The 70566-nt window shown below is 52.9% G+C and overlaps 1 protein-coding gene and 1 long non-coding RNA gene across 3 annotated transcripts; one reads left to right on the top strand and one right to left on the bottom strand.

The window, feature by feature from the left end:
* Positions 1-56353: 56353 nt before the first annotated feature.
* On the top strand, positions 56354-63446 carry LOC116596776. Of its 2 annotated transcripts, XR_004288308.1 has the most exons (4): positions 56354-56429; positions 56523-56600; positions 59511-59596; positions 62770-63446. It is a non-coding gene; the product is annotated as an uncharacterized LOC116596776 (long non-coding RNA). The 2 variants fall into 2 exon arrangements; XR_004288307.1 differs by having other exon boundaries at positions 56373-56600.
* Positions 63447-64689: 1243 nt separating this feature from the next.
* On the bottom strand, positions 64690-68763 carry INHBB (inhibin subunit beta B). Its single transcript, XM_032353897.1, has 2 exons — positions 68251-68763; positions 64690-65739 (listed from the first exon to the last, which is right to left on the bottom strand). The coding sequence occupies exons 1-2, from the start codon at positions 68696-68698 to the stop codon at positions 64964-64966; spliced, it is 1224 nt and encodes a 407-aa protein (XP_032209788.1). The 5' UTR covers positions 68699-68763; the 3' UTR covers positions 64690-64963.
* Positions 68764-70566: the final 1803 nt, after the last annotated feature.

Genomic DNA, 70566 nt, shown 5'->3' with positions numbered 1-70566 from the left:
AAGAAAAAGGAAAGCCCCAATCCTCAAACCAAAAGCTAGAGATAGAAGGGAATAAAAAGAACCAAAAAGAAAATCAAGTTCTTTTCCCTAAACTAGGGTAGTAATTGTAAATAAATGAGTGAGCGAACAGAATGAATGGAGAAACTGAATAAATGACTGAATTGAAGAAGAAATAAGAGCTAATACATAAAACATTTCGTGTGTGTTGAGCACTCCAACAAGGGTGTGCCTCAAGCCTCACAAAAGGTCTTATGAAGTAGGTACTACCATCATTTCCACTGCACAGCTGAAGAAACTGAGGCACAGAGAAGAGAAGTGACCTGCACAAGGGAAGCCGACCTGTAAACACTAGGTCCAGGACAGCAAACCCAGCCTACTGGCTCCCAAAGCTTGGACCGTGGTGCCCCTCGAGCACAAAGTGAGTAGCTAGGTGGGTAGATGGGTAGAAGAGTGGATAGATGGAGAGATGATGGGTAGATGGGTGGATGCATGAATGCATGGATGCAGAATGAAAAAAAAAACTCAACAGGTGAGTGGGAAAGCTTTGATGACTGCAGGGAATAGGCCGATGCCTGAAGTTAATCACTGATTTGTTCCTGGCATCTGCCCAAAGGGCTGGAGTCAGGAGGAGTTAGGGTGATGTTGATTGGTGCCTGGAAACCAAGGCTCGGCCCACCCACACTCTTCAGGCCTCTCTGCTGTTGCTGAAATCCCACCATTCCCAGTTCATTCCTTCAGGATTAGTATTGCCCTCAGCCAACCTACAGTTAAACATCAAATCCCATGGGAGGGGCCTCTCTGCAGTCTGAGCACCCTGTGGTCTGAGCAGTGCCGGGAAGGGGATGTGGAGGGCAGCCCCTGAGCTAAGAGGATGTCGGAGTGTCCCTTCCCAGTCTCCAGGGACTGCTGCTCTCTCTGGGCCAGCCACACCACTCCCTCCCAAGCAGCAGAGTCCCACATTCCTGGTATAGCCAAGACTTGGGGCAGCAAACTGGATAGCAGCCCTTCCTCTGCTCTCAGTTTTCCACTGGCAGAAGACTGGATGGCACGCTTTTATCACAGCAGGGGTCACATGGAAGCTTCCCCAGGCTTGGGATGCACTTGGGGCAAGAATGTCTTTCTACCTTGCCTCCTGGGAAAACCCCGAGCAGGGCTTCTGGCTCTTCCAGAAGAACATTTCCAAGCTCTAGACCTCAGTTTCTCCACTTTTCAAATAAGGAACATTACCTGTACCTTCTACCGCTCAGGAGTAATTGGTACTTGTTTTAAAGGGGTTGGGAAAGTTTAATTAAATTGCACCTGTGTTGGTCATTGTTCTAATCATTTTATAAATAAAATGAGTTTAATTTTTTTAAAACCCTAGAGAATACATTATATTATCCTTCCCTCATTTTATAGGTAAGGAAACTAAGGCACAAAAGGGCAAGAGCTTCAAGCCCAAGTGGTCTGTCCATAGTTTGTGTCCCTAAGTGCCTTGCTAGAACAGCTCTACCCTGAGCCCAAGCCAGCACCATACGTGTCCCTGCCCAGCCCCCACCTTCACACCCAGAGGTCCCTATCCCCCTCATTCTCAGCCTTCTGTACTACTGAGCTGAGCATGGGGAGGACAGGCTTTCTTTACACCAACATCCCACTGCCCCTCCTCAAGTCATTCCCCTTGACCAGCTAAGCCCCCTTCATCCTCATTTTTCTCCCCTTACCCTTCCTGCCCAGCACCAAAGTCTGCATCTCCCTGACCCTGGCGATTCCATCCTCCCTGAGAAATCCCTCTGCTTCTATCCCCCCACATTCCTGCCCAGTGGAGGCTACCCCATCCCTCATTCTGATTCCCACCCTCAGAGGGAGGTCAGCATGCTCCCTTCTTCTGCTGCTACAATCTCCTCTTAGAGATGACAGGGGAATTTTCACTGCTTTTAGGAAAGAGAAGGAGCTCCATGTGAGGCTAAGCACCCAGGGAAAACGGCCAAGAGTGAGGATCCTATAGGAACACAAAAGTGTATCTGTTGGGAGCTATGTGTTCTCTGCATGGCCAGAGAGGCCCAGAGCTGCCCTTACCATGGGAAGCTGTGAAGAAGGGACAGTACACTGGTCCTAGAACCTCCAAGGATGATGGCTTTCCTCAAAATCAGAAGAGATGCCAGTTAATCACAGCAGAGATCAGTGACAAAGGGACTGCTGGTAATTAGGAGTTTTATTTCTTTAATTCTTGCTTTAAATTGTGTTCCTTTTTTGTTTATGTATCTTAGGGTGTCTAGGTATTAAACTATGCTATCATTTTAATATTCTGTTGTAAAGATGTTTGATTGTTTTAATATTGTGTTTTGTGAACATGGTTGAAAGTTTGATGTTTGTGTTGATGACACTCAGGGGCCATATAATGCCTGGGCCTATGCAGCCAAACTCAAGAACCATTTTTCTTTGGTGTAGGCACAGTGCTGAAAGAAACACCCCAACCCTAAAAATCCAGCCCTGCAAATCCAGACCTGCATGGAGCTACAGGAAATAACGAGAAACTAAAACAGGCACCAGTGGGTCTGGGAGTCCAGAAAAGAAGAGAGGAGGAGGGGAAAGGAAGAGAAGTCGTCTCTGGAAACATGCCTGGAGGAACAGGGATCAGTGCAGGCTGTGAGGAGTGGTGGAATTGCATGACCACCCTGGAGGAGAGGCATTCCAAATGGAGATGACATCGGAGTGAAGATGTGGAGGTCAGACCAGGGTCGGGGAAGAACAGTCAGAATCTAACCAGTAAGGAAAAATCAAGCACATGGAGGCATAAAAGCAGGTGATACTAAGGAAACAGGAAAGCACTTGTTAAGACACAAAAAGCACAGACCATAAAGAAAAAGAATGATAAATTTAACAACATCAGAATAAAGATATTTCAAAAATAAACAGATTTAGCCACAAACTAAGAGAAGATATTTCTAATGCATCTATCTGACAAAGGATTGGTATCTAAGTAATACATATAATAAACTCCTACTGATAAATTGGGAGAAGATGGACAACCCAATAGAAAAATGGGCAAGAGATATGAACAGGCAATTTGGAGAAAAGAAAACCAAAGTGGCCAATAAACATAGAGGACATTCAATTTCATCATTAGTCATGATGTATTATGATTAAAATTAAATAAAGACCATAGTAAATTACTATTTCTCAAAAAATAAAAAAAGGAGAAGTCTGACAATAGTAGGTGTCAGTGAGGCAATGGAGAACCAGGAACCCTCATACTTTGCCTATACTTCCACTTGAGAGAGCAACTGGGTGATACTTAGTACAGTCCAAGATGTCCATACTCTACAAGGCAGGTGCTGTGCTCTCAAGTATGTAAGTGAGGCAATTTTTAAGAATGCAAATTGCCTGATGTTCCCCTTATCCACAGTTGGGCTCTATGTTCCTTCCCCTGAAATCTGGATGAGTCTATGACTGCTTCAATCAATAAGTTCAATGGAAGTAATGTTAAGTAATATAAAAGTCACGTGGCTTCTGCCTTGCTTGCTGGGCTACTGACCCCTGGGTCCCTGAGCCCTCATATCTGATTACCCAAAGACCACTTATGCTGGAGAGACCAAAGATAGGTGCTCTGGTCACCAGTCCCACTGAGCTTAGTCTTCCAGCCGAACCACCTTCCTGACCAACTCAGAGTAACTCCAACAAGTGAACCCCACTGAGTGACAACAGTCAATGCCTCATGGAACAGAAGCATCTCCCAACTGAGCCCTGCCCCCAAATTCCTGATACACAGCATTGTGAGATAAAAATGGTTGTCATTTTAAGTCACTAAGTTTGGGGAGAGTTTGTTATGCAGCCACAGATAACTGGAACCCCATCCAACAGAAATCCATGCACATGCACACCAAAAGATATGCACAAGAATGTTTATTGTATCACCGTTTGCAAAAAACAATTGGAAACAATCTCAAATCTCCATCAAAAGGAGATTTAAAAATCATGATATATTCACGCAATGGAATACATTTTAGCAGTGAGAATGAATGAATCGAAGCTACATGTGACAACATGGACCATCTCGAAACAATATTGGGCAAAAAAACAATTGCAGAAGGATATGTACAGCTTGGTAGCATTTATATAAAGTTTCAAATTATGCAAAACAGTACAATATCTTGTTTGTGGATACTTACCTATGTAACAAAAACATAACCACATGCAAGGGAATGAAGAACAGTGAATTTATTATGGTGGAGATGGAGTGGGAAGGGCTCCATAGGGAGCTTCAATGTTCCCAGTTGTTTTATTTCTTTAAAGAAAATCTGGAATAAACATAAAAATATGTTCTGCTCTGACAAAGCTGAGAATGGCTCCTGCAAGGGGAAATTTCAAATATGTAACAATTCCTAAGATAGTGGAACCCAGGTGTGCCCCACATCACACCCAAAGCCTGGGGCAGGCATTAACCCTTCAATTGCCAGGTGGCAGAGAGGTCTAGGAGGTCTTCATTTTGGAAAGCATGGTAATCCAAGAGCTCAGGATGACAGCTACATACCAGCCCCTATGAATGTAGTTTAGTATTTTAACAACCTGAACATCCCAGCTGAATATGAGCTTGGGATTCATGACTATTAATTACATTAATTAATTATATTATTCTCAACTTTTCTGCCTGTTTGAAATGCCTCATATTTTTTAAAAGGTTGTAGATAAGAAGGGCACTGGCTGTTGCAAGAGTAGAGGACAAGGAGGCAGAGTCACCTGGCCATGGTGGAACAGGGGACATGGCAGGAAGTAGCTTTCACCCTTGCTAACCAAAGTTCCCCCTGTCCCTTATAGCCATCACTCCTGCATGATTCTTTACTTCTCTGGTTCATTCCTCAAACATCAGACCCCCTCTGAGTGCCAGGCTCTGGGTACACAGGGACAATCCAATCTCTTATACTGTAACCAGGGCGGGGGGCGGGCAACAGGGTGTCAGCCACAGGAGGAGGGGCCCTAGATCAGGGTGGAGGGGCAACTGGACAAGAGCGACAAAGGGCCTGTAGGGGTGAATTGGGCAAAGAAAGGGAAAGGCTGAGCAGGGTGATAAGGTGTAAAACACAGATATGGGTCGTCTCTCCAGGACACCTGCCTTCTTAAAGATGACCATCAGGCAAGGCAGGATAGGACAGGGCCATCAGGGAACTAGTCTGCCAGCAGTGGGATCACTGGTAGAGGTGAGCCTTGGAGTAGGGCATCCATTCAATTCTACCTAGAGCCTGGGAAGACCGTAGTTATCTTCAGGGGGCCTGGGCAGAGCTGTGGGGCCTTCCTGGAGGTAAGGGCAGGGCACTGCTCAACTGGCATGAAGGATATGAGGCTTGAGCCTTACCCAGCAGGATGGAGGATAGGAGGAAGAAGTCCGGTGATATGTGACCCAGAGCAGGCCCACCCCCCCTCCACACTCAGAGACCATCAAATGAGCATCATGTCATGTTCTAGATGTCTGAAAGGGCCTTTGGGGTCACCCAGAACATCTTTCCTCAGCCCTGCTGTAGAGCCATAACACTGCAGTAGTGGGGTACAGGTGGGAGGACAGAGATCTCCACTCTGGCCAGCCTCAGCCCTGGAGGCTTGGGTCCATCTGAGGGTATCCAGATCTGGTCCAGAATTGGGAGGTGTCCAGGAAAGTAGGAAAGGAAGCAGTGGGGGTTGTGTCCCCTCATCCTTGGCCCATCATCATGGATTTGAGCCTGGATAAATTCACGGGTCTATCCCAGTTACCTGCAAACACACACACACACACACACACACACACACACACACACACACACACACACTGGCCTCATTGTCTCCCACAAAGCCCTGGTCAGTCATGCTCCACTTAGCAGCCACACTGGACTATCTTCTTCTATCACTTTATTTTTGTACCTCACATACAGAGACTTGAGTTAATCATAATCCCCAATAAAATACACACAGACTTTTTCTTATTTTGCTTTGTGTATTTTATTTTCTGGGTTAGCCCATCTACCTCCCATTCCCGTCTTGTATCCCACAGGCACTGACCCAATATATTTGATCTATAGCCTTAATATGCCTGAAGGATAAAATGTGTAGTGAAATTTGATGTGGATTTATGTGTTGTCAATAAACATTAAATGCAGCGGTTCTCAAAGTATGTTCCAGGGATCCACAAGCTTCAAAGTATTTTCATAATACTCGGACATTATTTGCCTATTTCGTCTCATTCTTTCGTGAAGGTATGGCGGGGTTTCCCAGAGTCTACATGATGTGTTACATCAGAGCAGAGTGAATTCATAAGCTGATGTAAGAATCCAGCTGTTTTTTATAAAGCCAGATATTTAAGAGATTTAAAAAATGTTAAACAATGCCACTTCTCACTCTATCTTTTTATTTTGGAAAATAAAATATTTTAATAAAATATATTAACATGTAATGGATTTGTCTTTCTTTTTAATATATATATTTATTTATTTGACAGAGGGAGGGATTACAATTAGGCAGAGAGGCAGACAGAGAGAGGGGGAAGGCAGGCTCCCCGTTGGGCAGGGAGCCCAATATGGGGCTCGATCCCAGGATCCTGAGATTATGACCTGAGCTGAAGGCAGAGGCTTAACCCACTGAGCCACCCAGGTGCCCTGGATTTGTCTTTTTTAATAATTTCATAAATTACCTAAAATTTTCAGCTTCTGATGATGATAAATAAAGAACTATACCCACATGGACAAAATCTCTTTGGAGTCTTCAATAATTTTTAAGTGTATGAGACCAAAGTTTGAGGATTGCTGATAAAATGCGATCGAGCTCCTCCTTCCACAATTTTGCACTTGGTGAGTGACTTCAGACGCCTTCCTGGGCTGTGTCATTCATTACCCCCAAGGGTGCTTCTGCTTCCATGGTGGCCTGCTGCATTCACAGATCCACTCCCTTGAAATGCACAACCAGGATGCCAGTGATTTCTGGCTGCCATAGTCAATGTCACTGTGAATATCCTCAATCATCCCCCCATTTGAAGAATTTTGTTGGGGCCTATACCCAGGAACAGGATCTCTGAGCCAAAGAACATATACATATTTAATTGTAATAAAAAAATTTCCAAACTGGCCATACCTGTTCACACTCCTACACTCAAGGTGCACAGAGTCCTCAGCTCCCCCACACACCTGCCAACACCTGGTATCCATCACCCACCCTTCTAATTTGCCATTCTGATGGATACAGATGGTAACTCCTGGTTTTGATGTGTGTTTCACTGGTTATTGGTGAGTTGAAACATCTCTTCACATGTTTCAGTCATTCGAGATTCCTCTTCTGAGCACTGCCCACTCGTATCCATCACCCATTTTTGTATTGAGTTTCCTGTTTTTATCTTGCTGATTTGGAGTCCTTTGAACAGTCTCGGTCAGTGCTCTTCAAAGAGGGGTACGGTCTAAGCCTGTCTAAGAAATGTCTTTTAAATCAAAGTACCTTTCTTCTTTCATCAAGAAATTCTTGCTATTATTTTTTTTAAGAAATTCTTGCTATTAAAAACAAAAATCTCAGGTAAACTAAACAGTATGTTTAGTGACCTTATTTGATTGACATCTCCTTGCCATTTCTAGACAGAATTCCTTATAGATTTTCCTAATCTGTCATTTCTTTTTTCAATGTCCTTTACTGAATAGAAATCTTTAATATTGATATTGTTGTCTCTTTTTTGCCTTATGATTTGTACTTTTTAGATCTTGTTTAAAGAATCTTTGCCATTTGAACTCAAGCTGGATATGAGATAATAATATTGAACCAACGGGTTCTTATCATTTTTGTGTAGGTATTAAAATGTAAAAAATAAAATGGTCTTTTCCCATGCCAGGCCACACACCAAAAAAAAAAAGTTCTCTACACCTTCTGTTATTAACCTTATACATTAGTCATTCTCATTTAGATCTTCAGTTTATCTGGAGTCTATCTTTAAATATGATTTGGTGTATGAATACAACTTTATCTTTTCCCACATAGTCAGTTGTCCCATGAGCTACCAGAACCCTTTCCAGTTGTCTTATGTTGCTATCTTTAACACTCTAACTTGTCTCTGTATATTGACGGGACAATTTCTGGGCTCCTTGTTCTGGTCTATTGTGTGTGTGTGTGTGTGTGTGTGTGTGTGTGTGTATGTGTGTTCCTGCTCTAGTACCCCATCTTATTACTATAGCTTATAGTATCCTCATTGTCTGGCTGAACAAATACCCCATTATATGAATTCGGATATTGATTTGGCTGTTTTAACAGGAACTTTAGCAAAAAGAAAGTTAATTCTCTTTTGTATAAATTTCTGAGCTTGTAGGCAGTTCTACTGCACATGGTCACCCAAATTTCCAGGTTCCATCGACTCAGTTGGTCCTCTGTTCCTTTGGACGTGATGCTCATTCACTGGGAGAAGATGGCTCACTGTTCTAGCATACAAAAAGGAGAGAGATGTCCTTTTAAAGACATAGCCCCAAAGTTGCCCATACACCTACTCACATTTCATTGACCTAAACCTGGTTACAAGCCACCCTTTGCTGCAAAGGATTCTGGGAAAGATGGGCAGCCATGTGCTTGGGCTCAAACTGGGGAGTTCCATACAAAAGAAAAAAGTATGGAAAGAATATGGAGGGACAAAAAAGAAATGTCTGCCACACACATTCAATTTTGCTGATCTTTTTTCAAAATTGATTTACTACTCATGGACCTTTTTCAAAACAAGCTTTGAAATGAATTTGCTGACTTCTTTAAGGAAAAAATTCAGCAAACTTTTTTTTTATTAAGATTTCTTTTTAGGGGCACCTGGGTGGCTCAGTGGGTTAAGCCGTTGCCTTCAGCTCAGGTCATGATCTCGGGGTCCTGGGATCGAGTCCCGCATCGGGCTCTCTGCTCAGCAGGGAGCCTGCTTCCCTCTCTCTTTCTGCCTGCCTCTCCATCTACTTGTGATTTCTCTCTGTCAAATAAATAAATAAAATCTTTAAAAAAAAAAGATTTCTTTTTACTTTACAGATTACTGTGGAGGTTTTTTTTTTTTTAACATCTTTACGATGTCAACTCATCTCATTCATATAGAATATCTCTTTACCTTTTCGAATCTTTTAGAATTTCCTTCAATAGACAGCCTGTTGTCTCCAAGAGAGCCTTGTTTGCTTTCTGTTAGATTAATTCCTAGATAGTTCATAGGTCCTATGATGTTGTGAATTGTATCTCCGCTTTGATTATATGCTCTAGCCAGTATTACAGTTACAGGGCAGGGAGTGGCAAGCTATGGCCTGCAGTTCAAATCCAGCTCATGGCCTGTTTTCATATGACCCATGGGGCTAACACTTCTTTTCATGCTTTTAAAGTGTTGTCAAGAAAAGAAAGGAAAAGAAAAAGAATGTAGGATAGGAACCATCTGTGGTCTGCAAAGCCAAAAATCATTAATTATTTAGCTGTTTATAGATAGCTGGCTAGCCCCTGATATAAAGGAATGCTGAGGATATTTTTAAGTCAGTCTTTCATTCTGCCACATCATGATTCTTGTCATTTTTCTGTTGATTTACTTGGCTCTCCACGAAGTTACTAGTGTCTTCCAAAGAGGACAGTCTTTTCTCTTCCATGTCAATCCTTACACTTTGTATGTCTTTCCCTTCCTTTACAGCTTTGGCTAATCCCTGTAACACTAGGTTTAAAAAAACACAGTCATGACAGTGTAAGTATAGTAGTCTTGTTCTAAATCTTAATGAGAATGGGGCACCTGGATGGCTCAGTTGGAAGAGCATGCGACCCTTGGTCTTGGGGTCATGAGTTCAAGCCCCATGTTGGGTGTAGAGATTACTTTCAAAAATAATTAATTAATTAAAACAACAAATCTTAATAAAAGTGAACCTAAACATTCTCCATTGATTATGATTTCACAGTAGGTTTGGGTATATGAACTTTATCGAGGAAACTCCCTTCTCTTCTTGGTATTCTTAGAGGCTTTTAATTAGAAATTGATGCTAGAATTTCTTAAGTGCTATTGAAATAATTGTATGATTTTGTCCTTTCACTCATTAATGGGAAGAATTGCATGATAGATTTTCTGATGTTAAACTATCCTTGCATTCCTAGGGCAAACCCCATGTCCATTATGCTTGTGAGTTAAATAAGTCTATAATGTCTGTTCTGTACTCATCATGTTTCAGAATCTAGGTTATACTAACCAGTGTTATTAAGTTAATTGATATCTTTCCTTCTTTGTCTAACTCTGGAACAAATTTTGTGAGAGAGTAAGTTTAATAAAACTCACCTGTAAGACTGTCTGGACCTAGATGTTTTTGTAAAAAGAATTGTGCTATCATTTCAATTTTTTAAATCACTATCTGCCCTACTAAAGTTTTTTATTTCTTCTCCAGCTTGTTCATCATTTTGTGTTTTCCAGGACTTTATCCATTTTGTTCTGTTTTATCAGTTTATTACCATGTGGCTCTTCTTACTATTATTACAGTCTTAGAATATTGTTCCTTAGAATATTAGAATATTAAAATATAGTTATTTTTATTTTTTATTCTACATTGTATTTGCATATTTATTCTATTTTTTGATCAGTCATATTGATATATTTGAAGAAGAACCTTTTGGCATTTGGCACTCTATCTCTTTTGATCTCTATTTCCTCAAATTCCTTATTTTATTATTTTACTCCTTTCTTCTGTTTGCTATATTGGCTTTTCCAACTTCTTGACCTGAATGCTTAGCATGCTTATTTCATTTTTACTTATTTTCTGGAAGATGTATATTTTCCTGGGAGTCGTTTTTTTTTTTGTTTTTTTTTAAGCTGTGTCTCAAAATTTGGCCATATAGAATTTTTATGGTCATTCAAGTCTAGGTATTAGATAATCCCCCCTGGTGATTTCCTCTTTAATCCGGGTATAATTTACTAGGATGTTATATAGTTTCCAGACATTCAGAATGTTTGCAGTTATCCTTCAGTCCCTGATTTATGATTTTATTGCGTGGTAATCAGAGAACATGGTTTTCTGAAGTTGGTGCCTTTAAGCCTGCACTGAGGCTTCCTTTGAGGCCCAGCACGAGGATGATTTTTACAAATGCTCCATTCATGCTTCAATAACATTTGTGTTCTCTATTTGTGCAACATTTTACATGCCTATGTAAATTTGAGTTTATTAATTACATCTATCAATTTTTCACATCGTTCTTGGTCTGCTTGGTCAACCAGTCTCTAAGATGTGTTAAAACTGACAACTACAACTAACTACCAGTTTACCGAAGTAATCTGTCTAACACAAAAATCCAACCACGTCACTCCCATTGCTTTCCAAAAAAAAAGAGAGAGAGAGAGAAACAAATTCTCGGCTGGGCTTGAGTTAATGCCTCTCTCTTCATGCCTGGCTCACCTCCTCCATCAGTTCATCCCTTCTCCATCCACAGCCCCCCCCCACCGACACACCCCTAAGCTTCCACCACCGTGAACTCCCTGCCATGAGCAAACATGAGGGACGCCCTGCCTCTCACGCCCTGTGTCTGTGCTCTGTGACTCTCCTCCCTGGAATTTTCTCCTGAGGCTGATCTAGCTCCTCATAAATATCCACTTGCCCTTCAAGATTCAGCTCAGGTTTTTCCAACCGCATCCACCGCCATGGCCCCGCAGACACCTGGACCGCAGCCAGGCCTCGCCACCTCCAGCTCCCGGAGGGGCCATGCCCCCTTCCAGCTCTGAGCTGCTGCCCAGGTTGCTGTTCCTCCCGGGAAGCCACTTCTCCAGATGCTCCTATGTCTGCCGCATCTTCTCGACCTTCACCCGGCCTCCCTTTCTCCTACAAACAACTCCTCCCCCAGGGTGTGCGTGCCTCCTTCAGATACAGCTTGCAAACATTTACTGGGTGCCAACCCCCGCCCCCACATTCTCCCACTTCCCTACGTCCATGTGCTACACGTGTGCTTGACACTGAGTAAAGGGATGAGTGAGCCTCCAGGCCCTTCCCTGGAGGAATTTCTATTCTGGAACATGAAGTGGCAAACTCAAATGTCCACGGGGTCCAGGGAGGCGCTGTAAACCCATCGGCGGCCAGGCGGGGACTGTGAGACCACTTCCTATGTGCCTCAGACACCAGCACTGCTCGTGTTTGAAAATGTGGGCCCCGTGTTACCTCATGGCCCAACTTTTCAGGAGAAGCCGTGAACTTTAAAACGTTGCTAACAGGACACCTGGATGGCTCAGTCGGTTAAGGGTCTGACTCTTGGTTCCAGTGCAGGTCATGGGGTCGAGCCCGGCGTGGGACTCCATGCTGAACAGGAAGTCTGTTTGAGGCTTCTCTCCTTCTCCTTCTGCTCTTCCCATCCCACACGCACTCGCTCTCCCTCTCAAATGAACAAATCATCTTTTTTTTTTTTAAGATATTATTTATTTATTTGACACAGAGAGAGAGAGAGAGAGAACACAAGCAGGGGAAGTGGAAGGCAGAGGAAGAGGGAGAGGCAGGCTCTCCACTGAGCAGGGAGCCTGAAGTGAGGATTGATCCCAGGGCATTGTCAGCTCAATCCCAAAACACTGTCAGCTCATTCAAATGTTTCTGAGATGGCGCTGAGCAAACAGAGCGAGCCTATGGCCTGCAGTCATCCAGGCTTCGGTCTCTGGTCTGGAACCATGTGGAGAGAGCATCGAATCCAGCCAGACGGGAGGTTCCCTGGGGAGAGGCCACTTGAGCTGGTGCTGGATGATGAGCAAGAGGGAACAGTTCAGAGGGGCTGGGGAGAATGTTCCAGGAAGAGGGATGAGAGAACAAATACTAACCTCAGTGGTTCTGATCAGCACCCCAGCCCGCCAGCCCTGGAGCAAGGAAGGCCTGGCAAACCTCCCTGGGACCCGTGCCTCCACCTTCGGTTGCATAAAAAGGATAGCCCCCTTTGTGGGTCCCTCGCCAGCCTCCCCCCAAGGCCTGGCCCTCTCCTCAGGACCAACGGGGAGGAGGAACCAGGGCCTCCTTTGCCACGCCTGGGCTGGCACCGGGGAAAGCCACATTCGGGGACCCGAGGCCAGGACCAGAGTGAGGCTTACTTGATGGAGATAGAGCCCTGGCTTTTGGAGAGTGGTGATGGGTGGGGTAGGCCTGCAGCTCCCAGGTACCCTGTCCCACACAGACCCGGCACACCCCTGCTGGAGGACAGCCTCCTCTGTCACTGTGAGCCTGGCCAGGACGGCCCAGGAGACAGGTGGACCGGAGGTTCAAAGAGAGACATGCCCTCTCCAGGCCACTCCCTCGGATGGCCCAGCCCCAGCGGGTGTGTACCCCACTGCGTTGTTTAGTCTTCTGCGTTTAATAGAGCTTTCTGTTTTCTGAGGAGGTGGAGAATTTTTGGAAGGCTGCGTGCAAGAGCAGACAGAAGAGCAGCTCCCCAGTTGGTCGGGCTCAGGGCCGCAGAGGTGAGAACAGGTGTAAACGGGCTTGCTGGGCCGGGTCAGAGCCTGGCAGCGGGCCCCCCACCCCGTGCCAATCCGGGAGCTGCACACATTCCCTGGGCGCCTCCTTGGTGTCAGAGGCTGCTCTGGCGTCCGAGGACGCAGCTGACATTCTGCGACCATCTGCCCTGAAGGGTCTTGAGTGCGGGGGTCGGGGGGGCCGGGGGCTGGAGGGGCTGCAGAGAGAAGGCAGAGCAAGGATGACCCACAGGCTCTGTCTTGAGAGGTAGGGAGGATTTGCCCAAGTGAGAGGGAGAAGGGCCTTCTGGGCCGTGGGCACAGCTTGGCAAAGGCACAAAGGTGTGAACGCCCTGCAGTATTAACAAATGCCAGCTAGCTCGCGGGTGGGGGTGTCCAGTCCAAGGGACTCAGAGACCGTGGGGAATGCTGTGGAGAAGGAGCCTCACCTTGCAGACAGTGGGAGGCACCGGTGGCCTCCGGCCTTAGAAAAGACCCCTGGGGAACAGAGGTGAGGGGCAAGCCCCGCGATGTGGGCCAGACGCTGTGAATGAGGCAACAGGTGAAATCTGCCACAGAGAGAGAGGACTTGGCGGTGACCTGGTGCTCGGAGGGCTGCCAAGCGCCCCCCTCTCCCCAGAAGGTAGACCTTGGTACCAGGGAAAGGCTGGTTGACCAGAAGGTTTCGCCACAGAAGCGCTCTCTATGCACAGACCTTTGTGGGGTCACCTTCTCTGCAGGCCCGAAGGGACACCTGGCCTCAGAGCCCCAGGGTTTCTGTTCGCAGGGCTCTGAAGTGGTGTGTCCTCCTTTGGAGCCTCGGGCCCTCTGTCGTGGCAGCAGGAGCCAAGAGACCCAGGAGACGTCCAGGACCCACACTCTGTGGGGCGCTTTTGGAACTGAATCCCTGCCCGCAGCAGCCTGGCCAGGGGAGGGGTGGGGGCTGAAAGTCAAGATTAAGCTGACCATTTAATCCAGCTCTCCCTCGGAGACAGTGCGACCCCAGCCAGGTGTCTCTCCTTCTCTGTTTCTGCAGGCCAGGCCCTGTGCTAACTGACCTCAGGCTTAATTCCCTCCAGTCCTCACAAACGTCTGGGGTAGGCACTTTCCCTTGGCCCCATCTAATAGATGGGGAGACTAAGGCTCTAGGGAGAATCAGGCCTTGTCCCTTAGAAGTTATAGTCACACGAATCCGCCCTCACCAGAGGCCAAATTGTTCTGTATCCTGACTGTGTGCTTCTCGGCCTTCGAGGGAAGGAAGGATCCCGCCCCTGGGAGACGCTTGCCTCCCACAGCAGCTCCTATCCCTACCATCCTGGGCTCTGAGAAATTGTCAGGCAGGTGGAATGACCCAGTCCCAAGTGACTTTTCCTATCTTATTTGTCTTTTCTGCCTCAAAGCAGAAGACAACCCTCCCCGCTACCCAAATTCCTGAAGTTCCAGAAACTTTCAAATAAACCTCCTGCAAAAAGATATGGCATCGGGACCACGTGACCTTGGTGGGGGTCACCCAGCCTCTGCTAGTGTGGACTGAGAGAGGCAGGTAGAGTGGGAAAGCTTCCCAAGCAGGAAGGTCACCCCCCACCCCTGGGGAAGGGGTGAGCTATTGAAGCTGGTGGCACATGTGAAGGCACATAGGCAGGCTGTCACACTCCCTAGGGTACACACACTTGTCCTCACAGTCATAGAGCCCCTATGGGTTTCGGACATAGAAGAGGGACCTGCTTCCCCCAGCCTGGCCCTTCCTCCCAGGGGGAGCGTGGGCTGGGTTCAGGGGCCAGGGAGAGACCTCTGGAGGATGTCCTTTCCGCACATCCTCTTCTTCCTGAAGCCTCCTGAACCTCCAGCCCCTGACTCCACCTCGGGTCAATGGATCAGCCAACCAGGCTCAGTTGCTCAGGCCCCCAGCAAAACGCAATTTGTCCCTGGGGTGGTGGGTTTCAGGGCTGGGCTTGCACCCCCAAACTCCCCCACCCTCAGCCACAAGCCATAGCACCTACCACTGCGGCATCACTGAAGGGAGACCCAGCCCCCTTCAACACGCTCAGGTGACTTCTCAGCTCTGTGCCCCTGGGGCCCCATGCCCCCAGCACGCTCATTACCATACCCCCACGGGCACACACGGTCACACACACACACATTTACACACCAGTACGCAGGTACACACGCTCACAGACAAGTTGGCAAATTTCAGCTCACACATTCTTGCCCCCAGCATGGGGCCAGCACCTGTTAGGGAACGCCAGCCCCGCCAGCAGAAAGTTACTCCCTTTTAAATCAATTCTTTTCCCACAGCTGCTAATTATATCAAGAGGTTCGGTGCTAGCAAGCTTGAAAGTCTTCCAAACATTGCATTCATCTCTCTTTTCAGCAAGGAGGGCCAGCCTCAAATTCAGAACCGGCCCACAGACAGTCACACCTAGCTAGAATTAAAGAGGCATTTCTGTGTGTGTTCCTTCCTGTAAATGGCAGAGGGTAAGATTTTCTGTGTTTGGTAGTGGTATGGTTTCCTTTCAAACCGGAGGTTTTCCGGGGTTTTTTGTTAATTTATTTTTTAATTAATCTAGGGGACACCTGGGTGGCTCAGTCGGTTAAGCAGCTGCCTTCAGCTCAGGTCATGATCTCAGGGTCCTGGGATCAAGTCCTGCATTGCGGGTGGGGGTGGTGGCCAGGTGTCTCTGCTCAGCAGGGAGTCTCCTTCTCCCTCTACCCACCCCCGAACTTGTGCACAAGAGCTCTCTCTCTTTCTCTCTCTCTATCACAAAATAAATAAAATCTTTTAAAAAAGAATTAATCTAAAGAAAAATATTACATAAGTAATGGTGTAGGAAGTTCTAGAGGATGGCACAGGTGGCCAGATTTTACTCAAGCATCACCTCCAACAAAAGCCCTCTCTGACTCTCCTCCTCCCTAGGGTGCCCCGTGTCTCGGGTGCCACGTGTTTTTTCATCTGCGCCCCTGCAGACCCTGAACCCCCTGAGCCAAGCCCGTACCCCGTGAAGCCACTTTGTGCCGGGGCTGTGGATCTGTCAGGTGGGAGATGGGTTTGGTGGCATGAACACCCCAGCACCCAGACCCCCAGCTCCACCCAGTCTGGCCACGTTCTTCACTCTCTTACACATTCCTGCCATCTTCAGAGCCAGCCCTGTCGGAAGGATCGGCCCCCAGTCCAGATGCACAGTCTTGCCTAAACCTAACCATATCTCCTTCTGAGAAGCTCCGACCTCTCTCCAAGGCCCAACTCCACTTGCCCGCTGGCTGCAGACCCTCCACTGGGATGTCACACCGCCCCAATCCCACTCCTCTAAACCCTCCACCAGCTTCCCTCCTCCCCAGATGGACCGCACCAGCTCAGCTCCAGCCCTGCCTCAGTGCCCCAGATGGAACGCCCTGGGGTTATCTGTCCATCCCTCCCTGCAGGTCCTCTCCCAGTCAGGATCATAAAGACTGGGGGTACGCACCTCCCTCATGCCATGGCCCCCACACCTCAGGTTCTGCTCACTGCCTCCCTGATCCAGCGCCCAGGCCTATGAGCAGCTCTGCCTTCTCAAGACCCTCCCTGCACCTTTCAGACGATGTTACTCCCTCTTCAGCCCACCATGGCTCCCCATCCCTCACAGGGAGAGGTGTGAGGCGACCGGCATCTATGCAGCCCCTTCCCTGAGCTGTAAACTGTGTCGGTGTTCCACACATGGCACCTCGTGTAATCTTCACAATAGCCTGCCGTCCCTATTTATAGATGAGGAAACTGAGGCTCAGAGACATGAAATTAGGTCTTGAAGGACAGATGTGCAAGAAAGACGGCCTGTGCAGAAAGGCATAGTGTCCAAAATGGCACAGGGGCTAAGGGTCCATGCCCAGCAGGGGTGAGGCCGAAAGGGAGGCCCAGGGAGCAACAGATAGCATAGTGGAGAGAACAGAAGGCATCGTAGGGTGGGGGAGGCAGGAGGGGAGAGGAAAGCGAGGGCCAGACCCAGGGAGCAGGGAATGGGGAGGAAGGGGAACCCACTGCCTGCTAAGGTAGCTGGGGGTTTCAAGGTCCATGGGGGAGGTCAGAGGTTCTCAAAGGCCCTGGTGCTCTCGCTCTCTTCTTCTTACCCTTCGTGCCACCTGACACATTGTGCACTGGTTTCCTGGCTTTCATCCCTCCCAACCCCACCTCCACACACACCCCGAAATGTGATTTCAGTGTGAATTCCGTGGAGGCAGGGCTCCCTCTGTTTTGTTCCCTGCCGAATCCCCAGTGTCTGGCTCCAGGCCGAGACCCACAAAAATATGAGGAATGAATGAACGATTAAATGAATTTGCCGTGGGTTGCCCGCGTGGCTCAGTCAGCCAAGCGTCCGAATCTTGATCTCAGCTCCGGTCTTGAGCTCGGGGTCGTGAGTTCAAGAGCCCCACGGTGGGCAGGGAGCCCACTTAAAAAAACAAACAAATAAATAAATAATTCAAAACAGTAAATGAATGTGTTGTATTTGTATCTGGGAAGACAGAAAAGGAAATGCGTTTGAGGAGAAAGAAAACCATCTCTCTTCCTTCCCCCACTACCCCTCCCCCTCCCCCCACACACACAACCCGTGATCAAGGCTGACCTGGGGGGTGTTTTGCTAGCAAATCAGTTTGACTCTCTTTTTTCTCCTCTGAGTCTCCTCAGCCTCCAGCTAGACCTGAAAGGGCAGGTGTGCAGCACACACACCTATGACTACTCCAGAGGCAGCAGGGATGTTGGGAAGAAGGCAAGAAGCAAGGGAATTACTCCACACCCCTGCGTTCCCCACTCCCCCGCCTCACACTGCTGACCCCTGGCTGAATTTCCTCCCTGAACTACAGCTGCCTATTTAGCCTGGGGGGGGGAGGGGGGTGGCGGAATGACACTTCTTTATCTCCCACTAGATGGACCAGGGAGGGTGGGGACAACTGTCCTCTGGATGTCCTATTTTCTTCTGGGAGGGGGTCAGCCTTTATAGGGCCCCCAGAGACCCACAGACTTACTACCTACCTAGCTCCGGACACTGACTATGTAGCAAGGCCAGAGAAGGAGGGCTTGTCGTCAGCCTTGGGTCTGTGTTCTCTGGAAACCAGCAATGTGCCCAACACATGGTTGGGGGTCAACAAATATTTTTAAATGAATGAATGAATGAATGAATGAATGAATGTCACTCGGACTGGCATGTTTTCCCCGTCGGGTAGAGAAGTTTGGGGAAAAAGCTTTGACTCCCAGGTCTAACAAGAGCCTTCATACTAACCGTGACCAAAGTGACCCAAAAACTGAGAAACCAGGAGACAGTCATCATTCATGCCTTCCGACAAGTTTCCCTGAGTGGACAGTAACTCTCTCAGGACAGAAATTACGTGCTCATCTTACAAGAGGGATAGCTCTGAGGGTCACTACCAAACTGGGGTGGTGGGGGGCAGGGAGGGGAGGGAGCAGAGTATGAGCCCTCACTAAAGCCTCCCATTATTTCCTCTTTAAAAACACCAGGTGGAACAACGCTTCCCAGATCCCTGTTCCTGGGCCCATCAACCAGAAGGGTTGGGGGAGCAGGGACTTCATGCCCATGCCCTCTGGGGCCTTTCACAGGCCTGCTCCCCAGTCCCCTAGGTCACATAGTCCAGCCCTGACCAGTCCTCCCGGCTTCTTCGTGTCCAGCCTGTCATCATTCAAGGAAATCTCGGCCTGTCCTTGGAGACGCCAAGCTCCTTAAGGCAGGTTCAGCATCCTGTCTGTGCCCGCTCAGAGTCCCACCCTAGCTGAGGGAGGGAGAGGGAGAGACTTTACAGCCTCCTGCTCCTGGGGGAAGAATTTGGTGAGCGCTGAGCTTAGACCTTGGGCCGTGTGCAGGCTTTGCCTCCTAACCATCCTGCAGGCCTGGCAGTTAGGGGTCGCAATAGTTTTAACATGGTGAAAGACAGGTGGCCTCTAATTTAGGGTCTAGAGCCCATGGAACCAAGGCTGGACCAACCTGAGCTGAGGCCTGGCCCAGGGGCTCTGGGACCAAAGGCAGAAAAAGCCACAGGTGCCCCTGGAGGGAGGGGAATGCTGAGGGAGAGGAGAGGAACCACAGAAGGAAAGGGAAGTAGAGACAAAGGGGCCGCCCTGGCCCAGGACAGAGAGTGCAGGGGAGAGGCATGGAGGTAAACACAGCACGCTCCGCAGGCTTGGTGCTGGAGGCTTCCCGTCCAGGCTGCACATCTGCCCATTTACCTCCTTTTCTTCCAGCAAATGGCTGCATCTCTCTCCTCAAAACCAAACGGCCCTGCCAGCAAGCTCCCAGCCAGTTCCCCCGCCATATTGGTTTACTCTGCTTTCAGGGGACCTGTGGCCCCAACAGACGGAGCGCCTGCCTCCTGCTTCCCACATGGAATCTGTCTCTCAGCCAGCTGCTGGGAGGCATTCGGGGAGAGGGATGCCCGCTTCCCATCGGGGCCCTGGGTTTTGTGATTTTCATCATTAACACATGGCAGCTTAAAAATCAGCTTGATGCCCAGAACTCACATCACGCTCAGAGCAGCTATTGCAATAAACACCTTGTGCTAGAGTCTTTGAGCCCCAGGGACCGAGGACCTGGTTTTGAGCAACGTCCCAGAGTGTCTGTGCTTGTTAAATACTTGTGGGAATGAATGAATGAAGAATGAATGACAGAAGTACTAATACTTGCAATACACTGGTTCTTATTTGGGCTGCTTTTCTGCGCTCCCTCAGCTCGCTAAAGGGTAGGCACTACCATAGTGCCCGTTTTACAGATGGGGAATTGAGTAGTTCAGTTAATGGCCCAAAGTCCCTCGAGCTCCAGGGGGCAGAGCTAGGCCTTGAACTTATGCCCTGCATTCTTGCACTCTGACCTGCTCTTCCTGTGGAAAAGGTTCTGGGTGAGGTTTCCCAGTACCTTAAGAGACTCTGGGGATGTCCTCCATCCTGGATGTTTTATAACCAGCACTCGGACCCCTGTGGCTCCGGGTCCCAGGCTCCCCGTGTGCGGTGAAGGGGTTGTTCCGTTCCTCTGGGCCAAAGGAAACAGTAGGTCCCCCATAGCTGAGCTTGAGTCAGTTACATAAGCAGCTCTCAAATCCCAGTGGTCAGCTTCGGTGGTTGGTGGGGGGTGTCCCGCAGCAGCCCCAGGCCTGCCCTCGTGTCTGCCATGCATTTTACAGGACACCCCAACCCCTCAGCAACTTCCAGCCTAAGTCAGGCTCTGAGTGGGGCACTGGGGCTGAGCAGAGGATGAGCTCCAAACCAGCGTGCGGGACGGGGAGGGGCGGAGGTTGGGAGGTATGCACAGCTGCAGAGAGTCACCAGGGCTCCAGAGAGAATGACCTCCTTGCCTGGCAGTGATTGGAGCCACCTTTGTGGCGTAAAGGAAGCTGTGTTTGATGACTCAGCGGTGGAACAACTTCGTTACTATGTCCCTCACAGGCTGGGAACCATGGAGAGCGTACTGGTGAGGACATATTGAATTGCCTAGTGTCTTGTGAGTCTGTGCTCAGATAACCTTCCTGGAGTCCTTCTTTGGGCCAAGGCAAGTATAAAGGTGAAATCTATCTGAATGCTTCTTGGGCCTGAAAATGACACCCCCAAGGGTTGTCAGGGTTTGGAGAGCCCTCACGGTGCACACCCCTACCCCCTTCACCACTGTCGTCGCCCTCTCGAGGCCATAGGAGTCTCCTACTGCTCTGAGACTCTGACGCCCCTCTTGACATGGGGCAATGGAGGCTGACTTTAGCCCACTCCGAGCCCCCTGGCCCTCCCCTGGGATTCCTCTGCACTCCAGCAAAGAGTTCCTGAGCTCTGGGACTGCTTCTGGTCCAGGGTCTGCCCAGCAAAGGCATGCCTTCTGTATGAACTGGACCCGCACCAGCAGCAACACATTCAGGACCCCATCAACCTCAGGACCAGGAGAGGAGGGAGGGCCTTCCCTGGCTCCCCTCCACTACCCCTGGCCCTGCCAGGGCAAGGGGAAGGCAGGGGAGAATTTCTTCCATCTCCCTATCCCAAGAAACATCCTTTACTATTAATTCCCTGTCTAGAACCCAAAAACAGCCCTGGAAGGTCAGCAGCTAGGCCGTCATCCCCACCTGATAACTGGGGAAACTGAGGCTCAGGTCATCACAAGGCTAGTGGCAGAGCTGAGAGCGGCCCTCGGGGCTCTAGGCCTCTCGTGGCCACCATCTCCCATCTGTCACTGATGCCCTAGGAGAGAAAAAGTGGCCACAGGACAGGATGATCCCTTGCCTAGCTGGACTGCAAGACGCTGGGTGCAAACCCTCTCAGAGAATGCTAGAAGAAAGCCTGCGAAAGGGGCATGCAGCCGGGCCTCCAGGGAGACGCTTATCTCGTTCAAGTGTTGGCACGGGTGCTGACCAGCAGAACAAACTTCTGCAAGTCACATAACATTTACGTCCACACCCTAGAGCACACACGTGCACACAGCTGAGTGTGCGTACACAGACCCGCCCCCCACAAGCACCCCCAAGTGCCCTGCGTGTGTGAATGAGAGAGTGGGTGGGCTCCTGAGTCTCTGGAGCTTGCTCAGAGCCCCCCCTCTTGGCTCAGCGTCAGCTGCAGCCCTTATGCACAGGCAGCTGCCTCTGGAGAAGGATTTGAAGGCTCCCAGAAGCAGCCTACCCCTCAGAAACCTCCTTCCCCTCCCCCTAGCCTGCCAGGGGGCCTTCCCAAGCCCCTGCTGAGATCCATGGTGGGAGGGGACCCCAGCCGCAGCCCCATGGTGGGCCAGGCATTGTGCTGATTTACATACACCCGTCCACTGAATCCCCCACAACAAACTTGCAAGATAGCCATTATTTCCTAGTTCACCATCCTTTTGGTAGAGGTGAGAAAACCCCGCTCAGGAAGGCAGACAGAGGGGTTCAGGTCCTCAATGGAAAGTGGCAGAGCCAGCATCAAAGCCCATGTGCCCCAGGTCTTCCCCAACACACTGAGGAAAGAGGCCAAGGGACCAGGTTCTTTGGGGACCCTGGCCTAGCTCAGAAGAGACAAGTCTCAGGAGGCCACAGGTAGAAAGAGAGTGGAGCCCCCAAGTGGGACGGGGAGGGCCACCCTGAAGGAAGTTTCCAGATTTGCAACTCAGCCACCACAGTCCTATAGCTCTTAAGAGCAGTAAGACCAAGAAGTGGCCAGAGCTGTTGCCTCACCAGCTGTGCACACACACACATGCATGCATGAGCAAATATATACCCTCACATGTGCCTGTAGCAGGAAAGATGCTGGGAAAAAGGAAATGTCTGCAGTTGGGGGCAGGGAGAGGATTCTGGTACCCTAACCTGGAAGATGCCTGTGGACAGAGACTGATAACTGAGAATGCCCCCTACACCACATTCCCCAGACACTTGTTGTCTATCCAGCAAACCCCAAGGCCCCCCACCTCGGGCTGGACCCTGTCCCTGACTACATTTCATTTCACCACTCACTTCAGACATGGTTTAGCAGCATCTCAAGAGGACACAGAGCTGGAATCTGAACGTGGGTCTATCTGACTCTACAAGTTTGGGTGCTCAGGGTGTTTTGGGCCTGGGGAGGTTTGGGGAATGGAAGGAAGGTGTAAGATACTCTGTCGTCCACGGTTCATTGGAAGAGGGAAGGAGCAAAGAGAGATGGAGGCCCTGACAGCCAGGAATCCCTCTTCAGAAAGAATTTTCTAACCAGGGCAGGGCTCAGAGATGGGCAAGGCCCACAGTGAGCCTCCTAGAGGGGCTGGTGTCCCTTCAGCCCAAGACTTGTCATCTGGGGAGGGCTGATTCCAGTAGCCAGGACCACTGAGCAACTGGGCCTGGGACACCTGAATTGGTGTGTGTGTGTGGGGGGGGGTGTGACACCAGGTCAGATCAGAGGTCATATACTGGGGTCCTAAAGGCTGAATTTGTGTGAATTTGTGTGTTGTCTTTGGCCAACACAATGCTGGTCCACAAATGACATTCTGAAAATCAAATTAGTTGCCAACATTTAAAAATCAGGAGGTTGCTGAGAATCTAACAATCTTACTGGGCACCAGTCTGTTGTAGGTGAGTAGCAGCCATCCACTAGGGAGACCCTAGTACTGTTCTCTGCAGTTCCCAACCCTCCCTACTGCCTGCCCCAGCTTCCATGCTCATCCTGCCAATCCCTGTGGGTCTTTGAGTTTGTCGGGCCTTGACTGGATGGTGTACCTTCCAGCATTTACACACCAGGTTCTCAGGCAAGTCATTTCCAACCCCTCCTCAATGGATCCACCTGTAGTAAGCCCCCACGTGTTGGAGATAACACCAAGTGGCACAACTGTGTAGGCAAGTAACTTGCCCTCCCATGGGCAAACAAAAAAAATCAAACTAAATGAGAAGGCCCATCCCGACACTAAGACTCTGGGATTCTATGAACAGACAGAAGGTGGAAAAGAAGGAAAGTAGAGGTGGCAGGAAGATGTCCCTGAAGTGTTGGTGGTGAGAATAGGTGACAAATACAGCTGCCTTTTACTATTTCATAGTCTCTGTCATGGGTCCATTTGGTGGATATGAGTGCATCATTTAGCTAAACCACCCCAAAACTTATAGGCTTATAACAACAGCCATTTAGGGGTGCCTGAGTGGCTCAGCTGGTTAAGCATCTGCCTTTGGCTCAGGTCATGATCCTGGGGTCCTGGGATGGAGCCCCAAGTCAAATTCCTTGCTCAGCGGGGAGTCTGCTTCTCTCTCTCCCTCTGCCCTCTCCACCTGCAAGTGCACGCTCTCTCTCTCTCTCTCAAATAAGTAAATAAGTTTAAAAAAAAAAAAAAAACAATAGCTACTGATTTAGCTCAACATTAAGCAAGTTGGTAATTTAGGTTGGGCTTAGCTGGGAGGTTCTTCTGGTCTCAGCAGGCTGGAGGCTGATCTTGGCCAGGTTGTTCATGCAACAGAGATGGCTAGACTAGGATAGAGCATCTCACCCTTCTGAGGTTGGCACATGGTCGTTTAGGACAATGATGGGGACTGAGCCATGTGTCTCTCGTCATTCAGCAGACCTCCTGGGCAGGATTCCAAAAAAGTGAATGGAAGCATGCAAGCCTTCTGGACACCCAGGCCTGGAACATTTCCATGGTCATTTCTGCTATGTTCTGTTGGCCAGAGCAAGTCACAAGGCTAGCCCAGATTCAAGTAGGGAGGAAACCAACTCCACGTCTGGTGGGGGAGCTACAAAGTCACCCTGTGAAAAGTGCCAGTATTGGAAGATATGTATGATATAGCTATTTTCACCATTGATCTCTGCAAATAGAAAACACACAGAAGTGGCCTAAAAAAGATAGACTTTTTTCTTCTCTCATATAAAGAAGTCCAGAAATTATAGGATGGCTCCTCAAAGAACTCAGTGATACAGACTTCCATCTTTCTGCTCTGCCACCTCAGTGCATCTTCTACCCTTAAGGTTACCTCATGTTCCAAAATGGCCACTGAAGCTCCAGCCATAAAGTCTTCATTCCAGGCAGGAAACAGAAAGAATTGGGGTGGAAAGGAGAGAGAATGCACTAAAGAGCATACATTCCCACCCAACAACTTTTGTCCACATCTCCTTGGGGTCAATACTAACCGTAAGGGGGGAAAAGACATGAGGTCCATGATTTGGGAACTTTGCCACCTGGATAAAATCAGCTTTCTGTTAGGGGAAAAAAAAAAAAAGATATGGAGAAGAAATACTAAGTCTGAAACTATCAGTATTTGCCAAAGGGAAGAGAAATGGAGGGGAAGAGAGGAAAAGATGGGCTAAAAGGAGTTAGAACCACAAACTTCCCCTTCCTGGCATCTTAGATAACTATCTGGAGGGCAATAAAGAAACTTTTTCAATAATTACACCTGTGAAATTATATTATCCATAGTAAAGTGTGTATTAAGATACTTGTGCATTTATTAAAGAACATAAACATCCATGTACCCAACAAATGGGAAAAAAAAATCAGTCACTACCCCATCAATAGAGAATACAGACCTGGGACCTGTCCTCAGATCATTCCTCCTGAAGAGGAGACACCCCAACATGTAAGTCTCCCCTCAGCAACCCCCATCCCTCCAGTGGAGAAACCCCAGCTCCAAGTGGGGCCTGACTCATGTCCAGGTAGTATCTACAGGGAAAATCTGGTAGCAGCGCCCTGCCCTAGATGGGGTGGGGGGAACTCCTCTCCGCCACCAGGCCTCCAGACCTGCCAGGTTCTACTGCATCCCCATCTCTCACAAGACTTGCTGACCCCAGATGAGCCCTGTCAGGGCCCCAGAAAGGACAACAAATGTCAGGAAACACTACCGTCAGAAGGAGGTAATAAAACGTAAAATGCAGACAGGGCTGCTCAGGTCTGGTCTAGACACACGGGTCCCATCATGGCTTCCCCCTTCTGAGTGATTTCCTCTGACCTCTATGTCGCCATGACACCTCAGACAAGGGGCTGGACCCAGATCAGGGAACAGAAGGGCCTGGGAGCTGCAGCCTCAGTGTCAGCATCTGGGCAAGCAGACCGGAGCCAGAGCCAAGCCTTAGCTCCCTGGAGGGTGTTCTTCTCCCCAACCCAGGGAAGAGTGAAGCTCGCTCCATTTTTCATCCAGCGGGGATTGACCGGACCCCTACTGGAACCCACTTCCTCTGCCAAACTCATGTGGCCACCTCTGGGCACAGTGCACTTAGCTGACATCAGGCTGGAAGGACCTGAGCCAGCAAAGGCCACCATGAATTCTATGGCATAGCCTAGCCCATGTGGAGCGAATACCGTGTCGGGACCCCCAGGCTCACCTGGAAAGGTGTGCTGTGCTGGGCCTCGAAGGTCTGCCATCAAGCATGACCCTCACATGGGTCTCTTGCCAAGTATTTCATCTGCAGAAAGGGCTCACAGTCGTGAAGGGATGGGTGAGCGCGTGAGCGGGTGGTTGAGAGCCGTACACCAGAAGAGCGCTGTTGATCTACTCCCCAGAGCTTACCAGGTGGAGCCTGCGTGAGCAGCTCCGTGCACACAGGCTGGGGTACAGAAAGGAAAAGCCCAGCTATGCCCACCAGCCCTGGACAAGACAGTTCCGCAAGCAAGAAGACAAGTCCGTTAGAGATGAGAAAACAACGTAACAGACCTTACTGCCGCTCACCGCTGGTCTGCCAAGCCTTGTTGCCGCACCCTCCCCGGTCTTGAGCCCACATCCCACCACCCCACAAGCTGCCCTGTGTTCGTTCCTTCCCCAGGGGTGGGCCTAACTGCCACCCAGTAGTGATGGCACCTGCCCCTTGCTGGTGATCAGTGAAGATATGGGCCCCCGAAGCTGGAATAGAGGTTTCTAAGGGCCTCTGGACCCCAGTTGCTCTCTCAGAATTGACCCTCTGTCTCCCCTTCCGGCGGCTGTCTAGAGAGGCACAGACCCAGGGCTGCCGCGGGTCTCATGCTCCCTGCCCAGAGAAGCTGCCAGTCCACAGAGGAGACAGGGCCAAGCCTCCCTCAAAGACCCTACGCCCGCACCCTCAGATCTGTGAGACCCAGGGCACCCCACTGCTTAAGCCTGCTAATTTGGGGTTTCTGTACCTTGCGGCTGAAGGCATCCCTGTTATCTGGCTTAATGGGGACTGTCACAGAAACAGAAATTTTCTGCCTAGAGGAAGGGGCATTTAGGCAGAGTTTTAAAAGCATGAGCATGGATTTGCCAGAAGGATAAGGAAGGAAGAACATTTCAGGCAAAGGGAATGGCATGAAGAAGAACAGGAAAATTTAAAAAGCCTAACTTCCTCAGGCCGTGGGAAGGGAATGGTCTTCTGAGGTACGGAATTTTGACAGCGGAGTATCACTGAGTGTCTCGCCGCGTTGGGACTCTACTATGGGATTAAGCTCATTTAATCCTCATGGTGACCTACCAGGACATACAAATTTGGTCCCCACTTGAGGATAATTATCAGCTTTACCCCCTGAAGAGACTGAGGCTTAGAGAGGGTGAGTAACATACCCAAGGTCCCACAGCTGCTGTTAGAGCTGGGATGTCCGGGCAAGCCCCTGGCGCCAGTGTCCAGACTCAAAACATTCTGCTCTGAATCCCGACCATCACATCACCTGGGGCAAGTCATTTAACTCACCCAGCCTCTATCTTCTCAACTGTGAAATGGAGATATGAAGTTCTCCTGACAGACCAGAGACCTGAGCAATCAGATTGTATATCTTCTGTGGGTTTAATGGGATCCTCCGGCCTTTCTCCCTGAAGGAGGCAGTCTCAGGAAATGAGTGGTTACCCGGGTCCACAAGCCTGAGTCTGCATTCGCATTTGACCTGTTTCTTCCTAAGCGGCTTTGGGCAAGTATTTGACTTCACAGAACCTCAGTGTACTCAGCTGTAAAATGGAACTAATAGAGCAAATGGAAACCCCCTGGTAACTGACCAGGTGTCTGACTCCTAGGCGGTTCAGCAAGCCTGGCCAGCTGCAGGTTGAGGAGGGCTGGGCATTTAGGAACACAGAGTCTGTCCCAGGGGCTTTCAGCGTGGGGAGGGGGGGTGGGCAGAGGAAGCCATGCGAGCACACACCCCAGGAGAGCATGCAGTGAGAACCCTGGAAACTCCACAAGGCGGGGAGGGAGCAGACCCTACAGAGGCAGGAGGGAATGGGAGCACAGCAGGTCAGGGAGCAGCAGCTGAGGGAGCCAGGAGCAGCCAAGGAAGCAGGCAGCAGGCGGGGTCAGCCTCCTCAAATACCACAGAGAAAGCAACTGTGATAAGAACCCGCAAGTGCCTGTCAGATCTGGCAATTACAAGGTCATCAGTGACCTTGGCAGTGGCCATGGGGGCAGAGGGAAGACAGGAGCCGGGTGTGGAGGGAGTGGAAGCTGAAAAGGCAGAAAAAGCCCTCCCAGGAGAGAAGATAACTGATGACACCAAATAGCAGCGATAAGGCAGTGGGCTGCATGGGCCACCAAGTTCTCAGGCTTACTGGCCAGGAGGGGGTGGCCAGACCCCACCCCCATGGCAGTGAGGACATCCTAAACCCAGCAAAGGCAGGACAGGGACTTCTAAGGACACACAAGCTTTACCTGTCAAGTCACAATCTTCCAAGGACCTGCGGCACATCTTGCCCTAACTTTGGTGTAGAAGCTTGGGAAGGTAGATGTAGCCATATCTCCCAGAAGTTTGCATGCACAGATGGAGGCAGTCCTAATGATACATGAAAAATTGTGCTCTTTCAAAATCTAAACCTAGCTAGTAGTCATTTAGTGACTACAGAAAAGCAGACTCCCCTGCAAGCTGCTAATCGTGAGTTGATGGGAAACACATAAAGGCAGAGGCTAGCTCTCCAGTCCCACCCCTCCCATTCAATTATTTGGATGGATGGGTGGATGGGCAGGTGGGCAGGTGGGCAGGCGGAGGGATAGATGGATGGACAGATGGATGGATGAGTGGATGGAAGGAAGGAACGTTATTGGGATATATGGTTTGGGTACAATGCTAAGTGATCACCCAGGTCACAGAAATATTTTGAAACAAACCAGAAGCACAGTATGTCTTCCTATGAATAGAGAAAGTCAGCGAAACTCCTCCAACCCCTTCCTCTAATTTGACCATCACTATTTTGGTTACAAAACTCAAGTGTCTAAAAAAAATATTTAAAAAAATAAATTAATTAAAAAAGAAAAACAAAAACAAAACTCAAGTGTCCCTTCCAATCACAATCTGGGAATGAGATAATACTACTGCTACCCCTACCAATTTAATTTTACTTACTTACAGGTCCCCAACTTAAAATAACAAGGTCAAATTACCCCTGTGCCTACACACTGTTGGTCTGATTTACAATGCGTGGAATGAGAAGACGCTCCTTTTGCATCTAAAAGCCTGGGTGGGGGTGCCTGGGTGGCTCAGTGGGTTAAGCCGCTGCCTTCGGCTCAGGTCATGATCTCAGGGTCCTGGGATCAAGTCCCACATCGGGCTCTCTGCTCAGCAGGGAGCCTGCTTCCTTCTCTCTCTCTCTGCCTGCCTCTCTGCTTACTTGTGATCTCTCTCTATCAAATAAATAAATAAAATCTTTAAAAAAAAAAAAAAAAAAAAGCCTGGGTGTCCATAGCTACCTCCCCCCACCCACGGCACAGTGGCCTATTAGCCCTCTTGGAACACCTAGGACAGGGCCCAGCATACAGCAGTTGTTCAATAAATGCTAGTTCTTATTTTTCTTTTTAGTCAAAATCATCACCCATTTCAGGGGGTCCTAACCAAGTGGTTTTCCCAGGACCAGCATCTTGACAGGCTTTACGGGAGCCATGCTGACCAACCATGACAGCATCAGCTTCACCAAGGCCTCCAGCAAGCCTCCAGATTCTCAGGAAGAGAGGTCAGTCCTCCCCTGAAGCTAGGCTGACCTGCTGCAGGCCAGGAGACAGGCCTCCCCCTCCAGGGCCCATGGCTGGGTATCCCTGCAACTAGAAGGACTAAAGCCAGTGCTGGTTCTCTTCTTACCCAGCTATGTGACCTTAGGCCAGTGACTTAACCTGTCAGAGGCCCATTCCTCTCACCTGTGAAAATGGGGACAATACTAGCCCATGGGCCCAAGGATGCTTGTGAGGATCACACAAAAAAATAAGTGTCAAGCATTTAGCTCTGCACCCATACGGCAAGAATTTAATAAATGGTAAAACAGTGATAATCATTTTTGTTTTCTAAAATAATAACAGTCTTCCTTGGGTAGATCACTCAAAATTATACAGATGAAGTGGTCCTCACAGTCACGGTGAGACAGGGCAGAAGTTCTCATTCAGATTATATCCATAAGGAAATGCACTGATCAGAAAGGGTAAGAGACCGGCCTGAGGTCACACAGCAAAAAAGGCTGCCGTTGGGAATATGCCTCCAACTCCCGCCCAGGCACCTTCCCAGGGCCCCTCCGGAAACCTAGTAAGACATCCTTTCTGACTGCCCAGGGCCCAGCCCTGCTCATCTTTGTCCTATCTTCCCCTCCCCCTTCTCCAGGCTAACATGATTTCATTCAGCCCCAAACGTGTGAGAAGCTTGGGCTGATGCATAATTCATGATGCCAATTTGCATTCTCTCCACCAGGCCTTCAGCCTCCTCCCCCACCGCCCCCAGCCCAGCCCAGCCGCTCCTCCCAGATCTAGCATCTGCGTTCCCAGTGACATTTTTCTAGCAGCAGTGGTCTGGAAGCCCCATTCCAGAGCTGGAAATGCTTCGTGAATCACAAGGCAGTTCTTTCTCCTGTGGACCTTGACAAAGCAATTCAGGGGCCTGTCCTTGGGGATCATGAGTCAGGCCTCCTTCTGGAACCTCTATTGGGCAGGTGAGGCAGGAGGGAAGTAGGAACAGAGCATTTCAAAGTAAGCCCCTGTGTGTGCATGGGGGGAGGGGTTCTTCTCATCTTCCCCCGACAGCAGGCACACACATTGCATTTTGGCCCACCCCCGAGGATGCTCAAGTCAGGTTCACTGACCCCCAGCCTCTGTCAGAGCTTGTCCTCAGATGAGAAGATGAGTCTGGTTGAGTCCAAACTCCATGCTCCCTCTGAGGCCCTGATGTGGGGCCCCCAGGCCTCGGCAGAAGATCTGGCTGAGGCCTGGGAAGGATGAGGCCTTGACTCTGCGGCTAGGATGGGGATGGGGGAGAGTAGTGGAGGGCAGGTCAGACGCCCCAAAGCTACCTGGTGGGAGATGCAGGGAGGTCCAGTGCAGAGACCTGAAAGGCCAAACTCCCCCATCCAGACTCCTGCCCACCCAGGGACGAAGCCCCAGGCCTTCCTAGATGGGCCTCCCGGAACAGACAGACATCAGGACATAGTGGCACCCTCTGGAACATCAAGAGGGCCTGTAAAGGCCCATGTGGGCTTGCCCACCTCAAACAAGTGTCCTGGTGTGGCAGGCACTGGGGAGGGCCGATTGCCCAGTGTGGGGAGGGCCCTGTGGGGGCAAGAGGGCCTGCTTGGCCCAACATCTCCATCCCTGTTGTGGGACACAGTAGGCACTCAGCCTTACAAAATGCTTCTGGGGCAGCTGTCTGCTATGCGCCAGAGGTCCTGAGGAACAGCAGTCCTCAATGGCTAACCCTACTTTGCACGTGGAAAAAACCAGTCCATCCAAAGTCCCCCAACTAAGGAAGGACAGCCTGGCCCTCTGTCCCTCCCCAGGGTCTCAGGGAAAGGAAGAAGGTTGGATTCACTGTTCCTAGCAGGGGAGAGCCCCTCCCACCAGCCCCGTGCCAAGGCCAGGCTCCATCTGTCCAGACCCGGCTGCTCAGCGAGCGTGGGAGGGAAGAGATAGTTCACTTAACCTCATCGGGGGCCTTATCAGCTAGTAGACTCGATGAGGTCAGTGTGCGGCTCCTCGCCCTTCACCTCAGCCCTGCCCTCCCGGGCCCCTCTGTTGTGTCTCCCACGGGCGATAGACTCAACTGGCTATCGTGCCATCTTTAGGCCAGAGCTGGGGAGCCCCAGATGAACTCACTCGCAGGCACCTCCAGCCTTGGGAAGTCACAGGAGGTGAGAAGGCGCTTTGAGGCTGGCCCAAGAGGCCAGTGCCCTTTCTAGAGACCCCCTTCAGAGGGCTTGTTTCCCCCAACTTGACCCTGGTCCAAAGGACTTCCTTCCCTTGGTGCCAACAGGTAAAACGAGGCACAGGGATAGACGATGTCTCTTTGCAAGCGCCAAAAAAAACCGGGAGCCCCAGCACACATTGTACGCTCCTGACCACCAGCCGTTCCCTTCATGACTTCATGGAGTCTTCACAATGACCACCCGCTGTGGTGGGTGCTGTTGTCCCCTTTCCACAGATGGAAAAACCGAGGCCAGGGAAGCTTGTTATCCTTAATCAAAAAGCTGGGTGAGTGGATGGTAGAGCTGGACATCCTGGCCCCGGCTGGCTCACCAGCCGTGTGACTTTGACCGAGTCGTCACAGCCAGCCGAGCCTCCCGGTGGCCGGGCAGTTCGGGCTGTGAACCTGGAGCCCAGTGCCTGGGGGCAAACCCCCAGCTGTGTGACCTGGCTGCATTCCAGTTTGTCCATCTGAGACACGGGGTCGTGACCATGACCGCCTCACAGGCTGTTATGGGACAATGCGCGTCAGGTGCTCAGGGTGGGACAGCACGCAGAAAACGTTCAAAACACACCAGCTCCAGCTGTCACATTACTGTTACTGGCAAGAGAGACCGAGCCGAGTTTGAACATCTAAAACCTCATAGCTGAATGGTTCTCAAACTTTCGAGCTTCAGCGTCAAGTGGAGGGCTGTGTCCATACCGGTCCCTGGATTCGGCCAGTCTGGGGTTGGAGCCTAAGGATTTGTGTTCGTAAAAGTTCCAGGTGAGGTTGAGGCTGCTGGTCTGAGGGCCACACTCTGAGGACAGTGTGGAGCTGGGCATTTTAACAATTCACAACAAGCCTCGTAGACAGGATGGAAAATCTAGCTGCTGGGCTCCGAGGGACAGTTTCGGGTAGGTCCCTGGAGGCCGAGAAGCAGGCGGGCCCAATTAAATCCATAATTGTGCTCTAATTGTTGAGCATTTAGTAGCCTTATCTCTCTAGACTGTAATTGTCCCCTATCCCCAGTTGTCAGCTAGAGTAGTGTCAGGTGGCACTTTTGGGTGGTGTCTGCTCTTGGGCCAGAACCGTGGGTGGCAGGGGATAGCCAGTTGTCTTCCGTCTCCCCTCTGCAGGCCCAGCCAGGCACACAGGTAGCCACCCAAAGGGAGCTGTTATTCTAATGATGGACTGCCCCTGGCAGCTGCTTCCCCCAGTACCCATTGAATGATCCCATCAACTGGAAATAGATCCGGGCTATCTCCACGGTACAGAGGAAGCACGAAGGCTCAGAGAGGCCAAGAGATTCCCCTAAGGTCACACAGCCAAAAAGGGACCCACCTAGTCACAAGCCCATAGCGCTTTTCCAGGTACTCAGTCTTCCTTAGGATATCAGCTCCCATTTCTCAGGGCCTTCCTAGCCCAGGCTTCTGGATCCCCCTGCATGAACCCCCTTTTCTCCTTCAAAACACTGACCATCGCTGGAATTAATTCGCTCTGCTTCTGGGGCACCTGGGGGGCTCAGTCAGTTCAGCAGCCTACTCTTGATCTCAGCTCAGATCTCGAGCTCAAGGTTGTGAGTTTGAGCCCCATACTGCGCTCCACGTTGGGTATATAACCTCGTTAAAAAAATAAAATAAAATCACTTCACTTCTGTTTGAGAGCTCATGCCTCTCTCCTGCTAGAGTGCCAGCCCAGCTCCATGAAGGCAGGATCCGTGTCTCTTACTCCTCACCAAGCCCCCAGATCTTGGCACACTGCCTGGCATGAAGCATTTATTTCATGACTGATCGCTGAATGAGGTGGTTCCACAGAGCTCCCTGGGACAAGTAGCAGGCCCTCTGGAGGTAGGGATTCTGAGTTCCTGCTTCCCCTCCTAGCGTGGGGCCCAGGAGCCCGGGGAAGCTGGCTCTCATTCTCAAGGACTTCCCGATCCGGCTAGGCCCAAAGTACTGGGGCACATCCCTAGGGCCCCAGCCCACTTGTAGCTAACTCTCATGCCTGGGCCCCATGGGGTGGAAAGATCTGAGTGGGACCTGCCCTGGCCTCTGGCATGGACCTCTGCTTGTCCAAGCACTTGGCACACAACAATGAAGGTGGGACATCACCATCTAGAATTGAATTTGAATTTGAATTGAAATTGAATTTGAATTTCTGCCACCCTCGTTCTCCACGCCTGGGAAATGGAATGATGACCCATGGCTTAATCTGCCTTATGGCAATCTTGAGGCTGTAGATGATTCTGTACCCAAGGCTTGTAGGGGGACTGGTTGTCCTGCTTTGTCCAGGACTGAGGTGTTTCTTGGGGTGGGGGTGGGGGGCGGGCAGGACTTCCAGCACTAACCGAGGCAATCCCAGACAAAAAGGAGTGGTTGACCATAAGAAGGTTGACCATAAGAAGTTTGACAAGCCCTTGACATGTGTGTTTTTAACTCTCAGGCTGAGGAGGAGAGCTTAAAGATTCTCCCCTAAGACAGCCCAACAAGTCAAGCCTGAAATTGGCAAAGATGCCGGTTGTCTTCCCTGCCTCCTACGTCCACTCACCTGCAGATGCCCCGGCACCTATTCTCCGTGGCTGCACACAGCTGGAGCGTGGGGAGCTCAGGAGGAAGAGAGAACCCTGCAGGGGTTCAGCAAACTGAGGGGCTAGGCAGGCTGCCCCTCTGCCTGACTCATGGCCTTACCTGCCCATTGATGCCCTTAAAGCCTTTTCCTCCAACAACCCTAATCAAGTTCAAATATACATTACCATTAAACCCAGCTGCCAGCCATGGCAGAGCCAGTGCACAACAAGATAATAGAAGAAATTGCTCCCTCTGCTCAGAGGGCTTGGGGGAGGCGACAGGCACCCCAACAGATGGGACCCGCACCAAGCTTAGGATCTGCCTGGTGACCCTGAAGGGTCTTCGGATGGGTACACCCACGGATACTCAGGGTGTGGCTCTCCAAAAGCCAAGCCAAGCCAGCCAGTTTGGCCAAACGGACAGGGCAGGGGGACCAGAAGAAGAGGCGGCTCAGAGATTCAGCTTTCCTGGGACTCTGGCATTCCTCGGGCCCGGGTCCAAACCCAGGCGGAGCCACCTGCCAGTCAGTGCTCCTGGGCAAGTAGCTTCACCTCTCTGAACCTGCTTCCTCATCTGCTCATCTTTCTCGAGCAGCCTTCCACATGCGCGGCACCGGGCTGGACGCTGTTGGTGAAGTACATCGCTTGATCCTCAGTGTGACCGTGCAAGGAAACCGTGGAGAGGTGAGGTGACAAATGAGGTGGAGGTCATGGGCTGGAAAGTCAGAGCTAAGGTGCAGAGGACTCGAGCGAGCACACGGGGGTTTTGCACCAACCGGTAAAAGCACACGTTTCACTGGTGACCCAGGGCAGGAAAATCAATGCACACAGCTTTCTCTCCTCCCACCTTTTTATTTTTGAAACCCCAGGGCTGCGCAAGCATCAGCCTACAGGAAGTCCTGGGAAAAGGTTTCTGGAATGAATGAATGCACTGTTTCCCCCCAGTAAGTGTCCGTAGCAGATATGAACACACCGGGAAGCAAGAACTTTCTCATGGACAACTTGTTGTACCGAGGGGCGAAGGGAGGGTCTGATTCTGCAGGCACTGGTGTCCAAGCGTCCAGCAGCTTCTCTGGGAGACTTCTGGAATGGCGTACAGCACCCACTGGAAGGTGGATTGATCTGCGATGGGTTGATAGCATTCAGGACTTGAGGCTGCCTGCCCCAAACAGCTCCTTGCTCTAGCCCCCAGATGCCCCCATCCTCCCTGTTCACCCAGGACTCTGGCCTTTGCTTTGAATTGTTGACCTTCCATCTGGCTATACAGCATCCCAGCCCCACCCTGGGCTTGCTACCCACTTCCCTTTTGGATTAATGTTATGTCCTGGTTAGGCAGAGCAGCCATGAGCCCAGCCTCCCATCTCTACAAACCAGCTCCTGGGTGATGTTCCTAGGGCAGAAGCCACACCTGGGGTAGGCTCAGAGGCTCCTGGGTTTGGTGGGAAACTTAGGGTGGGGGGGCCTTCCCGAAACATGCATGTCTTCTGGAACATCTTGAAGCAGATCTGCCTGTGGTAGGACCCTCAGTCAAGCTACCGGCCTGGGATGTGTGTACTTACTCACCAACCAGACTGAAAAAGAGGAGGCTTGGTGGCCAGTGCAGAGCCCTGGGCCTTGTTCTCTGGGTCTGGACCAAAAGACACTCTTGGGTCCAAGACACTCAGTCAGGGACAGTAGGAGAGTGGGAGCTGAAAGTGACAGAAGTTAAGAGGTCTAGGTCATCTGCCTCCTTGGGGATGTAGAGGCCAGTTGTCTCCCAGATTTACAGCCCCTCCTGCCAGCTCTCCCCTCTAAACCCATGTAGTTCTCCAAACTGTCAGCCTTCTGCAGGCCACCTCTGTCCACCTCAAACTGCTTTCTCCGTGCCCTGCCCCAGCCTGAAAAGCTGCCCACCATGGTTTTCTGTTGCTTTCCACATTAAATCTGGAGCCTACAAGAGAGGGTAATTGTGTGACCTTGGGCAAGTTGCTTAACCTCTCTGAGCCTTGCTTTTCTCAAATGTCAGCAGTGGTGAGTACGCTTGAGACCGCGTGTGTTTAAGGGCGGATATCCTTTCCTGCCCTTCCCTCCCTTTCTCCCTGGCTGGGCATTGAAGGCTGACATCAACCCCCAGCTCTACCTCTAACTTCTTCCCAATGTGGAGCCTTGGCTCATGCTCGGCCAGTTCCCTGACTATTCCCCACTTACGCCAAACCTCACCCACCGCCAGGCCTCGACCCTTATGGAGCCCTTCTCCTATCCCTCCAGTTCCCCACACGCTACCCATCATGCCAGGCCCCTAAGCTAGTCCCAGCTTGACCCTGGGAGCCACCCCTGCCACCGCTGGTCCTCCTGGTCCTCCATGCCCCTCTGACCCTCGCTGTCAGGATGGTCACAGCCCCGTCTGGCCATTGCTTAAAGCAGCACACAGGAGTCTGTGATGTTTTCTTCAGGACCCCTCTTGGCAAGACGGCTGCCAGAAGGTGGGGAAGTATTTTCGGCTTCTCCCACAGAAGCCCTGGGCTATACACTCAGCAGGCACGTTGCAGGCCTGACCTACCTCAGCCCCAACCACCACCCACGTCAAAGCGCCCTCCCAGACCAAGGGCCCCATCATCATCAAGAAAATGATCATGTGTTGCCAGCCCACCATGAGTCAGGCATTTTACAAATACAGACTTGCTTAATCCTCACAGCTCTGCATGTAAGTACTTATTAGCCCATTTTACAGACAAGGAAACTAAGGCTCAGAGAGCTTGGGTAAGAGGCAAGAGTCCTCAGCTGAACTACAGCACGGTCGCAGGCAGACTCGGTTCTACCTGCCTCTGCTGTTTCCACTGCATGGAACAGTGCCCTACAGCACACCTGCCAGGCTGGTCCTTGGGGGCGCGGACAGGGGTCCCCCAAGGGGAGATAAAGGAACGGGTTCTTGGCTGGACTGAGGCTCTTCCGGTCTTAGGACTCTCACCATGGAGCTTCACAGCTCTGCCTATAGACAGAGTGAGGCCAGGCATGCTAAGCCAGGCAAGAGACCCAGGGGGGCAAGGTCCAGAGGAGAGTACAGGGTGGAGGCAGCCCATGGGCCATGGTGGGTAAAGTGAGAGAGACACAGAGGTTGCCCGGATGCCACCTGGAGAGCAAAGAGAACCACTAGTGCAGAGATGCTGAGTCTGGAGCCCACCAGGCATGTTCTGGGGTTGAAAGGAAGTGTGTGCATGTGGCAGGCAGCAGGGTTGGAGCGGCAGGGGGATGCCCGAACATGGAGAGCAGGCAGAGGCGAGCCCGATGGTGGCAGCCCGGCTGGGAACCTTTGGAGGCTGTGTGCTGAGTCTCCACCCTTCATTTCACAAGCTCTGTCTGTTCACAGGGATGCAGACTGGTGCAGAGGACCAGGGAGCAAGGGAGCCCCGCTAGGAGATGTAGGGGAAGTGGTGACCGTGGCCTGTAGTGAGGCTCTGCCTGGGCACAGGAAGAAGCAGACAAGCACAGACAAGACCATTCCAGAATTAGAATTCTTGGTCCTTGTTGGTGGCCTGGGTGTGGGGCAGGTGGCAAAGGGAGTCAGGTTTGTGCCAGATTTCCAGCACAAGCGACTGGTATCTATTGAGAAGACTGGGGGAAAGGGACAATTGAGAAATCTGGTTGGCCCCGTTGCATTTGGGGTGTCCGGGAGACACCCAAGTGGTGACGTCAAGCTGGCAAATGGGGAGAGGCTGGGGTGCACCCCAGTGGGCCGGCAGGGCTGACCTTGGGTGTCCTAACAGCGAGAATAGGACCCACGACCAGGCCCTGCCAGAGGGTGAGAGGGTGAGGAGTAAGCTACGAAGGAGGGGGATGGAGCAAGTTGGGGACAAAGAAAGCGGCCACCAGACCTGGCAGCCTTGCAGTGCTGGAGAGCCTGCCCTGAGCAGATGAAGACAGAAAGTGGCCTGAAAGTCAGGCTGGAGAGGACGCAAACCCACCTGGGACAGCTCATCCTGGATGGGATGTGGAGGACGAGGAGGAGAAACTGTGGCTAGAGGTTGCTAGGTCCTGTCCCAGGATGGTGGGCCAGGGGACAGAGGTCATAGAGCCCAAAGTCCTCAAGAAGTCAGGGACGCTGGGGCACAGGCCCAAGAGGAAGTGTTGGCCTGTGGGAGGAGGGCCCTTCCCCATTTGTACCAGGAGATGTGAAGATGGAAGTGAGAGAATTGGGGTTTGAGAAAAAAGAAGTGGGGGGACCCTTGTGCAGTGGCTCCTGTTTTCTTGCACTGAGGTGTGGAGAGGGTATCACATGGGGTGAAGGGTCCCTGGAGGCGGAGGGCATGTGAGGAGTAAGCCTCTGCATGGGGCTGAGGGAAACCCTCCCAGGAAACCCTCCCAGCACCTGAGCAACCCCTCCCCACTGTGCAGCCTCAGGAACAGCTAGAACAGAAGCCCAACATCCGGGCTCCTGTGAGGGGACAGGGGCCCAGCGGGGATGGGGCCATGCAGGGCAGGAGAGGGGAGTATCTGCAGGTCAGCCTTCTGACTCCCTGTCCTAGGGGACCCGCTGCTGAGCGTGTAGGTAAGACTGGAGCTGCCAAACCCTTGTGCAGTGTGCAAGGGGGTGGGGTGGGACCCCCTGTGGGACCTGCCCTCCCCGCTCACACCTCTGCTCCAAGCAGGGGGTCGGACCAGACTTCCTTAGGTCATGTCCAGGGAGCACTGGGGAATTGAATCAGTGAGTGAAGACAGCAGGAAGGAAAAGAAACGCACTTACCAGGTACCATGCTAGAGAGGACACAAACAAATCCCCTTTGGGGGGGACATTCTATGCCCCCATTTTACAGTCAAGGGGACTGAGGCTCAGGAAACCTGCATCACCATTGTGGTTCAAAGTTCAGGCTCTGGGGCCAGTGGACTTGGTCCCAGGCTAAATTCTGGCCCCAATCAACAGTGCTTTGGGGCAAGTGACTTCACCAGCCACACCTGCCTTAATTTCCTTTCCTGTAAAGTAAAAATAGCCATCCCTCCCTGCTCAGGTCTGCCTTTAGTAGGGCTGTGGAGAAGCTCACAGTCAGTGCCCAGCATCCAGCCGGGCTGGGGGGGAGGGGGACTTACACCGGGAGAGGGGCGCAGGGAGTACCAAATGCTTGAGGCAGCTCCACACTCAAGGGAGCCCAGCCTGACATCTTGTCCTCCTTCTGGGCTAAAAGTTTCATCCACCTGTAGGGTAAGTTTTTCCAAGACACCATTTCTTTGAAGCCAGCAAAGCCAGGCAGGAGGGGTGGGGGGGCTAGAGGGAGAAAGGCAGAGGCCAGGGGCCCTGGAAGAGACAGGAGAAAGGGAGGGAGCCCCCAGCTGGGTGATAGAGCGGAGGGACAGAGAGACAGGGCAGCCACAGCGGGCAGAGAGGAGATTAGAGCCCAGAGCAGGATGGAATGCCAAGGTCACCCGGGTTGGGCTGGCTGGGGCCACCAAGACTGCCCTGAGATCCAGATCATGACCTGGCCTTGTGGGCTGAGTCACCTATGTGGTAGGGCTGGGAGGAAGGGCCCAAGAAAGCCCCTCACCCCTCACCCCTCACTCCTCAGGAAAGCCACTCCTCTGTGGTCCTACCCAGTTGTCCCAGAGCCTCATTTCCATATTAGGGCTTAAGCCAGTCAGCGATGGAGCCTGACTCATGTCTGGCCGGAAAGCCCAGGGCTCAGCCAGGGTTCTGTCACCCCCTACCAGCCAAAGGTCTCCTACCTTAAATGTGCACCTTTAAGGGGCACCTGAGTTGTTCAGTCTTTAAGCATCTGCCTTCGGCTCAGGTCACGATCCCAGGGTCCCAGGATTAAGCCCCACATCAGGCTGCCCTCTGGGAAGTCTGCTGCACCCTTTCCCGCTTCCCTTGCTTGTGTTCCCTCTCTCGCTGTCTCTGCCAAATAAATAAAATCTTAAAAAGAAAAATGTTCACCTTTAAGACGCACGCCAGGGGCTGAGTGATTCTGGCTTATCAGCCCTGGTAGGAGACTGGAGCTCGGACATCCCTCCCCAGCCAAGGGGGAGTGCAGGGTAGGGTGTGGAGGGAATTGTGGCTGATTGGGGGATGGGCCAGTGGGCAGAGGCATCACTCTGCAAGAGATCAGGGGCTCACAGAAGAGGCTCCAACGCCCACCCAGTCTGAAGGACTCATTTCTCAGGTATCACACACTGAAGCTAACCAAGGTGGGGCCGGGCTGGAGGTTGGGGTCTTGTCAGAGACACCACATAAGAAGGGCTAGACACAGACAGGGATGTGGGGTGTCTGGGCACCTGGTCTGCTGGGCCTGCAGAGCTGATTCAGCCCTTCTCTGTGGGCTGCAGGAAGGATCTGGGTTGCACTGTGTCCTGGCAAGCAGGGGTGAGAACCAGCACCGGGGCTGTCCAAAGCCACACGGCAACAGGAAAAGTAGCAGGGCTTTAGGGTCCCTGGGCAGAAGGCCAGGGCTGGCTATTTATCATTCCATACCGCCTTTCCAAACATCCCAGATGCTACCAGGAAGAGCTCAAGGACGCACATTTGGAAGAAGAGAGCATTCGCTTAGGGGACGCCCAGAAGGAGGCAATGAAGCCAGTCTAGGGTGCAGGTCCATGGCAAGTCAGGAAAGCCCTTGGCCCAGGCCCTGTTCAGACAGGCTCACAAGCTGGTCCTCTGACCCTGCGGGTCTGGCAGGATGGCAAGAGGGCAGGGGAGCCGCTGCCAAGACCTGGGGCAAAGGAGAGTTCCAGCCTCCCTGGCCAGCCCCCAGCAGCTTTGGAGAGCAAGAAGCCCCCAGCCTACAAGACACAACAGTGATAAGGGGCTATCTGGGGCAGCGGGTGGGGCACGGGAGGGCAGTCAGCCAGCAGCCTCCACAATCTCCCGGCAGCCCCATCTCACCAGCCCCCCAAGAGGCCTGAGGAGTTGGGGGAACATGTCTCTTTGGAAAGGCCGATTCAGGGAGGAAGCAATCTAGCCATTCCTTCTAGAAGAAGGTGCCCCCCAAAATTGTGGTGGGAACACCAGTATCCCAGATTTACACACTGTCCAAATTCTGGGCTTGCCACCCTGAGTTCCTGGGCATAGTGGGCATCAGGGAGCAGCTGTGTCTCAGGTAGAGGAAGAGCTCCCTAGCCAAGGAGATGCTTCCTGATGTACAGGGCCGTTAGCCCCAAGTCCATCCTCAGCCTCAGAAATGTTCAACGTGGGGCGCCTGGGTGGCTCAGTTGATTAAGTATCTGCCTTGGTTCACGTCATGATCCTGGGGTGCTGGGATCGAGTCCCACATGGGTGCTCCATGCTCGGCACAGAGCCTGCTTCTCCCTCTGCCTGCTGTTCCCCCTTCTTGTGTTCTCTCCCTCTCTCTGTCAAATAAATAAATAAAATCTTAAAAAGAAAAAAAGATTAAAAAAAAAAGAAAAGAAACGTTCAAGGTGGGGTGTGTGAAGGGGGTGCTGTAGTTGTCCCTCAAGATGTCTCATCACTCATAGGGAGGACCTAGATCTGCCCCTGTAGAGCCCTAGGGTCTCCCAGTCCCAGGGGTCCCAGCTCCACTCTGCCAAGCCCGATGATCGCGGACATGTCACTTGGACCTCCTGTGCCTCGGACAAGAATGACCCCTTTACAGGGTCTCTGTAGGGGGGGGTTCAAATGTTCCATGGGATAGCTGCCTTCTGATGTCAGTGGCAGTTCTCTTCCCCCACTGTCAGATCTCCCCACGCAGCCTTATTTTTGGCCACCTCCCTTACTGGCACTTTTCTGCTAGGGACAAGTTGGTGCTGAGGCCCTGGGATCTTGGTGGACCCCCAGATAAGGCACACCTTCAGAAACGTCCAAGTCCCCACAGAGAAGAATCACTTCCCCTTCCAGCCTTCCAGGACCCGTTGAGGAGGGGGGGTGTTACATAGAGGGACCGCCGCCTCCTCCAGTCCCATCTGGGGTCCCTTGCCACCTTTGCTAAGGGCCCCTCTCCCACTCCCTTTCACACAGGTCACCTACAACAATCATGGAGGCCAGGAGCTCAGATGTCGGTGCCTACTGTGTGAGCTTAGGCAATCTGCTTTATCTCCTTGTGCTTCTGTTTTCTCATCTGTAAATGGGGGTGACAGAGGGCCTACCACATGATATTGCCCCAAAGTCCATTCAAAGGGCTCAGCGTAGAGACCTACCTTGGTGAGCCCTACAGGTACTGGCTCTTGACAATTTTTAATTATCACTGTCATCTCCTCTGAGCCTTTGCCTCCGCTGTTCTCTCTAGGATGTTCTTTCTAGGATGTTCTTTCTAGGATGTTCTCTCTCTCTCCCTTCCCCTGGGTAACTCCTGCCCAGCCTGCAGGACCTGGCCTAGGCATTGCTCCCCCAGAAATCCACATCGTACAACATGCCCATTGATCCCAACCCTACGCAACTCCCCACTTCCACCCTCTGGGCAGCCCGAATTTTTTTCCCCACATAAAAGGAAATGTCTGTGTCCAAACAGGCAGCCAGGCCAGGGCTTCCTTTTACTCTGGGATCCTCCCTAGCACAGGCTTAGCAGAGGCTAGTGCCCAGGAAAACGTTCTCATGCTCAGAGCCTAACCATGGAAGTCGTCAACGTTTCATTGTAGCAGCTCTGCCTGTCAGACCCTGGAAATCTCTCCTTTATCTTAAAAAAAAAAAAAAGTTCCTTTTTGCATTGTAATTACTTTTGTTGTAAGTCAGTTCGGGAAAACCTTATTCTTGTGAAACAACAACAAGAAAACAAAAGATAAATATGATGAAAATTTCCTGTAGAAATCAAGCCCTCCGAGGGCCAGAATGCTCTCCCTCCCCAGACCCAACCACAGGCAAGGGAGAGAGAGCCATAGGAATGTCTTTTGTTTTTTTCGTATACACGAGTCTGTGTCTGTAGGAAACAAAGAGGAGTCTGTGTGTGTGCTGTGTACTCACTTAAAGGACACCCTTCCACCCCTTGCTCTTTTTCCACAATGATCTCTCCCCGTGTTGACACCTGGTTAGAAATCTTTTTGCCTCCTTACTCTTTCCCCAACCATTGACCCTTTGGATAACACACCTGATCCCCGCACTCTGGTAGATTCTCCCAGCCTGGGACTGGAGTTGAGCCCAGGGGACTGTCCCAAGGCCGGCATTTCCCAAGGTGAGATATAGGGGTCGTTGGACCAGGGAGATGTCATAAGGAAAACACCCAATCTCCTTCTCAAATTGAATGGGGGAAAACATAGTATGTTAGCCCTCTCTTGAAAACTCCCAGGGAACATAACAATAGAGGCCCTGAGAAGAAGCTTATTGACTTTCCCTAACCCAGGATGACCCAAGCTTGGGAGATCATGGAAGACGCAGGATATTTAAATCACACCAGGTGAAATGCCAGGGAGAGTTCTTTCCAGGTTGATACTGTGGTGGTACATTCTGATTTTTTTTTTTTAATTTATTTATTTGAGAGAGAGAAAGAGACAGCATGAGCAGTGGGAAGTATCAGAGGGAAAGGGAGAAGGAGGCTCCCCGCTGAGCAGAGAGCCCCATGTGGGGCTCAATCCCAGGACCCTGGGATCATGACCTGAGCCCAAGGCAGAGGCTTGACCCACTGAGCCACCCAGGCAACTCTGAACATTCTGATTTTTTTTTTTTTCTTAAAGAAGTCACCATCTTGAAATCGACTTCCCCACACTCCACTTAAAAAAAGAAAAAAGAAAAAAAAGGTAAATAAGAGCCTGGTGGCATCCTCTTGTGGGGTCCTCCTGGTTACTGTGTATCTCCTGATTTGTGTCAAATCCCTGGCCTGGCCTGAGTCCTGGAATTTGACAGAGCTTGACTTCCTCCCCATGGAGTTTCTGGGATTATTTCCCTTTTATGAACCTGGCACTTTGGCCTGTCTCCACTCACCTGGCAACTCTCCTGCTCTCAAGAAGTCCTCAGAGCTTCTCCGTCATGGCTCTGCAGCTTCCTTGGCCAGGCTTGCCCATCCAGAGAAGAGGTGATTTGCCGGAGTGGGGCCGACACCTGCTTTGCGTCACAGATAGGTTGCCATCAGGATTTGCCCACAACAGTGTCACTCCTGACCTGCTGATCTCAGGAATTTCGTCCTGCTCCACACACAGGGACCCTCTGAAAGATAAGCCCTGGTGGGCCCCCCAGATCCACATGGAGCCTGCCCTCTTGCTAGACTATTATTATAAAACTATCATTGTAAAACTATTATAATAAATGAGTTCAGAAGTGCCTGGGTGGCACAGAGGGTTAAGCCTCTGCCTTCGGCTCAGGTCATGATCTCAGGGTCCTGGGATCGAGCCCCACATCGGGCTCTCTGCTCAGCAGGGAGCCTGCTTCCCACCACCCCCAACTGTCTCTCTTTCTACTTGTGATCTCTCTCTATGTCAAATAAATAAATAAAATCTATAATAAATGAGTTTGGCATAGTTGCCAGAAACAAGATTAAAACACAAAAATCAATTCTATTTCTAAATACTTATAATGAACAATCCAAAAATGAAATTAAGAAAAATAATTCCACTTTTAGTAGTATTAAAAATAAAATTTTTGTGAATAAATTTAATAAAAGAAGTACGAAAATTATACTCTGAAACCTACCAAAAAAAAAAAAATGTTGAAAGAAATAAAAGGAGATCTAAACAAAGAGAAAAACGTTTCATGTTCACGGACCACAAGACTTAATATTGTTAAGATGGTAACACTCCCCAGGTTGACCTACAGATTCAAAACAAGCCTCATCAAAATTACAGAAAACTCCTTTGCAGAAATCACAGGCTGATCCTAAAATTTATATGGATATTTGAGAGACCCAGAATAACCAAAAGAGGCATCACATTTCCTGATTTCAAAACTTACTCCAAAGCTGCAACAAACATGACAGTTTGTTACTGGCACAGCAGTAGACATATAGAACAACGGAATGGAGTTGACAGTCCAAAAATACATTCTCACATTTCTGGCCAACTGAGTTTCAAAAAGGACGCTAAGACAGTTAAATGGAAGAAAGGATAGTCTTTTAACAAATGGTGCTCGGATAATTTGCTATCTGCATGCAAAAGAATGAAGCTGGACCCTTACCTCACACTGTATAGAAAAATTTCATCCAAAGACCTAAATGTAAGCGATAACACTATAAAACTTTTATAAGAAAAACGGGATGACATCTTCATAACCTTGGATTAGACAATGGATTCTTACATAGGACACCAAAAGCACAAGCAATAAGAGAAAACATAGATACTCTGGGCTTTATCAATATTTTAAAAATTTCATGTTTTAAAAAACACCATCAAGAAAGTGGGGTGAATACACAGGAGGGGAGAAAATATTTGCAAATCACATGTCCTGTAAGGAATCCTTGCCCACAATATATAATGAGCTTACACACCTTGATAATAAAAGACAAATCATCCAATTTTAAAAAGGGCAACAGATTTGAATAGATATTTCTCCAAAGAAGATATGTAAAGAGACAAAAAGATGCTGGTCTTCACAAGCCATCAGAGGAAAACAAATCGAAGCCACAGCGAGACGGCTCTTCAGTCCCATTAAGATAACGGTAATCACAAGCATTAGCAAGGACATGGAGGAGTTGGCACGCTCATACACCTCTGGTAGGCGTGTAAAATGGTATGGCCACTTTGGGAGTCAGTCTGGCGGTTCCTCACAAGATTGGGGGTTACGTTGTGTCCCAGCAATCCCATGCCTAGGTATATCCTCAAGAGAACTGAAAACATGTGTCCTCAAAAAAACAGACACAGACATTTACAGCAGCCTTCCTCACGATGGCCAAAAAGCGGAAACCTCCCGAATGTCTGTCCGTCGATGAACAGATAAACAGAACGTGGTATATCCGTGCAATGGCATCCAATTCAGCCATCAAGTGTGGAAGAGCTGATGCTATGACAGGGACGGATCTGGAGAACACACTGCCTGGAAGAGGCCATGATTTCATTTACGCGAACTGTTCGTAACAGGTCAACCTAAAGAGGCTGAGAGGAGCTTAGGGACTGCCTAGGGCTGGGGGTGGGGGTAGAGGAAAAAGGGGAATGACTGTTAATGTTTGTGGGGTGAGGTTTGGGAGGTGACGAGAATGTTCTACAATGGGTTGCGCTAATGATTGTGCAACTCCGTGACTGTACAGAAAACCATTGAATTGTGCACTTTAAATAGGTGAATTGGATGAGATGTGCATTTTATCTCAATCCTACTCTTAGAATTGAAAAAAAAAAAAAAAAAGAAGCAGCTCTGGACTCATAAAGGCCTGGCATTAGGTTTGGGGGGCGTGGGCACGAACCCTCCTCAGTTATACTCTCTCCTTTCTGGTTCCTTTCCATTGACCTGACCCTTGCCTGAGAATTCCTCCCTGGACCCTCCCCACCTTCTTCTTCTTCTCGTCCAGTCACCCCAGATAACCTCACCTTCTCCTTGCTTCCTCTCTCAACTCAGTGCCCTTGACGGGAGGAGCACTCTTGAGACACCCCCTCCCTCCGTCTGGGGGCTGTCACCCACGCTGCTGGGGGCTTGGCTCGTGTTCTCTCCTGATCATAATGACAGTGACAGTGATGACGGTGCTGATAACAGCTATCGGGCTACTATTACTGCCAAACCCTGTATCCCCCACGCACCCCATGCCCACAAGGCTGGCCCATTCAGGCCCTCTGTGCTTCCCGGGCTCATGGAGCGGGCTCCCAATGGCAGAAATGACTCAGGCCCACCCACTGAGGCCCAGCTCTGTTCCGGGAACAGCATTTTAAATGAAGTGACTCAGGGCTCAGATGAGTAAGGCAGACATTCAGTCCAACAGACAGACAGACAGACAGAACATGGCAGTCGGTGTGCGAGACGTGCAGGCCCTAGGCGCCTCAGGGCCTCTGTAGGACCTGTCTGAGCTCATGCGCTCAGGAATCAGGTTCAGAAGATGGGCCCTGCGCCTGCCCCTGGGGGCCCAGAAATGCCCCAGGGCTGCTCCCCAATCCCAGCCGCGGAGGAGCCCCCAGCAGACCCGCCTGCTGACAGGATCACGTATTTTCTGTGCCAAGTGCAGCCCTTCCCCAGGGCTCTGTGATCTAGTTTTTCTTTTCCTTCCTTAGAAATAGCTCATCGCAAGTTTACCCACAAGCCCTTCTGAGGGCAGGGGGCCCCCATCCCCCGGAGGAGAGGCTCACCGATGAGGAATTTCTGAGGGCACAGCCGGCCTTGTAGTGATGTTCAAGTAACTTTTTTCTTGAGTGACAAGGAAGGAAGATGAGAGAAATTGAGGGAGGGAGGGAGAAAGGGAGCGATTCTAGGAGCCCCTGGTTCATTCAAGTATCCTTGAATTGACAGACTGGCTTTACTCTCGTTGGTCTTCCAGTCGCTGTGTGACCTTGGGGAAGTTATAGAGTGTCTCTGGGCCTCCTTCCACCAGCCATCAGCCAGGAGGTAATAAGATTAGGCCACTGCCTACCTGCTGAGACAGCTGGCATGTGATTCCAGGCATGGGGACTTTGCCAGGACTTCGCCAGGACTTCTCAGTGCTCAGCCTGGCTTGGGTGGATCTTGTCGTCTCCACAGCTCATCTCCCTTCCCCCCACACCCCTCACCACATTAGCACCTACCCAGGTCCTTGCTGCGCAGTTGGGCTGCATGGAACGTGCTATGCAGAGTTCAGAAGGCAGGTCAGCAGCTCTGGATAGAGACAGAATTAAGCCCCCTAGGAGAATGGCTTGGAGAACCCACGCCCCCTTATGGAATTAGGACATTCAGGGAAACATGGCTAGATGACCCTCCTTGCCCTTCCCACCCCCTGCCCTCCTGCCAAAACACACACACAGTTTCTGCCCATTCTTGACTTGACTGACTTGTAGCTCCCCATCACTGCATTCCCACCGAGTCCCAGACTTCTGGTGGAAAGACTTTGGCCCCTTGACCATCACTGGTCACGGGAAATTCAACAGCTCACCATTCTAGGAGTCTGGAAACTGTCCTGACACCTGCAGGGCGGTGGGGGAAGGGGGGTGCTCCTCCGGGAAAGAATCTCAAAAGCTCTCCCCAACCTGCCACTGGTTGACATCTCCCCCTTCAAACATCCCCGCCCTACGGCTGCCCTGTCCCACGCAGCAGCCCCCACAAGCCAGCACCCACCCGTGTGCATGCATGCCCACATACAGACACACACGCACATGCCAGCCTGGTTCTCAGTCCCACAGGTGCTCCAGAATTCTGGCCAAGGGAAACTTCTAGCCTCCTTCATAGGAAACCAGGCCATGGACAGCAGAAATGGAAATGCCACTTCGTGAGTATGCTTGGTGACCTGACAGAAACTACCAGCAGTCTCCCAGCCCCTGGGACAGGAGACCCCCCCAGCCCCAGGCCCAAAGATAAAACACCTCTGTTTGTTCTGGAGCATGGCTGTAGGGCGACCTCGCAGAGGAAGAAGACAGGACCCGAAGGGTAGGTCCCACAGGGCGACCACAGCCTCCTACACCTGCCCTCCCTCCAGGGCCTCCTCCCACCTTCTCCACACCAGCGCCCCACATTTCATGGTCCCAGCCACTCCCTGCTCACTGCCCAGCCCTGCCTGGCCTGCCTTCAGAGTCCTGCCTGAGTGCAGCCTCTTCTGTGTGCTTTCTCGCCACTACCTGATACCAGCTCCCTCGACTCTGGCCCACCGTACAAGAGCCTCCTCTCCCGGCTTCCTTCACCTCCTCACCCTGCAAAGATCCTTTCACCACAGCGTCTTTTGAAGACCCCCAGGTGCACCATCACAAACAGCCCAGCATGACCAGGCCCTTGCCCCTGATTTCTGGTGGTATTGTCTTCTTCCTGCTCCCTTCACTCAGACTCCTCTAAGCTTCTTTCAGTGCCTCCAACATGAAAACCTTTTCCTGCCTCAGGGCCTTTGCACATGCTGTTTCCACTGTCTGGACTGCTCCTCCCACCCCACCCTGACACACCTCTTCCGTGATTAGCTCCTTCCTCAACACTCAGCTGAACTTTTGGGGCAGCTCCCCCCGACCACCTCATCTGAAGCAGGCCTCCCTGGCTACAGCCTGTGAGGGCCCTGGCTATTACTTATGTGCTCATGTTGGTCATCTTCACTGGACAATGGGCTCTGGGAAGACAGGGACCACATCTACCTTGCTGGCCATTATGGGCCTGGCCCTTGCCACTGCCCCAGCACTTGTGGACACTTGTAAGAAGATGTGAAGTGAATGGAGGGATATGGAGAGGAGTGCAAGGACAGCAGAGAGATGAAGCCACGCCACAGAGGAAAGGTGGAATGGAGACATCTCCCCCTATGCTCCTGGTCTTGGTCACCCAACTGACCCCAGCACTAGGGGCTATCAAGGCTGGCTGCTTGCCAGGTGCCATCGACCACATGTGGACTATCTAAGTCAATTCCTGTGACATATCATCATGAGTGCCCTCTTCTGAGGGGAGGAAATGAGGCACTTCTGGGAGCCCCAGGGGCCGGAGAGGAATGACCCAGGCCAGCCACCACTGGCTTTAGGACAGATGACAGACCCAGAGTGAAGCTGTCCATGTGCAAGCTTTGGGGGTCCCCAAGGGTCCCTGAGACCCACAGAATTCTAGGCAGCTCTGGGAGCACCATTGCAGGGGTGCAGGGTGGAGACCATAACTGCAAACTGGCCTGGGACCCTCAGGAGACACCTACCCCGCAAAGGGGCTATGCTTTGCAAAGTTCCCCGGACAGAGGTGAAGTCCTGACTGGCTAAGGTCCTTCCCCGGAGCCCAGCCCTGGCTGCTAGTGGCCTCGTAGGGAGAACTCACAGAGGCCTGGTTCCTCAAAGAGCCCCCTTCCACCCAGGAACTCCTTGGCAATGTAACACCTTTGGCCCCAGCCCAGTCCCACCAACTGGAGTCTGGTGCCACAAGACCCCCAAGGGCCCTGGACCCCACTAGGGGTTCAGAAGCTCTGCTCCCACGCACTCTCATGGCCTGCACGCAGAGAAGCGTCGCTCACGATTCCAGTACTGTTCTTGGCAGTCTAAAAGCCCCACCATCGACAACCAATTTTCTCTAAGATGTTCACCATAGAGTTGTTTACAAAGGAGAAAATTTGGAAATAGCCTAAGTAGCCAACAATAGAAGACAGGCCCCAAAGTAAGAGACAGCCATCCAAATGCTCCTGCCAGAGCGTCTGATCACCTGGGGGAAGTGGTCTGACGCTCCTACTGTTGGGAAAAGCCAGCTCAGACCTGCGTGTGGGCCTCTACGGCACAGTCCCCCTTAATGTGAATGTGTATTCACATTAAGCTCAGGCATGTTCTGACCGCCGAGATGAAGGTGATTTTTTTTTAAAAGATTTTATTTACTTATTTATTTGAGAGAGAGAGCATGAGACAGGGGAGGGTCAAAGGGAGAAGCAGACTCCCTGCTGAGCAGGGAGTCCGATGTCGGTCTTGATCCAGGAGCCCCAGGATCATGACCCAAGCCGAAGGCAGACGCTTAACCAACTGAGCCACCCAGATGTCCAGTTTTTCTTATTTCCTTTTACTTTGATATATTTTCCTAATTCTCTCAGTGAACATACCTTACAATAATGATAATGAAACCAGTAAATGATATTATTTTTTAAAAAAAGAAAGAAAGAAAAGGTAAGAAGAGAAGAAAATGTGATTATTCCTTGGAAGAGGCACTCTTGCAGCAATGTATTCTGCCAAAGGGCCTGACAAAGCAGGTTTTGGGATACCACCTGGGGCAAGGCACTAAGGAGGGAGTGTGGGATGAGAGGAGGTCATGAAGGTAGTGTGAGAGGCAGGGGTGTCATGGGCACCCTCCCTGGGCAGGCTGGCCTTCTGGAGGCCTCGTTGGGGTGAAGAAAGCCAGGGGAGTGAGAAGCACTCAAGGCCAAGGCCACCCACAGTGGGGACTTGGCTCCTTCGACCTCAACTTTCTAAAACACCTTTCCCTCTACCTTCTTTTCCGGCCAGCAAGACCTGGTTCGCAGATCACCTTCTCCAAGAAGACGTCCCTGATACCCCCAGGCCTTTGGGCAGGGTTAGATGCCCTCCTGTGGGTGACCACAGGAGCCTCTTGGGTTCCAAACAAAGAACTGTGAAGGTGTGCTAGAAAAAGTCTCATGCATGCATTTATGACAGTGTCTGGGACCCAGAAAGTCCTCAGCGAACAGCCACTATGCACACCCAGCTCTCCTTCTGATTCCTGGCTCACCGGGCTTCCCCTGTGTGAGTCTCCATGGGTCTTCTTTCAGCTCCTTGCTCTGGCCTAGGCTCTGCCCACTCCTTTGGGTTCTGCCTACCAGTTGCTCCGGGCCTCCATGTAAGGCCCAAGACAGAGCAGTTTTATGAAAGCATTTCAAGACAGATGCCAAACATTTCTGGCAGGCTCTGCAGTGGGTTCAATCCCTCCTCAGCCCGTAGGTCTCAGAGCCCCACTTGGGCTCTGAGGGTCCAAGGCTCCAAGCCTTTCCAGATCCTCTCCAGCCCCTTGATCTGGGGCCTTGAGGCGACGCAGGACAAGCAGGAACTCACGGTGCCTATGTTTCATTGAGTAATTGTAGAATAAAGGGAGATGGGAAAATCCCCACTCAGGGCCTGGCCAAGGGAGCATGCTCAGATCCTGCAGGTTCCCATCTCCCTCCAGGCCTGTGAGGAGAAGGTGATGGCTTTTCTAGATAGGGCCCAGGCGAGTGCGAGTCCTGCAGACCCTCACCCAACCAGCTGGTCCGGGCCAGGCCGTTCTTCGAGGTGATCCAGCCTCGGGCCAACCCGGCGTCCACAGTGGGAACATCCACCTTCTCTAAGGAGGATCCTTGGGCAACACACTCCCTTAAGGGCCACACTTGGCACCATTTCCAGGGTTTCTTGGGCTGGTTGTGACATCTGCTTCTGGATTCAGTTCCAACTGAGGTCTGACATCTGAAGGGGCAGGGCGCACACACCCACTCACTCATAGAGAGAACTTCCTAGGCATGGAAGGCCAAGACAAGGTGTGCCTCTGAGAATCTGGCCCCCTGGAGAGAGGGCGAGGTCAGCAGGCAAGAGGACACTGATATCTGTTGCCAAGGAGGCCATCAACAGGCCTGCCCCATGGCTTCTGTCATTTGTGTTTTTTTTTTTTTAAGTTTTACTTGTGACAAAATAGGTGTAACATGAAATTTACCACCTTAACCATTTTTTTAAAAAGATTTTATTTATTTGAGAGAGAGAGAGAGAGAGCACGAACAGGGGCAGAGGGAGAGGGAGAGGCAGACTCCCCGCTGAGCAAGGACTCCGATGTGGGACTCGATCCCAGGACCCCGGGATCATGACCTGAGCTGAAGGCAGCTGCTTAGCCAACGGAGCCACCCAGGCACTTCCAGACTTTTCTTGTCCTCCCCAACTGAAACTCTACCCATTGAACAACAACTCCCCAGACCCCTTCCCCTGGCCCCTAGCAACAACCCTTCTACTTTCTGTTTCTATGAATTTGACTATGTAATTGGCATATACTCCTCTGTCACTGGACACCTGGGCTGCTTCCACCTTTCGGCCCCAGTGAATAACGCTGCTGTGAGCACGGGTGTGCGAAAACCTCCCCTCCATTCCATGCCTTCAGTGACCTACCCAGGAGTGGGATGGCGGGATCATATGGTAGTTCTCTTTTGCCACCCACTTCCTGTGGTTTTGCTAGTCCCACCCTGTGCCAGGCATTCGGAGGACTCTGAGGAATCACGGAGTACACCCTCAGCCTTCCAGGACCCTTCCTTCTAAACATCCAGGAGACATTCACTGATGGTGAACTTTAACATTCAGCGGACTGTGACTCTCTTGGCCAAGGTCATGTGTCCTCTGCCCGCATCAACCCTGGAAGGTCCTAGAGGTACGGTCGCCTATCAGGAGGGTCTTGTAGAAGGAGAGTGGAGGGGGAACACCACAGTGGCCTCCTGGGACATCCGTCCTGCCAAAGGGGCATCTAGATCAGTGGTCAACTAAACTTTTCCTCTAAAGGGTCAGGTTCAATGTTTTAGGCTTTGCAGGCTGTATAGGTCTCTGTCATAACTAATATATAATGAATGAGGAAGCTGTATGCCAATAAAACTTTATTCACAGGCACTAAATTTGGATCTCCTATAACTTTCATGTCACGCAAGGTTATCCTTCTTTCGATTTGTTTTCAACCATTTAAAAATGTAAAAGCCATTTGTAGTTTGGGGATTTGGCCATAGGTTATCAAGCCCTGTTCTGGAATTGACATGGCACTGGGAGGGCACCTGGCCCCTGCTCTGCCCAGGGGGTGGGACATTCCTCCAGCTCTCTTCAGGAGTCAGGCAGTCCCAGGCAATCTGGTTCCATGGGAGAGCGTGGCTCAATAGGAAGCCGTGTTGGCACTGACCCTCAAGGGCTCACCAGTCCGTGCCTGGCTCTGTGTTCCACGTTGATGACAGCGGGAAACCATGGGCATCTACTAAAGGAGAAGATTCATGACTAAAGATCGGGAATCAGATACCATGAACTGCTGGGGAAATGCGGCTGGAATGCCTGCTTCACGATTTCCTAAAACAATCCCAGAACTCTGTGTCAACCTTGACCTGGAAGGAGGCTCACGATCATCCTGGTGGCCCTGACAGGGCTAGCCTGGGCTCTCCGGAGAGAGGAGATTCACCCCATTCCCCAGAATCAGCCAACTTCATGAGGCCCAGCAGGGTGCAGACCATACAGACCAGAGGAAGCCCAGTATCCCTGGGAACCGACACTTCCCTGTGGCTCTTCCCTATCAGACCATGTGACCCTGGGCCAGTCACTGACGCACTTGGGTTTCTTCACCTGTGGACTAGAAATAATAATACTCCCTAGATTCGTGGTGGATTAGTTGGGTGAAAATATGTCAAGGGTTTAGAAGAGTTCTTGGCACATTAGGAGCACTCAGTAGGAACTATTACTGTCTCATTTAATCCACACAATTAGCCGGTAAGGTAAACACTATTATTAGCCCCATTGTATGAGGGAACTGAGACACAGAGAGGTTAAGCAACTAGCCCCAGGGCACACAGCTAGAACAGGGTGGGGCTCGAGTGTGGAAAGCCACACCACTGTCTACTTAGCTCTTAGCCACTGGCCTGCGTGGCTTTCCCCTCTTGGGAAACTGTGGGAGCTGAGAGCCCCGGGGCCCAGGGAGGACCCTGCAGGAAGGTGCCCTGGGGTGATGGGGCTAAGTCCTGCCTCCTCCAGAGAGCCTTTCTCTGCGCTCCCATAGCCCCACCTCTTACCTTCAGGCACCACGTGCGCATGGCTGTGTATCACAGGCCGGTGAGGATCGGGAGGACGGCATCTTGCAGGGTCAGACTCTGCCCAAGAGGGACCCTGTCACTCTGTGCGCAGAGAGAGCACCAGGTGAGAATCTGCGCAGCGCAGCTGAGCTCCATTAGCTGCGGGGCCTCTGGCGAATCTGCAGCCTCCCTGTAGCCTGGTTATCCCCGTACAGAGTGAGAGATCACATGGGTTTCTCTACAGTTCTGTGATCTAACCAGCCTCTGACACATCTTCTGCTTCCAGCAGAAGTGGCTGCCCCCACCCCCACCTCCCCAAACACTAAATCTCGGGGCCTGCCTTCCCATGACTCACAGGAGACGGAACAGAATGGGAGCTCTTTTTTAACTTTTACCCGGAAGTGCCCCCATGGTGGGGAAACCACCTGCCTTTCCAACACCAGGCCAGCATGGATATCTCTTGGCTGGCCAAGCCACTCATTCCTCCCTGCCCACTCCCAGACCAGCCACAGGTGAGAGCCCATTCCAGCCTAGTGCTCAGAAGAAGCGAAATATTGTGTGAAGATAACATTCTGGCCTATCACGGTGGCTAAAACCACAGCGTCCCCAGCCACCAAGGGGGGACACAGAATAATCTCGAAAGTGGGTATCAAGGGGAGGCCCAGTCTCTCTCTGGGAGGAAGGTCACATGAAGTTCACATGGAGCTGGCTCAGGATGACCGTCCCTCTGAAGGCAGGTACCCCCTACCCCAGAGCCCCGGGGCCTTGTCTTTTCCAAGGGAATGGCTCTTGGCGGTAGCAGGGGCTACAGGTGACTGTCCTCAAGGAGAGAGGAGTGCTGCCTCTGGACTACTGATGTGTAATAGACACTTCAGAGATGAAGTGAGAAAAAACAAGGAATTACTAGAGAAATAAATGAGAGAATGAATGAACGAACCATCTAATTCAATCCAATTACAGGCGAGAAAAATCTAGGCTGGAGAGGGCAACAAACGTGCCTGAGATCACATGCCCTGGGGGCAGGGCCAGCAGCTACTTCCTGAGAGCACCTGCTATGGGCCGGGCGCCGATCCCACGCTGGGGGGATACAGCCATGCACAAGCGGACAGGCCCCCGCCCTGGCGAGGCTGACAGCCTAGTCCGCCTCCCGAGTCCAGCCCCCGACCCCTCGTCCGTCGGGGCCCTTCCTCACATCGAAATGGCAAAGAGGATGCACGGCTCTGGAACCTCGCTCACACCCCCGGGGAGGGGGCAGAGGGCTGCCCTGCAGAGCCGACTCGGCCTGTGCACCCTTCCACTCCTCCTCGGAAGGGCCGGAGCCTTCATTAGTAACGCTGAAGTAACTGACCCTCGTTATGGTGCCAGTCACCCGTGCGGGAGGGCGCCCGCATTAACCAATTCATCTCTCAGTGATTGATTAATTAAAGCTGAGCTTTTATAAGACACCCTCAGGTGGCAAGCCACACTTTCCTAGGAGTGGAAGCCCAGGGCAGGGAGGGATGTCTTCTTCGGGGTGTCATGAGGTCTAGGCGGTGGGGGGAGGGGTGGTGCCCCAGGAAGCCAACAGGGACCCTTGATTGGAGCCCAGGCACTTGGTTGCCACTGAGGCAGATGGCATTGTGTTTGCCCAGGGCAACAGCAGAAGCTCCTATACGAAGCAGAGCTTTGCCACAAAGGCTGAACACTCAGGGCAAATTACAGGTCTTTTGAAATGCTATTGCATGAGTCACCTGTGGGGCACGGGGTGCTCTTAAAAGGGAGAAAAATAACAAAGGCGTGGCCAGGAGCGCTAGCTAGCTTTGGGTCTTAGCCCGCTGAGCCTGGGCTCTGCCCGTCCCCTCTGCCTCGTTGCTCCATCAGGGAAATGGGTGAGTGGGGTCAGACCTCTCCCCACCCCCACCCAAACATGACTGTATTCCTTCATTTTAACAATTGTGTGCTGAGCCCTAATTCTGTCCCAGCCTCAGGACGGTGCAGGGGTGAATAAGACGGACCCGACCTTCCCTAGAGTCCAGGCAGGTGTGGGGGTGACCGTGCAGGTAAGATCATGGAGGGTGGGAATTCTGAGGCTTGGGGAGCCAGGGCTCTACTCCAGAGCCCCAAAGGGAGAAGCACAATCACCCAAGAGGGGGAGAAAAGGTGTTGGGGGCAGAAAAGGGTATTTGGAGACCCCGAGGTGAAGGTGGTGAGCTGTCAATGGGAACCGAAGCCTGAGTGTGGCAGGCAAGAAGCGGCCTGCGGGCTCCAGGTGGGGAGGTATGTGGCAGGCCTGGGGCCCTGGTGAGCCCATGAGCCACCGGACTTCTTCCTGGGGCCCGGGAGCCCCGGGAGGATTTTATGTAGGGGAGTGCAAGGGTCGACCAAGTATTACTTAAAATATTACCCAAGAAAGGTGGGAGCATGCCATGGGTGTATTTTGGAAAAAGACCTGTGGTTCGCCAACTGCAGGGTTGGCCTGAGGCTGCCACCACCCAAACAGGCCCTCTGCCAGGGCCAAGGTGGCCCCAGCCCCTTCCTGGTTCCCACGACCAGCCCTCCCCCAAAGGTACGACTTATCTGCAATGGGTCTTTCCCTCCCACCCTTGCCTACTCCCCCCTTCCCCGCCAAGGGATTTCTGCACCTCAGTCCACCCGCACAGTTAGTGGTGAGAGGGTCACCGAAGCTGCTCTCAGGTAGGGACCGAGGAGGCCTAGACAGAGCTGCGGGGTGTCCTCCGGGCCACCCCCACAGCGGGAAAGTTAGGAAGCAGTCTCAGAGACAGGGTGGCACACCTACCTGCTCACGGGGCTCCGAGGCCCTGGAAGAGGATGGTGGCCCCAGGAGCCTTATCTGTGGATGGGGTGAATGGCTGTGACTTACTGCCCTCCCAGGGCTCCTGGGAGAAATGAGACGACGCCCCAAAGCCCCAGCACAGAACCAGACCACACTCAGATTGTCCCCTGAGGCCTGGGGCCATACTCCTCCTGGGTGGATGGGGTTCCCGAACGGCCTAAAGACCAGGGTTCTCCGTGAGGCTCCGAGCTCCCCAGGGGGTGAAGATTCTTACACAGGCATGCCTGCCCACGCCCACGCAGACGCCCACGGGGGGCCAAGGAGGGTCTCCCCTTCCCACCGGCAGACCCCAGGGCCTTGTGCTCCACCCAAAGGCCCCACAGTAATGAGGAAGGAGAGTGAGTCGGGCAAACCCACACCCCTCGTTCCAGACCAGGGCTGGAATTAGCACCCAGGAACCCACCCTCACGCTCACCACCATCCCCTGAGGCTGGGGAGGGAGACACAGGGCTGAGAGGGACTGGGCAGGGGAGGCACAGGGAGCGAAGGTAGCTGGGAGGCCTGGTAGGAAGAAAGAGGTGAAGAGGGGGCACACCAGGAGCCTGCCCGGAGGGGTAGGTGAAGTTCTAGAGGAAATGTTTGAGGACACAAAGCCCTCTGAGCTAATGTGGACTTGGAGGGTCCCTGTAATTGTAATGTGGGTAGTAACACCTCCTTCTGTAATCCTCTCTCTCTCTGCCCCCCTCTCTCCCCTGGCTCAGTGAGGGGGTTTAAGAATCCATCTTTGAAATCCCACTTGCAAATGCACCCCGTGTGCATTTTCTCAGTGCCTCTGTGGGCCTTTGCCCCTGTCAGATTCTCTGGGGGTATGTAGTGACCTCGAACTGGTCCCCATGCAGTGGCCATTCTCACCAGGTGGGATCTGCAGGTGGGCAGGACCCCTGGGAGAGGGGGAGGGCTGGGGGACAGCTGAGGGCTTCTAAAAGGCCTCCCCAGGTCCCTTTGGCCCTAGAGCAGCTCTCCCTCCTACCTCCTCCTCCATCTCCCCCAGCCCCTGGGGCTTAAGGACCCTGAAGTTCTCTTGAGAACACTGAAGGGAGAGGAGGCAGCATCTGGAAGGCCACAGACGCCATCCAGCCCTGGAATCTCTATGAGGCCTCCAGCAAGATAGTCTACTTCCTGGGCCTCGACTCCTCATCAGTAAAATGGGTACACCTCACCTGCCCAACAGGGAGGTTGTAAAGATTAACCAGACAGTGTCGTGAAGCCATACAGCCAGTGACTGTAAATTCTCCGTAGATGTTAGCTAACATCATCCGCGTCACAGCCCCCAGGAGTATTCATTGAATGAATAACTTAGGACGAAAGAGTATAGGGGAGAGGGCCTCTCCGAGGAAGGGCAGGGCTCCGGCAGGACACTCCGTACCATTCCTAACACAGGGAAGACTTGGGAAACAGCAAGCGCTTGGGAGCCTGGCCCTGTTCTAAGCACCTCAATGCTCATGACAACCCCCTGAGCCTCTGGGCCCCATGGTAGGGACTGTCACTGCCCCCATTTTATAGACGAGGACACTGAGAGGCTAGGTCGGGCTATCATCACAAAACCAGGTGGGAGGACCCTGAGCGAAGGCTTCCGGTGCCTCTACTAAGGAAGACTGTCCAGACTGCCTCCACCACCACCATGAGACCCAGAGGCAAAGCCACTGGCTTCTTGCCCGCCCTTCCCCATCCCCACTCATCTTTGCTTAATCCATAGTCTGTTTTCTAAGAATCAGGCCCAGAGGCATCACACCCACCTGGCCATGGAGGGAGAAGGGATGACACGAGGATGGCGGTCCCCATAGCCAAAGAGAACAGCTCCAAGCACAGGTGGCATTGATATGCTAGGTTGGAGCCTTGGGCAGGAGTGGTGGGATGGTGGCATGGGGACAGAGAGAACCCTGAGCTCCAGCCTCCCCTCTCTGCCAGGTAGGCCCCAGAACAACTGTGTCTTCCCTTACCTGTCCCCCTGGGAAGCCCAGCAGCTGTAAGTGACTTTAGAAACAGCTCCTGGGGGGCCAATCCCAGCTCTGCCACTTATGGCTCCTGGGGGGCCAATCCCAGCTCTGCCACTTATGAGCTGTGCCACCTTCAGTGAATGGCCTTCTCGGCCTTCATCTTCTCATCTGTCAAATAGGGATGATCATACTTGCTCCCACTCTGACCGGGATGGTGAAGAGGGCCGAACTGACGATGCCCCAACGCAGAAGAACGAGCCCCCAGGTAAATATTTCTTGAGCAATGGAATGACTGGCCAGAGGGTACCATTTTACTTTTAAAGAATGGCTTCAGGGGTGCAGGGACACCATGGTGACAACCCCAGCCCCCATCTCTTGCAGTGAGTGGCCAGCGCAGGGCTACAGGGGTGGTGACACCACACAGGTCAGCCCCTGATCCAGCATGCCTGGCACCTGCCTAGCATGGGGGCAATCTAGATGCCAGTGGTGGTGGTGGGAGGTGGGGGACTTGCCAGCCACGGGCCAGATTTATAGATATAACTACCTCGATGAAATACACACAACCAACCATGTGACCACACCCTCCCATCACAGACTCCCAGCCCACGTGGCCTCACCCCCAACCACACACACACACACAGCCTCAGACACAGCCGATCACATGCCCCAAGATCGCACATGCAGTTGCACCCCCCGTGGCTCCCATGTAGAGTCACACCTGCAGTCACACCACCTCACCCCCAGCTCTCCCCGCCCCCACCCCCACCCCCGCACCACTGAGCTCACCCGCAACCACTCACCCATAGCCCCCATGCAGCCCACGGGCTCCAGGAACCTGCCACACCCGCCCGACCCAGGCCCAGGCCTCACCTACAACAGGCGCAGCTCCTCGTGCCAGGCCCATGGGTCAATCGTCGTTGGGTCCAAACATCCCACGAGAAGTTGAGTATGGGTTAGGAGTCCTCCGGGAGCCTCTGCCTGCAGGAAGGGCATTGGCTTTCTGCTCCTTTGCCCACACGGCATCCTTTCTTTGGCCTATAGTGTGGTCTTCATGACTTGGTGGCAGCCTACGCGCCCCCACCGCCCTTGTCCCTGCCCCTGAAGGAAGTCGAGGAAGCTGTAGGGATGTTCTGCCAAGCTCCTCACGGGGTTCCCCGCAAGAATTCCCACCGGGCCTTGCAGAGGGCATGCTAGGCGTGTGCTGGGCAAGCCTGAGTGCCCAGTGAGCTGGGGGCCTAGCCACAGTCCCAGAGCAGCCCAAGGCCCTCTCCTGGGCCCTGGTATGGACCCTCAGCCTTTGCACAGGTGGCAGTGGTGATGTCATACCCGGTAGCAGGACCATGGATACAAGCTGTGACGCACAACGGGCCCTCCTAAAGGCTGCCTCCACGTCGGGCTGCGCAGTAGGGGACCCACTCTGTGCTCCACGCTGAGCCCAACTCTCAGAGGACTGGGAGGGAAAACAGGCATAGGACATCCCTGGAGCCTCTGTTTAGTGGACCCTCCATCTGCCCATCTGGGAAATAGGGGAAAACCGAAGGGTGGTGGGTGTGGCCACCACACCCCATGCCCCATTTCCCCAACCTCAGACTTGGCTCCACGGAGTCACTGAGGACTTCAGTCAAGGATGAATCAACACGGTAGGATCTCACAAATCACAGGGATGGGTGGTGGGCCCATCTGAGGCAGGTCTCGTAGGCTGGCTGGCCCTGCCTGACCCATTGGTCACATGAGAGGCTAACAACCAGGTGGTCTGAAGAAGGGAAATAGGGATACGGGGGAAGGAAGAGGAACCTTAAAACAGACCAGGACGGCCCAGGGTCAGAGACACTGGACCTGGAGGACAGCGTGGGAGGCTTACTCTCTGGCCTGCAATGTGGGGCTCCAGGGCCATACCCCAGAGAGAAGTGTGCCCTCAGGCCAGGCCCACTGGGAAGACAGAGGCAGAGAATGGGAAAGGGCAGTAGGTAGAAAAGGACCGAGAACTGAATAAGAAGGAAGGAACAGGGGAGCCTATGGCCACAGAAGCATGGGAAGGAAGCAGCATATCCCAGCTCTGAAAGAATACTTAGCCCCGGGCCCAGGGAGCGGACCTGCCTGTCCTCATTGCACCTGTCAGGAAAAGTTACTACTAAATGCCGTTGCCCCACCGGGGCCAGAGCCCACAGGGGCCCCTGCCAGCAAAGGGCAGCAGAGCACCACTCAGTCCACTGGCCTCGTGACCTCAGAGTCCCAGACCCTTCCTGGGGCTACTGTGGGATCCATGGGCCACGCTGTGAAGCTCAGTCCCAGGAGTGGGCCCCAGAGGTGCTCAATATCCCAAAGAGTAGAGGCACCCTGGTGACTCACACTGCCCACCCCAGAGGCTGCCAGCAAAGATTCTGGGGCCAGGGGTGGGCAGCAACTGGACTAAGGGCCTAGAGCAACCAGCAGCTGGACGTAGCCCACTGGAGAGAAGCAGCTGGATCCCAACTTACATCCCAAATGCCCAGGCCAAGCCTGTCTTTACGAAATTTTCTTCTTTGTCCCTATTGATTGTATAGTGTCTGAAGATCATGTAGGTCAATACTTACAGTCCTCAGGAAAAAAGGCTGGTAGAGCAATAGTTCCCTCAGATAGGCAAAGGATGGAGACAGAAGCCAGATACCACCTCCTGCCACCAGTGGGCTGTGCCTCTTGTGATATGTCCCTCCCGCTGCCTGCTGCCTCCTTCGGTTTTCCCATTGTAACCTTAACGGGGTTAGACCAATCTGTAAAACCCTGCCTGCTGAAATGTCCTGAGATTTTCTGGGAAGACCACATGTGATCCAAAAACCAAGGAGCAACCCCAGGGCCTCAGATGAAGGCGCGGCCTTAGGGCTGCGTCTTCCCAGAATAGGTGGGCCAGCTGGGGCACTTGGCCTCTAGTGCCCAGCGTTCCTGTCCCAACTCTGTGACCTCAGGCAAGCTCTGAACCTCTCTGAGCCTCAGATTCCAAGCTCTGGAAAAATGATGAAACCATGTCCCAAAAAAGCACGATACCCAGCAGCCCTTCATGGGTCTGCTGAGTCCTACCTGCCGTAAGGGCTGGACCTTTGTCACTACAAAAACCACCGCCACTACCTACTCCCAGTTAAATTCCCAGCAGGCAAGGATAATCAGCATACTCATGGCCTCATTTCTGTTTCACCCTCCTGTCCTAAGATCCCAGCCTCTTCTGGGTTACAGTCACCCATATTAGTGAATGGAGGTGGGTGTGGAGATCAGGTGGGCTTCTCTCTTCCAGGTTTTACATTTCCTTCCAGGGATGCGGGGAGTGGGCTTAACCGGCACTTTCAAGTGGTAATAGATGTGGGTCTGGTAGAACATAATTAGTCTTGGGACCAGGAGAGTAAACAAATGTGTAATTCATGAATTTGCTAATTGTCCTTCATTTTGATCTTCTGCCATTTTTCCTAGACTCTCTGACTGACATCCGTGCTCATGGCAAGGACTCAGAGAGGGCCAGGAGCGAGCTGTGGAGGCCAGGGGCATCAAAGCTGGACACCCAGCCCACGCCCTCTCCCGGCCACGGCCTCCTGCCCATGCCCTGCCCCCCCGCCCCCTGTCCCCGCAGCTCCCCCAACACCACACAAGGCAGGAAGCCCGTGGCACTCGATCTTTTATTTTCTTAAACTGTACACAGATGTAAAATACTTTAACAGCAAGTCTATGGGAAAATTGTTTGGTTTTAAATTATTATGAAACAGAACCTAAGGGGAGCTTTATTAAATAAACATAAAGGTGGGGATTTAAGGACGCACACCTGCATTCTACCATAGTCATTTTTTTTTCTGTACCTTCTGGGTGTGTAAAGATAGAAAAGACACATCAAACTGAATAAACAAAATCCATTTATACCCTGAAACATTGGCAGGCCACTCAAGGGATTGTTCAGAACGTCTACCTCATAGAAGATGGCCTCACCATCTAATAAAAATTAAAACTGATCTGTTGGCCTCTTTGGTTCCAAAATTATGTATAATACATTTAACTGTATTTTTTTTTTTTGCTGCTATAAAAATAACTTCTTTTTTCAAATGGCAGTTTCTGACTAATCATGCAACTAAATCAGTGCAAACATTAAAAGCAATCATTCGCTTAAAAAAGAAGCAAAGGATTTCATTTCAAGTATAAAAAATATAAAAAGAGTCGTACGAGTCCAGTTTCGTCTAGTGTGGGTCAACCCTTTAAATTGCATAGTTCACGCGGCACCTGGGCCTCTGGGGGCCGAGCGAGTTCAGTGCTCTGCCAAGGGCCACTCCTGGACACACGCAGATGGGCAAGTGCAAGATCACGGGCGTCAGGCAAGTCGGCAAGTGCTAGGAGGGGTGGGCGGGCAGGCGAGCAGGCGGGAGGCAGGGGGGCAAGTCCATGGTCCGCCCTGGTGGCTGGGACCCATGCGGGCAACTTCTGTAAAGCAGCTGAAAGCCTTCCCCAGCTCTCCCAGACCAGCTACACTGCTCCCCTCCCACAACCCTGCTGGGGTGGGGAGAGGGCACCCCCCTCCTTGCCTACCAGCATTTCCAGAATGCCTCCACTCCACCCTTTCCTCCTCCTCTGGGCTCATTCCCTTGCCTTGGGGTCATTTCCCCCCCAATCCCAACTAGTCCTGGAGGAACATCCCCAGTGAAGGGCACAGATTGCAACTTTTTTTTTCTTCCCTTGAAAAATGATTCAAATCTTAACTTAAAGGTCCTACCTGGTAGAAAAGTCCCTTTTGAATGATGCAACTGGAATGTGTGACCTGTCTGTCAACTGCTAGTGATCAGTTAAAGCATCAAATTAAGACCCTTCTCCTCTCCCTCCCTCCCTCCCCCCAACATACACACACACATAAGTCACGCCAGGGACCCAAGCGACAGTCAAACGGTCATTGCCACGGCTCCATGGTCTCTGGCAGGTTATGTCCATTCCAGGCCTCTTTCCCTCTACAAGGCTGGGAAAAGCCAGGCTTCCCCCGGTCCTGCAGCATGAAGGATCCCAGGCAGGGAAGGAAGCCAGCATGTCTGAGCCAGGAGATGCTGAGGCCTGGCGGGCCTTGCACACAAGCAAAGGGGGACACACAGCCCTCCTGCCTGTCCATACACTTCCCACCCCTGCATCTGCTTTTCCTCTCTGTGGCTCCCGTGCTCCCTCTCCCTCTCTCTCTTTCTCTCTCTGTGTCTCTGTCTTTGTGCTTTTATGTGTGCTCCGAAGGCGCGATTCAGAATGGCCGGGCCAGCTGGTGGGAATGGTGGCTGCTCACCCCATTCTCTCCGACTGACAGGCATTCGTAGCTAAGCTGCCCTTTGTCACCGCATCCATTTGCTGGTATCCCGGAGGCTGCCGTGTGGGTGGCAGGACGCGTCTGGCTGTGCGCATCTACGTGTGCATTTGAAAGTATCTCGTGTCAGTTGAGCGTCTGGGCTCTGGCTTGGACTGATTTGCTCGATGAAGTAGTAGGAAAAGATTTCAGGCCTCACCCTGGCACCTGCTGGGCAGCCCGACAGAAGGACCGCACTCGGCTGGCTGGGCAGCCGGTTCCCACAGGGGCTGGAAGGAGCCCTTCCAGGGGCCCCATCCTCGTGCCCCCCCCGCACCCCCTCCCCCCACAGCCGCAGCCCTGCCGCGGTCAGGCGCAGCCGCACTCCTCCACGATCATGTTGGGCACGTCCCGCTTGACGATGTTGTACTCGTCGTCGAAGTAGAGCATGGACATGGTGCTCAGCTTAGTGGGGATGCAGCAGGAGTTCACCGTGCCAGGGTTGAGGCCCCGCATGCGGTACTGGTTCACCACCGCTGTGTGGAAGGACGAGGCGGAGCCAGGGACCCCTGCCAGGTAGGCCGGGCAGCTGCCCTCACAGTAGTTCCCGTAGTAGCCGGTGGGCGCGATGATCCAGTCGTTCCAGCCGATGAGGCGGAAGTCGATGAAGAACTGTTGCCTGCAACAGAGGTTGGTCCGGCCATCGCACTCCAGGCCCCGCTTGCGGATGCGGTGCCTGCTGTCTCCCAGCCGGGCCTGCACCACCACGAAGGGCCGGTGCGACTCCTCGCCCGGGTCCACAAACACAGGCACCACGGCCAGCTCCGGGCAGCCGTCGCACTGCACGTCCAGGTTGAGCCGCCGCTCGCCGCGCTCGAACAAGGCCTGGATGGCCTCGGTGAGTGGGAAGGTGTGCCAGCCGCTGCGCTTGAGGTCCACCTTCTTCTCTACCACGTCCCACTGGTCGCCGTGGCCCTGCTCCTGGAAGTATACCTTGACCCGCACCTTCCTCCGGCTGCCCTTCTCCAGGACATAAGGCAGGAGCTTCAGGTAGAGCCACAGGCTGGCCTGCACCACAAAGAGGTTCTGGTTGCCTTCATTGGAGATGAAGAAGTACAGACGGACCCGGGAGGAGGCGAGGCCATCTGCGGAGAAGTGGGAGAGCAGGCCAAGTTAATTCAAGGAGAACACGAGGCAATGGGGAAAGACACTCAGCGGCGTGATGCTGGAATGCGAACTTGCCACACAGCTGGGAAACGTTATTGACCAGAAAGACTGTTCCTGGGGCCAGGGCCTCTGAGTGCAACCTGGGAGAGGCAGAGAAAAGCGCTTTCCATTGAGAAACACCCAACCCGCTTGGAGCTGGAGGGTCCGGGGGGCCTCTAAAATTCTGCCTCACCTCTCCCCAGCCAGGGCTCCCTGGAGACAGGCTGTCAGGCCTCAAAGCTCAACAGAGGAACTTGTCAGAGGGCCAAGATCTTAACAAGTTGTTATGGGTATCTGTGAAATCTGAAAAACAAAACCAGGATCCTGAGGATTTGGGGGTGGGTTGTGTCAGGAGAGAGGTTGGTTTTTTGTTTTTTTGTTTTGTTTTTTTTTTTTTTTTTTGTTAACTCAGGGCATTGCAAAATCGAGCTGAGCCACCTACCGCCTCTTCCCAATGTTTACCTAAGCATGATCTGATCCAACCCCCAGTGGAACCTCCACGGCAAACAAGCGAGCTCTGCTCAGATTTCTGACACAAGAAGGTGTGCTTTGCAGGCTGCAAAGTGCAGCCCTCGCTTCTGACAATTTCCAAGTTTCAGCCTTGAAACTTGAGGTCCACTCTGTTTGGGAGATGCTGGCTCCCCATTAAGGGCATGTTAATATCGTCAAGGAAAAGGGGGAACTGCCTTGTTAGTTTCCTTCATAATTCTGCTCAACAAGAAGAGAGGCCATGCCAACCTAGACACAACTACTCTCTCATGGTACATTTCAGTGACTTCTGGCAATCTGTACTTTTTTCTTCTTTCTCCTCTTTTTTTTTTTTCCCCCAGGAAGAACAAATAAGGCAACTGTGTGACCATGGCTGGTTTTATCAAACCTCCTACCATGGCCTTGCAGCCCCCTCCTCAGGCCTCGCCTGGCTCCTCTAATAACACTGACATCTGACTTTGAAATGGGGGAAAGTGCAGCCTTAAAAGCTGGTCTTGGACGAGCTGCCTGTGACCTGAATCTGTTATTTATAAGTCAAAGAGCTGGCTCCGTGAAACGGACCAGAAATACACCAGCCCCCGCTGTCATTTTGTGCCACCGGGACCAAAAGGCCTTCTCGACCTTCCAGAATCACATTTCTACTCTGGGCCCCAAAGCACCTTTTAATCCAAGCTCTCTAATTGCATGTAGAGCTTTCCCTGACTCGGTCGGACAACTAAAACAGCAATGCATTTCTTTCTAAGCACAAACCAGCCCGATTGTCTCTGCTTTTCTCCACACCCGGCCATGCAAAACTTTTCATCCCTTTTCATCCCCAGGCGGCACCAGGACCGTCTGCCTGCTGCCTGGGAGGATGGGGGGCATTTTCAGCCTGGTGACACAAGCGTCCCCCCCTCTACAAGCTCCCTGCCCACCCCCGCCCTGCCCGCACCAGGGCTTCCCCCTCTGCGACCTTCTCCGCAGTCCCCTCCGCACAAATGGGGCTGAGCTCCAGGCACAAAAGCCAGCCTGGCTCATTCAAGTCCTGAAAAGGACAGCGGAGTGGAAAGCACTTGCAGCATTTCAGCGCGGGCACATTTTCCTTCTTCTTTTAAAGTTCTGAAAGATTTTCTGTCTCTCGATTATTATATTTAGACAGGGGTAGAAATTTGCAATCCGGGGCCGGGAGAAAATTCCAGAAAGGACTCCTACCCTTTGTTAACTACGAACTCTGCGGCTCTCAGGCGAGGGGGCTGCTACCGCTGCCAGGAGAGCCGAGAGGCACCGGGCTGCCCCCCGAGCCGAGCCGCGTCTTTCTCTGCGTAAATGATGGGACCTGTTGAGAAGCCTGCCTTCCGCCCGATTCCGGTGCCCACACAATCGGAAGAGAGGTTGCCTAGCTCTCCCCAGTGAGGCTTCAGCAATCCTGGCAAGCCCACGCTGCCCGGCGATGGAAGCGGCCCCGGGGCCTCTCACACAGGCGCGCGCGCGCGCGCGCGCGCACACACACACACACACACACACACACACACACACTTCTCCGGCCCACGGATATCAACAAGCACACACATCTCCAACCACACTGCTAAGCCTACACTCCGATCGTGGGAAACAAAAACATTAAGCAATCACCAAGCAAGTGCCCGCGGAGCCAGGGCCGCACGCATCTGCCGGGAGGGGGATGCACGCCCAGAGGCGCTGGGGCCCGGTTTCAGAGAACAGGGGTGGAGGGCAAGGCGTTCAGCGACGGGGACGGGGGAGCAGGAAGAGGTATGCTGCCCGGGGTGGTGGGGGGCGGGTAAGAAGACGGCAACCAGGACGGGGCGCACAGGGCCAGAGGGGAGCGGCAGGGCCGAGAGTCCGCGTTGCACCCAGAGTGCGCTGGCTGGGGCGGCCAGACGGGCAAGGAGAAGGGGGTGGGAGAGGGTGAAGAGGGGGTGGGGAGCGAGGGCCGCATCTGGCCGCCCGTGGGACCAACCCACCTGTCTCCGCGAAGCTGATGATCTCCGAGACGCGCTCCTGGCCGTCTGCGCCCGGGCTGGCGTGGCCGTCGAGGTGCGGGATCTCCACACGGCCGTCTTCGCGCACCTTGCCCGCGTGCAGCTTGCGCAGGGCCGTGACCATGGCGGCCTTGGGCACGGCATGCGTGATGTTGGGCCGGCCCCGCATCTGCAGGCGGCTCAAGATGTGCCGTTTCACCGCCTCCAGGAAGTCCCCGTCTACCCGGCCCAGCTCCTCCGGCCGCCGGAAGCCGCCGCACGACGTGCAGGTGTCCTGCGAGCCGCCGGGGGCTCCGGGCGGCGGGGGCGGTGGCGGCGCGGCAGGCGACGGAGGGGGCGTGGGCGAGCCCCAGGCCTCGGGCCCCAGCCAGCCGGCCGCCAGCAGCAAAAGGCAGGCGGCCCCCAGCGCCCGACCGGGCAGCCCGTCCATGGTGCGCCGCTGGCGACGAGGGCGCCCGCCGCGAGGCGAGCCGAGCCGAGCGCAGGGCCGGGCTCCGGGCTCCCGGCGCGCCGCCCCGCCCCGCCCCCGCCCGCGCCCGCCCGGGCCTCCGCCCGCCCGCCGGGAGGGCTGCCGCCGGCTAGCAGGGGGAGGGGGCCGGCCGGGCCGCGGGGGTTCCCGCGCGGCGGGGAAGGGGCGCCGAGGGCCGCGGGGGCCGGAGAGGCGCGCCGGCGAGGAGGGGGCCGGAGGGTCACTGCCGCGCGGGCGTCTCAGGGCGCCTCGGCATCTGCAGCCTTCCCCCCATCCTCTCCGCGTCGGGGCCCCGCAGCCCCCAGCTCCGGTGAAGCGAAAGCGGCGGCAGTGGCGCCTCGGCCGCAGCGCGGGGAAGGTGGCGAAAGGGCCGGTCGACGCAACTTGGCCGAGACGGAAGCGAAGACGCCGGAGTCCCCGGAGCGGAGCCGGGCGCGGCTTGGCGCGGCGCTGCGGGCGGGCGCTGCGGCGGGGCCCCGCGCTCGCACCTGAGCGCCGAGGAAGGGCCGCGGCCGCCGGCGACGGGCCGGTAGTCCTTGCCTCGGGCCGGCGGGCGGGCGGCGGAGCGGGGCGAGCGCAGTGGCGGGAGCGCCGGGGAGCGCTGGCCGCGCGGGCCCGCTCAGAGGCGGCGCGGAGTCCCCGGCCGCGGGCCCTGCAGTCCTCCCGGCGCGTCACACGGCAAAGTTGTCTCTAGGCTCCCGGGGCGCCGCATCCACCGGCGGGCGGGCCGGCCGCTGCGCGCTCCGCCGGGGCCTCCGCTCCGCCCGCCTTCTCGCTGCCTCCCTCCCTCCGCCTGCCTGCGCGGGCCGGCTGGGCGCGGGGCGCCGTGCGAGGAAGGCGAGGTGGAGGCTGGGCCCTTCTCGCCCCTGTCTCTCCTGCCTGCTGCAGCGGCGGCGAGGTCGGTTGGAGCGTCTAAAAGTCTCGCAGCGTTCCCGGGTGCGGGTGTCCTAGCTCGCTCTCCCACTGGCACACGCCGCAGGGCCGAGAGAGCGGGAGGGTGGCGGCCGCGTCCCTGCGCCCGACCGCGACACAGTGCGGAGCCTGCCGAGGAGTTCTTCTCTTTGCCCTCTCTTCTTTTACTCTCCTCGTTTTTTCTCCCAAGGGGGAAAAAAGGGCCGTACAATCTCCGTATGTGCGCGCGCGTTGAGATAGACGTTGGCATAAAAAAAAGGGGGGGTGAGCTAGTCTCCTCGTCCTGGCCATGCGGGAGGAGGCTGTCCGTGCCTCCCCGCTCCGGCTGCCCCCCCCCGGGGGGGGCGGAATCTGTTCAAGTCGCTGCCGCCCGCTCCCCACGCCCACCCCCGCTTCCCCCCCGCTTTTTTCCTTTCTGCCTTCGCGGGAAGGAGGGGCGAGCCGGCCCGCTCCCCTCCCCCCCCACCCCCGCAATGCCCGGCCACTTTTGCTGTCTCGAAACTTTCCCACCACGTGGGCGCCCCGGACCCTCGCCCAGCTGGGTGGCGGGCGACACCGACGGGCTCCCGGCCCAGGACCACGGTGCTTGCCCTCTCCCCGCGGTCGTGCAGGCCCTGCCGTCGCCCCTGCCCCCGCCTTCCGCGACCGAGAGAAGCAACTCGCCGCCGCGGCCGCCCCCGTCCCTCCCGGGGTGCACCTTCTCGAGCTTTGCGAGGCGGGGGCGGCGGTGCGGCCGCTGGCTGGCTCCGCGGGTGGATGTCGCTCCCGGGCTGCAGTGCCCTAGCCAAGCGCCCCGGGCCGCCCGAGCACTGAACGAGACATGGGCCCCCGCGGGCTGGAGGGGTAGAGGAGGCGGTGGCCGTTGGAGGCCTGGCCAGCCGCAGCCTCTGCCTGCTCCAAGTCCCAGGAAAATCCGC

This window comes from Mustela erminea, chromosome 8 (genome assembly GCF_009829155.1).
Source record: "Mustela erminea isolate mMusErm1 chromosome 8, mMusErm1.Pri, whole genome shotgun sequence".
Classification (NCBI taxonomy): Eukaryota; Metazoa; Chordata; class Mammalia; order Carnivora; family Mustelidae; genus Mustela; species Mustela erminea.
The sequence above is the reverse complement of the archived record's forward strand: the minus strand, read 5'-3'. Positions and strand labels throughout refer to the sequence as shown.

Excerpts from the sequence above, each read along its gene's own strand:
- INHBB (XM_032353897.1), bottom strand. The coding sequence starts at position 68,698 with ATGGACGGGCTGCCCGGTCGGGCGCTGGGGGCCGCCTGCCTTTTGCTG. Across the intron at positions 65,740-68,250 it reads CATCAGCTTCGCGGAGACAG|ATGGCCTCGCCTCCTCCCGG; the intron begins GTGGGTTGGTCC and ends ACTTCTCCGCAG.